Here is a 72,089-nt window from a genome sequence, read left to right on the forward strand (position 1 = left end):
GATTGTGCTATTGAGTTCAATAGTTTCTTTATTCAGCTTTTGTCTAGAGAATCCATCTAATGGTGAGAGCGGTGTGTTGAAATCACCCATAATTATTGTGTTGTAGTCTATTTGACTCTTGAACTTGAGGAGAGTTTGTTTTATGAACGCTGCAGCTCCATTGTTTGGTGCATACAAATTAATAATTGTTATGTCTTGTTGGTGGATGGTTCCTTGCTTCCCAGATGTTGAAGAATAACACCAAAGAAGCACACAGAGGCAAGGTCAGAGTATAGATTAGAAGTTTATTAAAGAACAGCAGAAAAGACTTCTCCTGGAAGAAGAAGGGGACCCAAGAGGTGGGATCCAGTTGGCGGGCAAATGTGTTCTCCTTTTTATAGGTTTGGTGATGGAATGTAGGTTGGAGGGCCCGAGGGGTGGGACACAGGTGGACCAAATGGGCAGGAAGGACTTTTGGGATGGGCTTATCACTTCTCTGGGATGGGCTATCTCCAAATCTGTTGGGGGCTGTTCATTAACACTTTTTTGAGGTGGACTTTGGCCTAGGGCCTTTTTGGGACTTCATTAACATTTCATGAGTTGTCTTGTGTTTTCCTGAGTCATTCCCAGCATGGCCTCCATTTTAGATTTCACTCAATATTAGACCCAATTTACCTAACTACACTGACTACCTAATTTTAAATCTGGCTTCATTCTTCCCTCTAATTTGGGGAACTCCTTACTGCTTTAAGGAATGGGGGTGAAGACCGTTCTGGCTTCTTCAGGCTGACAAAAGGGACGATGTGGGGCAAGCAGTTTGGAGTCCCCTTTTAAAATCAGGTCTATTGAGTGGTCCATAATAGAAGTCCGATTGAGAAGTAATAGGCTGGAGGGCCATTTGAGCGATGGGCGGTCTATAAGAGAAACAAGAATTCATTAATATTGGAACCATATTGAAGCAGCAATAAATACCACAGCACAGGAATATGCCAATAAGTATGATATCAAAGACAGAGACTAACAATGTTTTCCACCAGGAAGTACCAGAAAAACAGGAGCTAAGATATTGTTCCCATGACAAAGTTGGTGAGGACATGGCTTTTATCTGAGTATGTAAATCTTTAAGGATATTTGTCACATTGCCAGAATTGTCCGGGATGTAAACACAACATTCAGTTTTAATAACAGCACAAGTACCACCTTGGGCTGCAGTGAGGACATCTAAAGCCATTCGATTTTGTAAGATGGCCTTCCTCATAAGTGTTATTTCAGTATTAAGGAGAGAGATACTTTCCTCAACATCATGGAGTGCAGTTTGAGTATAATTGTTTAAAGTCTCCATATGCCGCATTACATCTTCTAAATCAATTTGTGGGATAAACAAAGAAGCTAGATGATCATACCAACGAAACATAGATCGTCTCCATCTGTGTTTGAGATTGGGGAGGTTTGCTAGCAGTGTTATATTTGGGGTCCATCTCCCCTGCATCCAGGGGTACCCAATAGACCATCTTCCTATCCAGCCTGGGGGAAGCCAGGGCCATATGTTAGTTCCACATATCCATTGAGTCCCATTAGGTGCTGGCCAAATAGTTTTAGGTCTAGAAAGCCAATTTGTTCCAAACCAATCATTGGCTTGTAAAACTATAATTTTTGACATTGTGACTCTGGGGTCCATCCTAATTCTCGAGTAGCATTAGGCCACCTCCCTTAGATAGTTCCTTGTTAGTTTCCTCCTGGGTGTATTGAGGTCTTATCTCTGAGGGGGGGGCTGTCCATATCAAGGGGATTAGGTAGTTATCTGTGAATTACCCTTAGCAGCCTCCTTGGCTTGTTGGTCTGCTAGTCTGTTCCCTTCTGCTATCTCATCTATTCCTTTTTGATGCCCTTGGCAATGAATTACTGCTACCTCTTTGGGTAAATGGACAGCCTCTAGCAGTCTTAAGATTTTCTCATAGTTCTTTATAGATGTTCCCCCAGTAGTTTGAAATCCTCTTTCCTTCCAAATTGTTTCATGTGCATGCAGGATTAGGTAGGCATATTTGGAGTCAGTATAAATATTAATTCTCTGTTGTTTCCCTATTTCTAATGCTCTTTTTAGGACTATCAATTCGGCTAGTTGAGAGCTTGTGCCTGGGGGCAAAGATTGTGCCTCTACGGTGTTATGTGAAGTCACCACAGCATATCCAGCTTTGCGTTCTCCTTTTTCCATGAAGGAACTCCCATCTCTGAACATGGTAAGATCAGGATTGGATAGGGGAAAGTTTTGAAGGTCCTTTCTATCTGAGTAGTTTATAGACAGGACTTGTTGGCAGTCATGTTCAGGATTTCCCTCTAATTTCCCTGGGAGGAAGGTAGCTGGGTTTAAATTAGAACAAGTTTTTATTTGAGTTACAGGTCCTTCTAAAAGTAGGGTTTGATATTTTAGAAGGCGATTGTCTGAGAGCCATAGTTCACCTTTTGTATTTAAAATTCCTGAGAGATCATGGGAGGTGTAGACAATAAGGTCTCTTCCTAGGGTAATTTTAATTGTCTCAGGAACTAACAAGGCCACAGCTGCTACTACCCTCAAACAATGAGGTCATCCTCAAGACACAAGATCAAGATTCTTACTGAGATAAGCTACTGGCTGTTGAGCTGGTCCCTTCTTTTGTGTGACCACTCCTAGGCCTATCCCTCCTCTCTCAGTAACAAATAGGTTGAATTTTTGTTCAGTGAGTAACCTGAGGGCAGGGGCTTGGAGTAAGGCCCCTTTTAATGCCTTGAAGCCTTTAATCTCTTCTGGTTCCCATATGAGGGAAGTCGTTCCTTGGCATAGTGTTTCTTTGAGGAGGCTATAGAGAGGTTTAGCTATTTCCCCATATCTAGGTATCCAAAGCCTACAGTATCCAGTTATCTCTAGGAAGCCTCTAAGTTGCCTTATGGTCTGAGGTAGAGGATATTGTCCTATGGTGGTTATTCTTTCTGGTCCTAGCTTGCAAGTTCCTTAAGACAGCTCTAATCCTAAATATTGAACTTGTTTTTGGCATAATTGAGTTTTTTTCTTTAAGACTTTATAGCCTTTATTAGCTAAGAAGTTTAAAAGCTCCTTAGTAGCCTCTTGACATTCCCTTTTAGTGGAGGCACACAAAAGTATATCATCTACATATTGCAGGACAGTCAGAGATGTCTTATCTCTGAACTCTGTTAAATCCTTAGCTAGGGTTTGGCCAAAAAAATGGGGACTGTCTATAAACCCTTGGGGTAATACAGTCCAAATTAGTTGAGATCCACTATCTGGCTCTTCAAAGGCAAACAAATATTGTGATTGGGAGTCTAAGGGTATACAAAAAAGGCATCTTTTAAATCTAACACTGTGAACCAGGCAGCAGCTTCTGGAATCTCAGATAACAGAGTGTATGGATTAGGAACCATAGGGTGGAGAGGAACAATTGCTTCATTAATTATTCTCAGGTCCTGTACTAGTCTTCATTCCCCATTGGGTTTCTGAATTCCTAAAATGGGTGTGTTACATGGGCTATTGCAGGACACTAAAAGTTCCTGTCTTTTGAGGTTCTGAATGATCTTCAATAAACCCTTTTTTGCCTCTGGGCATAGGGGATATTGTCTCTGATGTGGAAAGACAGAAGGGTCTTTTAAGACTATTTTGATTGGAACTGCACTTTTCGCCCTTCCAATTTTGCCTTCAGTAGCCCACACTTCAGGGTTTATATCACATTCTAATAAAGGCAGACATAATGGTCCTCTTGGTCTTAAATTCATTGTAACTGACGCTTGAAGTTTTGAAAGTATGTCTCTTCCCAATAAAGGGGTAGGACATTCTGGGACTATCAGAAATGCATGAGCAAACATCACCCCGTCCCACTCACAACTCAGTGGGGGAGTAAGCCTTCTGGTAATAGACCGTCCAGACACCCCTTGTATGGTTACAGTATTAGAGGAAAGAGGTCCAGGATAAGAGGTGAGCACAGAATAACTGGCGCCAGTATCTAAAAGGAAGTTGACCTTTTGGCTCCCTATGAAGAAGCATACCCGGGGCTCACATGCGGTGATAAAAGTCACGTGAGCCAAGGTTGAGCCCGGGCCCCATCAGGCCTGTGTAGAGGGGTCTGACTTCAAGGACTTACACCCCTGAGGACAGTCACTCTTCCAGTGATTGCCTTGACATTTAGGGCAGGGCTGTGGAGGCGGTCGCTTGGCCTTTGGGCAATCCCATTTGAAATGTCCTTCCTCTCCACATTGGAAACAAGTCCCTTTTGTGGATTGAGGAGCAGTTTGTCTTCCTCCTGCACCCTGGGAGCTTACTCCTCTAAGAGCAAATACCAGTGTTTCAGTTCTTTTTCTGTATTTAAGCTCTTTCTCCTTTTTTTCCTCTATATCTCTATTATAGAAAACCGAAGTAGCAATTCGGAGGATGTTATCTAAAGATTGATCAAGGCCATATGCCAATTTTTGTAACTTCCTCCAGATGTCTGGGGCTGACTGAGTGATAAATTTGTCCTTTAAAAGTAGTTGGCCCTCTGTGGATTCAGGATCCAAGGTGGTGTGTTTTCTCACTGCCTCTCTGAGTTTCTCCATGAAAACAGCAGGGCTTTCCTGGGGGCCCTGAATAATTTCTGAAATCTTAGAATAGTTAATGGGCTTTTGCTTGATTCTCCTAAGGGCCTCAAGGATCAATTCTTGAAAATGGCTAATTTTCCAAGCGTCTTGTTCATCATTTGGGTCCCACTCAGGATCATTTCTGGGAACTGCCTGTGCTCCAGATGGGTAATTAGGTTTGCTCCTAGTCTATTCTGCTGGGGAAGGAGCAAGGTGTAGTTCATCCCCAAATTCCTCAGCTGCTCTTAGAGTTGCTTCTTTCTCATTGAAAGTCAAGGTCTGGTTGAATAATAGCATAATATCTTTGCAGGCGAGGTCAAATACCTGGCATAAGTTTCGAAATACCTCAATATATCTATCTGGGTCCTCTGAAAATCTCCCCAATTCAGTTTTTATCTGCCTTAAGTCTTGAAGGGAGAAGGGGGTATGTACTTTGATTGGCCCAAATTCTCCTCCTGGGATCTCCTGGAGAGGTAATAGATTTGGTTTGCCTGTTGGGGCAGACACATGGGGGCCAGGATATGGAGGACAGGAAGGCTGTTGTTGTGCACCAAGAGCCGATGGGGATTTTGTGGGTTCTCCTGATTCTTTTTCCTCAGTAGGTGAGTCCCCAAGACTTTCTCTCTTCATGGCAGATACCATGGCTAAGTCTACTTTACACTGTTGGCATGATTTGCATAATTTAGAATTTTCCCTTAGAGCAAAGAAAACCTGAACATATGGCACCTCACACCATTTCCCTTCCTTTTTGCAAAATTTATCAAGTTGTAAAATAGTATTAAAATTGATACTTCCCTCTGGTGGCCAGGTTTCTCCATCAGGGAATTTGTATTGAGGCCAGGCCTGGTGGCAGAAGAAAATGAGGCACTTTTTATTGAGCATTTTAGGGTCAAATTTATCCCAATTTTTCAATACACAGGTAAGTGGCGTACCTGGCCTATTAGAGAGTGAGGCTCCCATCTGAGTGAGGAGAGAAAAAAACAGAACTCAGGTGCCCGCGCCAGAGAAAACTGTTGACCTCTCTAAGCTTGAGCCTCCTAAATGGTCCAGAAAACCCGTCTCTCACCTTGCTTTGCCAAGGGGTTTCTGGTCCCCTTTAGCAAACTGCTAGGGTCTCAGTTTGCCCTGTGCCAGAGACCCTGGGAGGATTCAGACTTAAGGGCCTTACTGCTTATCCTCCTGGCCACTAAAACCCACAGAAAAAGAAAATCATGCACTTTTTGTCGTCTTTGCTTTGTAGACTAGCAGATTACCAGAGGAGTTAATTCTAAAAATGCTGCTCTTAGCAGCTTAAGGAACACAGCACATTTTAAACATTGGGACGGTAAAATAGACTAGTGAGATTTACCTATGCACCTTAGGGAACCTGGGCAGATCTTACTAGTTATCTCATGCCTTTCTCTCAGTCCTACAACCTGAACTGCTAACATTTCTGACCGATGAAGGAAGGGGAGCATCCAGGAGGCATGTGATGCGGGTTTGGGAGTGTTGCATAGCCCATACGGAGGCAAATGTGATTGGGGCTTTCCCTCAGTTCCATTCACCTACTGATCACCCTAGACACCCCTGAGGGCTGTCAGGAGGGGGCTCAAGAGAAAGGGACCTTAGGAAACATCTGAGTGTAGCCCAGACCAGAATTCCGCAGTTGTTCCAAACTCCTTCCTCCACCTCCATGCATCTGAGGCAGATCGGGATTCAGGACACTGTGTACTCACTCCAGTTGCTCTCCGGGCCCAAACAGAAAAGTTGGAAGTGGCTTTGGCAGAACCCAACATGCCTGCTCTGTATTGAACAGGTGATTGAGAGCTGCCTAGGCCGAGAAACCTCTCACCCGAGTCTTGAAGAGTGGAGGCTGCACTAATTGCGTTTAAGTACCCGTCGGGTGCCCACTTTACCCTCCAGAAAGAAAGAGAGAAAGATGCACCTCAAACAGACATGGGGTGCGTAGAGAGGCGCTTACCTTGGTGTAGAAAAATCTCGGTGGGACCTCCAATATGTTACCGCTGTTGACCGGTGACGAGTCCTTGCTTCCCTGATGTTGAAGAATAACACCAAAGAAGCACACAGAGGCAAGGTCAGAGTAGAGATTAGAAGTTTATTAAAGGATAACAGAAAAGACTTCTCCCGGATGAAGAAGGGGACCCAAGAGGTGGGATCCAGTTGGCGGGCAAATGTGTTCCCCTTTTGATAGGTTTGGTGATGGAATGTATGTTGGAGGGCCCGAGGGGTGGGACATAGGTGGGCCAAACGGGCAGGAAAGACTTTTGGGATCTGCTTATCACTTCTCTGGGATGGGCTATCTCCAAATCTGTTGGGGGCTGTTCATTAACATTTTTTTAGGTGGACTTTGGCCTAGGGCCTTTTCAGGACTTCATTAACATTCCATGAATTGTCCTGTGTTTTCCTGATTCATTCCCAGCATGGCCTCCATTTTAGATTTCACTCAATATTAGACCCGATTTACCTAACTACACTGACTACCTAATTTTAAATCTGGCTTCACTACTTCATCCCTTTTGATCAACTTAGGTTTGAAGTTGATTTTATTCGATATGAGTATGGCCACTCCTGCTTGCTTCTGAGGGCCATGTGGTGATATGATTTTTCCCAATCTTTTACCTTCAGGCTGTGTATGTCTTTTTCTATCATATGAGTCTCCTGAAGACAGCATATTGTTGGATTTGTTTTTTGTTTTTTTTTTTTTTTTTGATCCAGGTTACTAGCCAATGTCTCTTGATTGGTGAGTTTAGGCCATTAACATTTAAAGTTACAGTTGAAATATGATTTGTACTTCCAGTCATGTTTATTTATTTATTTATTCTAGTTTGGCTAGTTTCTACTTTTTGGTTATTTTCCTCCCCTTTACTGAGATACCTCCTGCTGTTAGTTTTGGGCACTATTTTTCAATTCATCTTCTTGTAGTATTTTGCTCAAAATGCTTTGCAGTGCTGGTTTTCTGGCTGTGAATTCTTTTAGCTTTTGTTTATAATGAAAGATTTTAATTTCGTTGTCAAATCTGAGGCTTAATTTTGCTGGATACAGTATTCTTGGTTGGAATCCATTATTTTTCAGTGTTTTTGAAATACATTATTCCAGGATCTTCTCACTTTCAAAGTCTGTGATAAAAAATCAGTCATTAACCTAATTGGTTTACCCCTGAATGTAATCTGCCTCCTTTCTCTCAAAGCTTTTAATATTCTCTTCTTGTTTTGTATGTTGGCTATCTTCATAATTATATGTCTTGGAGTTGGTCTATTACAGTTTTGAATGTTTGGGGTCCTGTAGGCTTCCAGGATTTGGCAATCCATTCCATCTTTCATCTCTGGGAAGTTTTCTAGAATTATTTCATTTAATAGGTTGTTCATTCCTTTGGCTTGATTCTCTATGCCTTCTTCTATCCCGATGACTCTCAAATTTGTTTTTTTTTATGACATCCCATATCTCTTGAATAGATTGCTTGTGGGATTTAAGCATCTTTTCTGTATTGAGTATATTCTTTTCAAGTTGATAAACTTTGTCTTCATTATCTGATGTTCTGACTTCTACTTGATCTATTTGTAATATTCTCGTTTGAGTTTTTAATTTAGTTTATAGTCTCCTGCATTTCTAGGATTACTGTTTGATTTTTTTTTAAGATCTCTATCTCCTGGTAAAGCTCGTTCTTTGCCATTTGAATTTGTTTAATTCGTTTTCAAAATATACTTTTATTGCTTGGACTTGCTGTCTCATGTCTTCTCTAATATTCCTTTCCATCTGAGTTAGGTATGCCTTGAGTTCTTTCCCTATCCCTGTTTCTGATGCTTCTAGGTCCTCCTGTAGATTTAAGTTGTCCTGCATTGTTTGTACTCCATTTTTCCCTTGTTTTTTCATGATGTTCACACTACTTTCCAGCTCTATTTGATTGCTGTGTTTCTGCTCTCTTCTATAAATTTGTTTTGTTTTTTTATATCTCTGTTGTGTCTCCTTTGTGTTGGTAGACTATGCTTGCTAAAGTGGATTCCACTGGGAAGGAATTCCGACGGCCGAGCTCCAGTGACATCACCTTTCTGCTATGGCGGCCCCAGGCTCCTTACTGGGGTGTCTGAATGGAGGGGTGGGACTGGACTGTCTCTGGTTGGTTTCAGCTCCCAGTCGCCAGCAGGCGGGTGGACTCCAGCTGCCCGGTCGCGCAGGCAGCCGGTGGGAGATTGGTCGCCAGCTGGCAGGCAGTCTCCATCCGCCCAGTCGCGCGGACAGCGGGTGAGGTGTCACTGGCAGGCAGGTGATCTCTAGCCGCCCAGTCGCAGGGTCGGTCGCCAGAGGGCGGGCGGTTTCCAGCCGCCCAGTTGGGAAGGCAGCGGGCGAATGATCGGTCGCCGGTGGGCGTGCAGTCTTCAGTTGCCTAGTCCCACGGGCATCGGGCTGGCTGTCACTAGCGGGTGGGCAATCTCCGGGGCAATGGGTTGGCTGTTGCAGGTGGGTGGGCGGTCCAGAGCTGCCCAATAGTGCGGGCAGCCGGCTGGTGATTGGTCACCAGCGGGCGTGCGGTTTCCAGCTGCTCAGTCGCAGGGGCAATGGGCCGGCTGTTGCTGGTGGGGGTGATCTCTAGCTGCCTAGTCATGCAATCAGTCACCAGTGGGCAGGCAGTCTCCAGCTGCCCAGTCATGCGGGCAGACAGCGGGCGATCGTTTTCCTGTGAGCATGCAATCTTCAGCCACCCAGTCACAGGGGCAATGGGCCGGCTGTTGCTGGTGGGCAGGCAATCTCTAGCTGCCCAGTCGTGCGGTCAGTTGCTGGTGGGGGTCGGACTCCAGCCGCCCAGTCATGAGGACCTGGCCTCTAGTCCCCTGGTTTCTCCTGCTAGACCAGATTTCCCCTGAGTGATTCCTCTCGGCAGTTCAAACTGTACTCTGGGCCTGCCGTTTGTTTGGCGTGGAGGGTGGCTATTGAGAACCCTCCCCTGCACTCTATTGTTTTGATTTTTTCCACTTGCCCCTTCCCCTGCACTGGCAATATAGGTTTTGTTTTCCCCGCTGATGAGAGGGGGAGTTGAAGGTCGGGTGTCTCTAGTTTTCCCCGCGTCTTTATGCAGGCTTGCTCTGATAATCCCTCCCCCGGAGAGCCTAGGAGAGATTTTATGGGAATTCCCCGCTGTATGGGAGATGAGCTGAGTAACATGCACCTGTTTTACTGTTGAAATCTGTCAGAGAGTGGCGGTGGTTACTTCAGCTCTCCAAGATGGTGGCCCCTGGTTTCCTTGGTGGAGTTTCCATTGTGGGGGATAGATTCCTGTCCCGCTTCCTTCCCTGTCTGAAATCCCGAACTCAGCCCTGGGCTCCCTGAGTGCTCAGGCGGCAGGATTGCACAGAATCTGCAGCAATCTCCCTGCTTGCTGGTCGCTTCTTGGCAGCTCCCCGTTGTCTGTAGTTGTGGTGTGGGCCACGAGGATCAGTCAGCCCAGATCTTTGATCACACAGTTGGCTCGTGTATGAGACTCAATTACCGGACCTTGGTGCTGGAAATCCTTCCTCTAGGTTTCGGTGCACCCTCATTTTTCTGTAAGTTCCTAACAAGATAGTTTTTTGTCATTCTAACTCATTATTCACCCACGCAGTGGTGCGGTACATGGGGTGTGATGCACTCTATTCGAGGCCATCTTTCTCTGATCTTATTTTCTTACTATTGTGTTTCTTCTATGTTTTAGATATTAACATTTTATCAAATGTTCAGACATTTCCCCCTGTTATATTGTTATATTTCTCTTCACTCTGCTTATTGCTTTCTTTGCTGTGCATAAATTTTTAGTTTGATATAGTTTCACTTGTATTTTTATTTTTTTTGTTTTTGCCTGTGCTTTTCAGGGCCATATTAAAAAAAAAATCATTGCCTAAATCAGTATCAATTATGTTTCTCCTTTCTTCTAATTATTTTATAGGTTCATGTCTTACTTTAAAGTTCCCAATCATTTCAGCTCATTTTCATATACATGGTGAGAAAAAAAAAGTTTATTTTATTTTTTCTATTGACTATTTCCAATTTTTCCCACATCATTTATTGATGAGACCATTCTTTTTTTTTCCATTTTGTGTTCTTGGCATCTTTGTCAAAAATAAAGTGATCGTAAATTTATGGATTTGTTTTTGGATTCTCCATTTCACCCCTTTGGTCTATGTGTCAGTTTTAATTCTAGTATCATGATATTTTGAAAATCTATTTTGCTTTCACAGATTAACAACAAAGATAAATTTTGTTTCAGGATGAATCATAACTCACGTTTCACTCATTCTTCTTTTTAATAACATGTTTATTTTATTTATTTATTTTTATGTGGTGCTAAAGATTAAACCCATAGCCTCATGCATACTAGATGGGCACTCTATGACTAAGCCACAACCCCAGCCCATCACTCATTTTTTAATGAATCTTTGAACTAAAGTTGAAGCTGCAAAGAGTTAAGTATTAAGTGATAGCAATTCTGTATATACAGCATTATTTTGTTGACATGAAGTCTTTATTTTGAACCATTTCTTAAAAGAGTTGATGAGTTTCAAATTCTCTCTCTTCTTTTATGTTCAATATCAGAGTCTATTTCTTCCTCCACTACTCTCTCTTTCCCAGAAAAATCTGTTTGGACAGTTCTTTTAAGCATAAAAATCTTATATATTTTTTTGAATCCAGGAATGATCTACCACTGAGCAACATCCATAGCCCTTTTAATTTTTAGAAAATTTATTTTTTGGTACTGAGTATTTAAACCATATGTGCTTTACCAACAAGTCACTTCCAAAGATTTCCTCTACCCCCACTTCCCTTTTTGAAAAAAAGGAAAAGAAAGGTTTATTGTTTTGGTATCAAAAGAAGCACAGAGGACTCCAGCACAGAGGCTGTGGTTCTGCCCATCTAAGGGAACAGGAGGTTTTTAGATAAGCTACACGCCATGTGTTTTCTGTCTGGAGTTGTAATTTTCTTGTTAATTTAGGAGATGTTAATTTCTGGAATCTTTGGTGCCATCTTCAAAAGTCTGAATTACTTAATTCCTGTTGTGGGTGTGTGCTCAAGGACAGATAAATCTGCATAGAATGGAAAGAAAGATTATCATGTTTCCCCTGATATCAGGGAGGGGGAGAGATTAGAAAGGAGTAGGGAGAGAGGAAGAGAAAGAAACATGTCTTTTAAAAAATAAGTTTCAGTAGCAGAACAGCAATGATTAATTCAAACCATAAAGTGGACCACTGTCACATTTCCCCATTGTTAATTTCTACATTCCATTTCTATGAAAAATTGTTGACAACATCTCCAAGCTGCCTCCTGTTGAGAGAGGTTGAAGTTGTGGGGGAAGTGAACAGAAATCCTTATTCTCTCTCAGGTTGGGTGTGGACAGTTAAGGATATTTAACATCAGGGCTGTCCAGAAGTCCATGGTGACAGTTGGTGAGTAACTTGACAAGGCATGTTTAAGGCAGGGATCATGTTAAGACAACAATAAACAAGACATTAAAACATTACTTTTTTTGTAAACAAGTAGCACAAAAACAATTAGTATTTCAGTCTCTGAAAATCATAAATACAGTCACCCATGATGATTATCAGTGAAAAACAGATTGATTTTTATCTGTGTAAGAGGTTAAGAAGGTTTGGAGGTCTATGAGATCAGGCTAAAATTAATTCAAGACAAACTTGTGATTCTAGAGTCCTTTGTAATCATTATCATTAGGCACTCCCACACAATAATCCTTCCTTTATAGCCTCCAGCTTTCCTTACTTTTGGTAGGACTGACTCAAGTGTACATCTTAAGTTACATTAAAAAATGTCTTTCCTTTTAAATGTCCCTGTAGACTCTCCTGCCACGTGTTTGAGACAAAGCTGGTTAAAACTGACCTTGTTCCTATTTATTCTTAAGAGTTAGCTGAGATTCCTCAGAGATCACTCTTGGGGACCTGTGGGAAGCCTTTTGGTTCCTTTCCTTTTTCAGTGATGCCACCTGCTAGTATGGATCAGTGTGTTGTTGACTATACATGGCTTATCTTGGAATCATGAGGGATATTTACCTCTCCAATGATCCTGCTCTTTGCAGAATGTGCACTAGTTGGCTTCCTGTTCTCTAGGGTCCTCTTGATTTCCTGAGTCAGCAGATTAGGTGATTCACTGGAGTTGCAGGGCCCTTAGAGGAGACCCATTGTTCTCTGGGTCCTGTCTGACCTTAGAGAACAAGGGCCAACATATTGGCTCCTTTTTCCTTGGCCTTTTTACTTCCTTGACTTTGGTCTTCCAGTTTTTGGTTTTAAACATCAAGCCAGTTTTAGTCTTAATGTAAGAGTAATGGGTTATAACTTCAATATCTATCATTTTACAGTTATCCCTTCCATTTAGCTGGAGTAAATATTGTACTGGAAGTCAGCATTATATTTTATCTGTCTTACAGGTGTTGGTTTATTGTATCTGTGATAGTAGAAGCAAATGTGACTCCATTTTGTTTTATGACTTCATCCTGTAAAACAACCGTGCCAAGTAGAAGGGTCATAACCAGTGCAAAATGTTCTTTTACTTTTGCTATAGAAACCTTTAAGAACACAGAATTATCTAATGGGAAATTGTTTTTGTAACTAGGGTAACAGGGCTCTGTTTCTGTACCTGAGGTGATTGGGCTAACTGTGATTGGCTAAGCATCCCTCCACTTGACTGCACTCTCCCGTTTCTGTAAATCTGGCTTGCTTGCATTGGCTAGACCCCCCCACCCCGAATATCCCTTTTGTGGTTTTCAGACTTATAAGGAGGACCCTTGCAATTGTTCAGGATGATCAGGGGAACAGCTTTATGTTCTGGTCAGCCACCACCAGTGTGCTTCAATAAAGGCTTTATTTGATTATATGTGAGTGTCTGAAAGTCAGTTTATGAAACCCCGGGACAAAGCTTTAACTATAACATATCAAATCAATTCAGGTTATTCTGTTAGAAATAGTACTTCTATAAAACACTATCAGACAAGAGTTATTTTTACAAAGGAAAAAAAAACCACTAATGTCTATTTAGCCTTTACAAAGACTCATATATTTAACACTCAATTATATACAACTTTTACTTTTTTTTTTTTTGGTACCAGGGATTAAACCCAGGGGCACTTGGCCACTGAGCCACATCCCCAGCCCTATTTTGTATTTTATTTAGTGACATGGTCTCATTGAGTTGCTTAGTGCCTCATTTTTGCTGAGACTGGCCTCCCAAGCTGCTGGGATTACAAGCATATACTACTGCACCTGGCAAATTTTACTTTTTTATTCTTTCTTTTTTTAAATATTTTTTTTATTGTACATGGACACAATACCTTTATTTTATTTATTTATTTGTATGTGGTGTTGAGGATCAAACTCGGTGCCTCACATGTGCTAAGCAAGTACTCTTCCACTGAGTCCCAGCCCCAGCCCCAAGTTTTACTGCTTTTAAAACACTTTTTACAAGCCTAAATACCTTTTACAATTTACCTAAACCTTTACATAAGTTTTCTATTATATCCCCTGTTTACTTTGAGATCACAGTAATCTTTATAACAAAAAATTTATCTTTTGAAAACAACTCTAAAAAAGCTTAATTCTAGCCTGTTTTATTTCTGAATCTGATCTTTGCCCCCTTATAAAATATCATTCTACAAAGTTCTCATGTATTATTTCCTGAGTCTAGATGAACATCAGTTAACATAATACAACATTTTATCTGAAACAGCCAGAGAGGTTAAGAGAGCTTTTAACTTCCCTTTTGTGGAAAAGGTGGCAGAATGTTTTCATCTTCCCCATTTTCAATCTTTGAACAAATCAGGCTCTACTTATTATCTTCCAAAAATACATTTAAATTTCCATCCCAGTGCAAACAATAACACAAGTTTCATATATAACTTATTGATAACAGTTTTTCTTTATTTAGTTAAAAAACCTTAAATGCCAAAAATAAAGAAAAAAGAAAGAGAAAAAAAATTAGCAGCCACATTTGGTTTTGCTATATAAAACTGAAGAAGACTATTGCTACAGACAATTTTATATTGAAAAACACAAACTTGGAAAAGTGTTCTATTAAGCTTTACATTTAACTAAGTTTAAATTTTAATGTAAAATTTAGAATCCATAGGGTAGGGTAACCATAATCACAGGTCTACATGGGTGAGCAGTATTAGCAAAAATCAAAGAATAACCTTGAATCTCTTGTACATTTAGAAAACAGTGTTAACGAACAGAAATAGACATAGTCAAGGCCAACAGAAATGAGACAGAGCCCTTATTTATTTATATGTAAATATGTATGTATTTATTTATATCTGTTGGCAGAGGCTGCTGTCAAAAAAGGGGTTGACTGTAGTTTCTGTTTTATTCTTTTTTTGATGTAGTTGTTCATCCTGCCAGGATCCACATGCAGTTAGTCTGATGGGATACTGTCATAACTAGAATTGCTCTCCTCCAATGACAGATATTCCCTGGCCAAATACAGGGTCTTGTCAGATCTTAAAAGTGGAGACTATTCCTGTCCCCAGGTCATAAACTAACAGTGCTAGAACTTACTGCCATGTCCCTTGTGGTCAGTAGCCTCCACCCTCCTGTGTGCAAAAGGGGTTGGAAGGGTAGAAGCCAGGTTCTCTTTGCCCTCTGCCAACTTTTTTTCAGGCCAGGCAGCTTTCCTGGGATTTTTTTCCAGCCCTGGGCTTGTGTCCTCTTGTCCTTGCACATCAGAGGCAGTGCCTTTTTGTGCCTTCAAATTAATGCCTGATTGTTTAGACTCATTAAGCATTTGGTTATCCTAATCCACCAATAAAAATTTAATTTCAATATGAGTAGTTATAATTATGAATGTTAAATTACATTTTATGAACAGAGAAATGCAAGGTTTACTAAAGTACTTCCTTAGTTACCTTATCAATCTTTACTTTCTGCACATTATGTTTTTCTTTTTGCAATTTTTTTAATCATCCACTTACTATTTACTATATTCACCTGGAATTATTTATATGTATTTAAAAGATTCTTCAGAATCAATCTCTGTTAAAACTTTTATTTTATTTAATTAAGTGACATCCAATAATAACATGTTCCAAGTATCTAAAGTTCATAAGGATCATAATATTTTGTAAGTAAAATATTGTGAATATTTGGAAAACAAGACAGATTGTTAATTTTTTTAATGATCAAATTTTAAGTATCTCAATAGATAGAACAGATAGAATCTTTTGGTTAAATATGAAGATAAACCATCTCATAAATTCTACAAATTTATAATATAAAAAATAGTATATAAATGGCAAAGGCAAACATTATTGTAAAGCTGCATTTACTTTTGTGAAACTTAAATATTCAGACTTAGTAATAATATTTAAAATTGTTTTTGCATTGTCTTAGAGTACAGATTTAGATCTAAAATATTTATTAAAAGAGTCTGACTGTCATTTTATGCTGATAAAATATGCATAAGAGATTTACCTAAGTTAACTTATCAATACTTCACTGTCTATCAATATTAAATCTTCTGTCTCATCTCTGAAGCTTCCTCTGTGAGTGAGAAAGAGCAGAAAACTTTCTGGTTGTTCATAATCCCAGATGCCCCTGCTCAAAGAAAAAGAATAAAATATCAACCAATAAGGCAAATTGTTAGATAATGATGTTTTCTATTAGGCCTTCTCACTTTTAAATAAACTACAGACATCCACTGCCTATAATACTATCAAATGTGAGCCCTAAAAAGGCACAGGAATCATTCTCAGATAAATTTAAACTTCTGAAGTTATGATCCAAATCTTACCTTCACAAGGTGTAGGATTTCTTTTTGTGATAAAAAAAATGTATTTGTTATAACCATGTCAGTCATGTTGTTGGTCATTAGAGTAGTGACACTGAGATTTATTTATACATACACATTCCATACATATTGGTTCACCTACAAATATTTATTTATTTATAAAACTCTTATATGAAGTACTGCAAAAAGAAGATGCATACATTTCTTGAAAGGAGGATAAGAAGGACTTAAAGTAGCTAAGGTCAGGATGTCATTAAGGAAAATTCCCCACCTAGAATATTTAAAGTTATGCTCCTTGTAGATGAAAAAAGAAACTATAATTAGATAAAACCTACAAGTCCCCAAAGTCTGAGAGAATGCTTGGGTGTGTTTTGAATTTCTTCCTAACTTGGGTCTCTTGCCAGCAACCTTTTTATTGCCCACTTAAATTCTTTGTTTCTCAAGGTATAGACCAAAGGATTAAGTGAGGGTGTCACCACAGTATAGAAAAGGGTGAGGAATTTTCTGTGATTCTGTGTGTACTTTCTCTTGGGTTGTATATACACAGAAATTATAGTCCCAAAGAACAAAACCACAACAATCAGGTGAGATCCACATGTCCCAAAAGCTTTCTTCCTGCCTTCAGTGGATTTTATCCTCAGCATACTCCTAACAATGCAGCCATAGGAGACCAGGATAAGCCCCAGAGCTATAACCACATAGAGGACAGTAGCTATGAAGAGCTCATTTTCCAAAAAGTTTGTGTCCACACAAGCAATTTTAATCAGTGCAGGCTCCTCACACATAAAATCATCCACTCTGTGGTGGCTGCAGAGAGGCAGCTGGAAAACAAGGCTGGTAGGAACTGTGGACTCCATAAAACCACTGGTCCAGGCCACAGCTGCTAGTTGCTGGAGAAGTTTTGGGTGTATGATAACACCATAGTGGAGTGGTTGACAGATAGCAATGAAACAGCCATAGGCCATAACAGTCAGGAGGACACACTCTGTGGAGCCCAATCCCAGAGCAATGTATAACTGGATCACACAACCAGTGTAACTGATGGTCTTCTCAGGGCCCTTGAGATTCCAAAGCATCTGGGGGACAATACTGGTAGTAAAACAGAGGTCCAGGAAGGAGAGATTGGAGAGGAAGAAATACATGGGGGTGTGGAGTTTGAGATTCAAGTATGAAACAAGTATGATCGCTGTGTTCCCCAGCAGTGTCAAAATGTACATAACAGAGATGATGAGAAAAAGAACCATCTACAACTGTGGCTGGTCAGAGAATCCCAGTAAGATAAAGCCTGCTGGGTTGCTAAAATTGAACCCCTTCGTTGTTCCTCAATTGAGACTCATCTTTCTTGATAATTTGTATTTTATTCCTGTGGGAAGAAAAAAAATCCTATACTATAACCAATAGAAAAATAATGAGCATTTTAATACTGGAATTATATAAAGAGAAGTAATATGCACAAATAAGAAATTGTGTTTTTATATAGAACAAGAGACAAATGTATATAATTAACATGCTAAATACAAAGCAGAATAGACATTAGGGTCATATAGCAAAACATATTTGAGGCATACGTGAACTATCTGAAAATAAAACACATAGGCCATCAACGTGGAAACTGTGAAAAAGCAAAGAAGTTGAAAATAAAATGATTTCTACATGCATAGATACATGATAGTTATACAATACATAACACAGATACATAAATTGAAAAATACATAGACTAGATCAGACTTAGAAAACATATATCTAGTTGAGATACAGTAAGATTAATTATAATATTAATAAGGAATTGTTAGATATGACTATCATTAATATTCATTGCTTTTCTATGAAGCAAGCAATTACTAAATGTAGAAGGAACCAGCAGTAAAACTAAGGATAACTTTTGTGTTTCTCTATTGGAGATATTGGTCTGATTTACAAATATTGCTCTCTAGAAAAACTTAATGTATAGTTATTAATAAGCAACCATTACCCTTGGTGATTCTTAGGCCACAAGCTTTAAGATGCTTTTATTGTAAAAGTACACAAAGTCAACCACCTTTTATAAAGCAAACAGATTATGTGCTTCCAAAATTCAAAAGTGGAACTAGCACAGGATAGATGTTGCTATACCAATGGAGAAACTATAAGGAAAAGGGGGATGGTAGTGCTCAGACAATTCTAAAAGCTAACAAGACAAATTTGATTTGATTCTTAGGTTCAAGTATAATTCTCTTTAACTTGATGCTCTGGGCTCCAGGCAACAAGGCTGTAGTGCTGCCTCCTCAGCTCTGGGCAGTGTCTTATTCCTGAGTGTCAGAGCCTCAGCATCCTGGCCTGTCTAAATCTAAATCTAGATATGATCACCCTCTGTAAATGCCAGGACAGCCTTTGGCCAGCCAGTCTATGCACTTTGGGACTAGGGTGGGAGGAACAGTCCTGCTACTCTGTGAATAATCTTTGGAGTTCACTCTTTGCTTTTCTTGAATGATAGCACATATTTACAGTCAAATAGCTCTGTTTCCCCTATGTTAGAGAATCCCAGATGTCTGATCGTCTTCCTTCATTTTGACCTACTTCTGTCCTTTAATTCCAAGTTGATAGTGTTTCCGCTGGTATAATTCAATTTCTTTTTAATTTTTTTTCTTTTTATTTACTCTTTTTAGTTTTACATATCATTGATTTATTTAGTTATACATAACTTTAGAATTAATTTGAAATATGTACAAAAGCATGGAATATAATTTGCTCTAATTCAGTCCCCAGTACTCTCCTTCCCCCTCTCCCCAATCCCTTCCTATACTCTTTTGATATTTCTGTTATTTAGTTTAAGGATTTTTTTGTTAGTGTTTTGTGGATGTACATGATAGTGAGATTCACTGTGGTACACACACACACACACACACACACACACACACACAGAGATTTATTCTGCTGCTCTTTTCTTATCTGGTCCCTTCTCCCTTACACACAATTCCCTCCATCTAGTTCACCAATTTTCTTTTATTTTGATGGAATCCTGCCCCCTCTTCCCTTTCTTTCCATCTCTTTTACCCCTTATTTTTTACTAGATTCTGCATATTAGAGAAAGCATTCAACCTTAATTTTCCGAGTTCTGCTTATTTCACTTAGCATGATAGTGTCTAGTTCTATTTACCAGTAAATGCCATAATTTCATTTTTTTTTGACTGAGTAAAAACTCCACTGTGTATATATATACTACCTTTTCTTAATCCATTCATCTGTTGATGAGAAACTAGGGTGGTTCCATGGCTTAGTTATTGTAAATTGTGCTGCTATAAATATGGATGTGGCTACATCCTTATAGTATGTTGATTTTAGATCTTTTGGATATATACTGAGGAGTGAGATTGCTGGGTCATATGGTGGTTTTATTCATAGTTCTTTGAGAAATCTCCCTACTGCTTTCCAAAGTGGTTGCACTAATTTTCAATTCCACCAACAATTTCTGTATACCTTTCATCTCCCCCATCCTCACCAACACTTATATTTATTCTTGATAATTGTCATTCTAACTGGTGTGAGATGAAAATCTCAATGTAGTTTTGATTTGCATTTCCCTAATTGGTAGAGATGTTGAAACTTTTTTTTTTCATTTATTTGTTGGTCACAAGTATTTTTTTGTTTTGAGAAGTGTTTGTTTAGTTCCTTTTACTATTTGTTAATTAGGTTATTTGGTTTATCGGTATTAAGTGTTTTGAGTTCTATATATATTATGGATATATCTGAGGAGCAGGTGGCAAAGATTTCCTCCAATTCTGTAGGGTTTTTCTTCATGATCTTGTTTTCTGCTGTGCAGAAGTTTGTTTTTTTTTTTTTCATTTGATGTTAACCCACTTATTGATTTTTTGGTTTTATTTCTTGTGCATTAGGAGTCTAGTTAAGAAAGTTATTTCCTGTGCCAACAGGTTACTGTGTTGGACCTACATTTTATTTTAGCAGTTGAAGTTTCTGGTCTACTTCCTAGGGCTTTGATCCAGTGTGAGTTGACTTTGTGAAGGATGAGGTAGAGGTCACATTTTTTTCTTCTATATCTGGACATCCCCACCCTTCTTGGGTTTAAGAGTCAGTGTCTTGTGCATGAGTGTGTCTTGCTACAGCCCCATTGGTGAAGCTATGCTCACCTGTTTCTTTGTAATATAACCCTTTGCCTTGTTTAGGATAGAATCTTCCATGGAAGTACCTTGTGTGTGTCCCCTTCTCTTACTGTGACTTTGGGTGTGGCCTACCCAGGTGTCAGTGAACCTGCTGACAGTAGACAGCATGAAGATAGACTCAACCCCCTGAAACCTGACCCCTTGTCTCATTTGAATAGCTTCTCCTCAATAAAAGGACTCAGCGCTTGCTCTTTCTCTCTCTCTTCTTGCACACCCTTAAGGTCAGAGGAGCTGTCAAAGCAACCCCAAGAAAAAGATACTTGTTATTTTACACAGCCCAGTTAGTTCAATTCAACTGGAGTAATCCTTGAGCCTTTTAGTCATGAGAACAGAAACCTGGCATAGTATCTTAAAAAATGTTGCTAGGAAAGTTGGAAATCCATATATAGCAGACTAAAATGTAACCCCTGTCTCTCATCCTGAACAAAATTCAAAGTGGATCAAAGATCTAGGTGTAAGGAAAATGAAAAGGAGACACAGAGACAAGATGTAGAGGCACAAAATATGGTAGAATTTCAGAATGCCCAAACTACCAGCTTTATTTATATCAATAGGTTACTTTAGGTCACTGGCATCAGTAGCAAATTATTGTTCATTGTGTCTTTAATCAGGTTATACAGTTAGCAACATTATGCAGTTTATTCCTCAGTTACATACTGTAGTTGCAATGTGCAATATTAGGAGCTTAGTTGTTAGTGTTATGTGGACAGATTCAGGTGCAATGGAGCTTGATGAAACATTGTGGTTGCCTAACAAGAGAGTTTCTTTATTCACAGGAGCACTATGCCTGAGATCAAGGCCAAGGCTGATAAGACTCTAACACAGAGCCTCCTTAAGCAAGGCATTGCTACAACAGTCAGGCATCCTGTGTCTTTGCACAGAAACTTCCTAGCCACCAAGAATGCCACAGTCATGAAGTTATCAGAGACCTCATTCTCAAACACAAAACCCTAACACCTAGGCATTAATTCAGAGAATCTGCACCTCCTATAGAAAATGTAGGCCCAGCTCTCCATCTTGTCAGTCTAGGAATTGACTTCCTCATGAAGACTCCCAAAGCACAAATCAAGAATCAATAAATGGGATGGTATCAAACTTTCTTCACAGTAAACAGTTAAGAACATAAAAATAGAGCATATAGAATGGGAGAAAAATCTTTGCTACCTACAACACAGAGCATCAGTTTCCAAGCTGCACAAAGAACTCAACAAAATCTAACAGCAAACAAACAAATAAAAGTAACCCCCCCTCAATAACCTTGTCATTAAAGGGGCAAAAGTACTGAACAGGCACTTCACAGAAAAAGGAATACAAGTGGTCAAGAAATATTTGAAAAAATTCTCAGTATCTCTACCAATTAGAGAAACGCAAGTGAAAGCTACTATGAGATTTCATCTCACTACAGTCAGAATGGGAATTATTAAAAATACAAGTAATAATGATTGTTGGTGAGGATGCAGGGGAAATGTTACACTAATATTTGAAGGTGGGACTGGAAATTGGTGCAATCTGGAAAGCAGTATGGTGATTACTCAGAAAACTTGGATACTGGAACCAATATTTGACACCTTTATCCCATGCCTTGGTACATACCTAAAGATGTAAAATCAGCATACTACAGTAATGTAGCCACATAAATATTTATAACAGCTCAATTCACAATAGCTAAGCTATGGAACCAATCTAGGTGTCCTTTAACAAATTAATGGATAAATGCAATGTGATATATATATATATATATATATATATATATATATATATATATATATATATATACACACACACAAAATGGGATATTACTCATCCATAAAGAGGAATGAAATATAACATTTGCTGATAAATAAATGGAACTGGAGACTGTCATGCTAAGCAAAATAAGCCAATCTCCTAAAACCGAAGGTCTACTGGTCTCTCTGATATGTGGATAAGGAGAGGAGGATAGAAGTTCATGTATTAGAGAAAGGGGAATAAAGTGAAGTGAAGGTAATAAGAATAGGAAAGACAGTAGAATGAATTGGATATAACTTTCCTATGTTCATATATGAATACATGGCCAGTGAAACTGGCCTTTAAGGGAAAGTTCTTACTAAGCCCCCAATTCTTTATCAAAAACTCCTAGGGCCAAATATATTTAATTTTTTATTACTTTGGTACTTGGTACTGATCCCAGGGTGGCTTAACCACTGAGCCACATCCTCATTCCTTTTTTATGTTTTATTTTGAGACAGGGTCTTGCTAAGTCCTTAGGGCCTTGCTAAATTGTTGAGGTTGATCTCCAACTTGCAATCCTTTTGCCTCAACCTCCTGAGTAATATATAAGTAATAATATCTGGCCCAGATACACTTTAGAATTTGGAAACATTTGTGTTTTAGAAAGAAAACAAATTGTTTTTATACCCAGAGGTAACTGAAGTTGTAAAATATAAAAATTTATAAGTAAATTGGATAATTCTAAAATCAGTTTTTATATTTATGCATGTAATAAAATTATAAAATGAAGTAAAATATCTAAAGTAGACATTGATAAATATGGGCTCTATTTTTAAGGAAATCTTTCAGTAAAATTCTAAACATATATAGATTTGAACATGTCAAATACTTGTACTTATACATTGAGTAAATGCAGATTAATACTGTTTTTTTGAGAAGTGTATATTAGTATTGACTTCGCTGGACATTTGATGATGATCCACAGAATTACAGAATTAAAGAATTCTGTAATTTTGTAATTACAGAATTCTCATATAATTAAGTATTATAAGATCTGATAGCTCTAAAAATATACATATATTCATTTAAAACAATATTCAGTATAAGAAACTAAAAAATAAATTAAAATAGGTCAAAATCCTTAATTACATACTCCAGATATAAGCATTTTTATTTTTTTCTGTTACAGTAATAGATGATCTCTCTTTACTATTTTTCTATCTCTATTCTTCCTTCTCTTTCAGAATTCTGAATATGAGTATTATAATCCATTTTATATTTTTTATGCTCATTTTTGAAATCAAATGTTTCATACATAATATTCTTCATTTAATTTTTATATAGTTCATTATAATGATGACCTTTAACCATAACTATTATACTAAGCCTCATCCCTTTTCAATTTATTTGATGCTGTTTTTAAATGGCTTCAGGATTCCAACCCAGGAACCCCTGGAACCAAATTCTGAAGGAGTTGCTTGCTCCTTTTGAAAGAAGAGTCAACTCATTTACCCAAGCTTCATTTTCCCATCTGTAAAGTATAGATAATAATTTTCTTCAATGTCTGAAGTAGGGTCAGTTGAGATGATCCAAGTAAGCATTTTTGTGTAAATGCTGAGCTAACTCAAGAAAAATTAGGGTGGTAAAATCATGCTGTTAGATTGCTAATGTTTTGTCATTTATTTTAGGTATTTGTTTCTTTTAAAAATATTTTCTCATATTTTATGAATTTTTTCTCTTATAAACAGAGTTTAACTTTTAATTCTATAATTTTCTGTTGTTTTTTAAATTGCATTTTCAACATAGTATTTAATACAATTATGTTTTCTGGAAATCTTATTTTTAAAGGACTTATTTAGGGAAAATGAAAATTACTTTTTTTGGATTAATTATTTATTTCTATTTTTTATTAGTTGCTCATGACAATACAATGATCTTGACATATCATATATTTGATTCAAATAGGGTATGAATTCTCATTTTCCCATGTGTACAGATTGCAGGATCACAATGGTTATATATCCATGTGATTACATAAAGCAATCCTTGTGTCAGTTGTATTTTGCTGCCCTCCCTATCCCTCTGTGTCACCCCTCCCCTCCCATCACCTCTCTCTACCTATTCTAATGTGACACTTCTCTCTCTATTTTTTTTCTTCACTCCCCCCTCAAACCATCTTATATGTATTTTGTGTAACCCATGAGGGTCTCCTTCCATCTTCTGTGCAATTCCCCTTCTCCCTCCTATTCCCTGCAACCTCTCTTCCTTGTTTCATGGTAATCTTCTTCTCATGCTCTTTCTCCCTACTCTGTTTTGAGTCACCGCTTTTATATAAGAGAAGACATTCGGCATTTGTTTTTTAGGGATTGGCTAAATTCACTTAAGATTTACAGACTCTGCATTTTGTCTACTTTTATGTATGTCACATAATTTTCTATAAAATAACTCTATGAAAATGCCTTAAATAAATGGAAGGTATTTTCTTGTTATTCAATAAAAATCAATTTTATAAAAACACAATACTATTTAAAATATTCTAGCTTTAAAACATGTGACTTTATGGTATGAACATTTACTTCCACACCAGTTCCATGCTACTCCTCTCCTTTCAATCTCCTTTCCCTTCCTGACATTTTATTCCATATGCATTATTGAATTATGTCAAATTACAGAAAAAATTATTAATATTTTAAAACTTTACATAAAAATTTTAATCCACTAGAGTTTTTTAATAATTAAATTAACTTGAATTATTACATTGGTGACCTAAACATGTTGTTATACACATGTATTTGTCTTTAAAATTTTTTTAAATTGTTCTCATTAGTTATACGTGATAGCAGAATGCATTTGAATTTATTGTACATAAGTGTAGCACAACTTTTCTTTTCTCTGGTTGTACACAATGTAGTTGCACCACATGTGCAATCATATATGTACCTAGAGTAATGATGTTCATTTCATTTCACCATTGTTCCTGCCCCCATGTCCCCTCCTCTTCTCTCCCTCCCATTTGCAAAATCAAATCCCCACCCCCATTATGCATCAGCATCCACTTATCAGAGAGAACCTTAGGCCTTTGATTTTGGGGCTTGGCTTACATCGTTTAGCATTATATTTTACAACTCCATTCATTTACCTGCAAATGCCGTAATTATATTCTCTTTTAATGCTGAGTATTATTTAATTGTGAATATGTACTACAGTTTCTTTATCCTTTTATCTGTTGAAGGGGATCTAAGTTGGTTCTACAGTTTAGCTATTGTAAATTGAGCTACTATGAACATTGATTTGATTATGTCACTATAGTATGTTGATTTTAAGTCCTTTGATTATAGTCTGAGAAGTGGGATAGCTGGGTCAAATGGTGGTTCCATTCCAAGATTTCTTAGGAATCTCCATACTGCTTTACATAGTGGTTGCACCAATTTACAGTCCCACCACCATCCTCTCCAACACTTATTATTACTTGTATTCTTGGTAATTGCCATTCTGACTGGGGTGAGATGAAAATGTAGTTTTAATTTGCATTTCTGTACTTTCTAGAGAAGTTGAACTTTTTAAAATATATTTGTTGATCAATTACATATCTTCTTCTGAGAATTATCTGTTCAGTTCCTTAGCTCACTTATTGATTGGGTTATCTGTATTTTTAGCATTAAATTTTTTGAGTATTTTAATATATCCTAGAGATTTGTGCTCTATCTGATGTGTGTGTAGTAAAGATGTCTCCCACTCTTTGGGTACCCTCTTCACATTATTGTTTCCTCTGCTGAGAAGAAGCTTTTTAGTTTGAATTCATCCCATGTATTAATTTGTGGTTTTATTTCTTGCATTTTAGGAGTATGGTTAAGGAAGTCAGAACTTAATCTGACATGATGAAGATTTGGGCCTACTTTTTCTGTATTAGGTGCAGGGTCTCTGATCTAATTCCTAGGTCTTTGATCCACTTTGAGTTGAGTTTTGTGTATGGTGAGACATAGGTGTTTAATTTCATTTTGCTGCATATAGATTTTCAGTTTTCCCAGCACCTGGTTAAGAGTGCTATCTTTTCTCCAATGTATATTTTAGTACCTTTTTCTAGTGTGAGATAACTATATTTATGTGGGTGTGTCTCTGTGTCTTCTATTCTGTACCCTTGCTGGGTCACCTCTTTCTTTTCTACTATTAACAGCCAACTTCTCCTACTCTATAGGGACCTCTCTTACTCTATAGGTAGCTCTCCTGCCTCTCTCCTGCCTCTGCAACAAGATGGTGGTTATTAGCACACCTAGCAGGAATATGTGGGGTATAACCAAGCCTACAGGGACCTTGGTGATGGTCTTCTGGGTCCTGGCTATTGTCCCTAGATGCAATGGGCCACATCCATATTTGGTGGCAGGGTGGAGTCAAACCTGTAAGTACTTTGGTGTTGAGTTTTCAATCACTGGCCAGTGTCCTAAGATAAAATCTGCTGTGACTGAAGATGGTGGTGACAGCAGTGGGGGTAACTTGAGATGGCATTGAAGGTATCCCAAGAGTGTGGCAACCACTTTAGAGATGGGACTGAATGCGCAAGTTGAATGATGGCTTTGGGTTGCCTGTTTGCAGACGAAGCGATGTGATGTGTGGCATGATCCTCAGCCAGTGGGCCATCTTGTGCCTGTGCCTGGGCTCCTCGTGGGTTGGCAGTGTGGTCCAGGATCTGGGCTTGGGCTCCATACTGTCCTTCCTGGGCTTGCTGGGTCTCTGTACAAATTGATGGGGCTGATCTTGGCCTACCTGGTTTCCACAGGGGTGGACAAGATTGTACTGGGCCTGCTTTGGCTCAGAGGGGATCGGTGGGGCTATCTGGGCCTGATTGGGCTCTGTGGAGATGTTCCAAGCTGTCCTGGGCCTACATAGTCCCCAAGAGGATCAGCAAGACTTTCCTAGGCTAGCTTGGGCTTTCCTTGTTTCCCCACAGATTTACTGGACTGTTCTGGGCCTGCCTGGTATCCTGTATTTGTCTTTTAATTGCTATTGTATATGGAATTCCTTTTTAATATTTTTAATAGTGCATTATAGTTATATATAATAGTGAGCTTCATTTTAACATGTAAATAGAATTTTTTTTCAATGCCATTTTTTTGATCTTGACATATTATACATTTGAATAAGATGGGGTATAATTTTTCATTTTTCTGAGGGTGCAGGTTGCAGAATCACATTGGTCATGCAGTTACATATATACATACAGCAATAATAAAGTCTATTTTATTCTGCTGTTTTTCCTTTTCCCCCTTCCCCTCCCTTTCCCTCCCATAACTTCACTCTACCCACACTAATGTGACACACTTTTTTTTTCCATTCAGAAGTTTTATGATCTTAGAGGCAGAAGTATCAATCATACATTTATGTGTGTGAAATAACAAAAATCAATGCAAAGAAGTTCTCTTATTTTGTGTTATAATATTTTTATTCTTCATGAACCTCTTATACTTCTTTATCACCTAGCTTCCCAAAACAGCAAAGTATCAGGATACAAGATCAACATACAAAAGTTAATAACTTTCCTATGTACCAATAATGAATCTGCAAGAAAGAAATCAGGAAAACAATAACATTCACAATAACCTCAAAAAGAAAAAAAATGAAAAAAAAATTAGGAATATATTAGAAGATGGAAAGGCCTCCTAGGTCCTTGGATAAGGAGAATGAATGGTTATACTACCATTATTGTTACACAGATTCAACAAAATCCCCATCAAAATACCAATGACATTCTTCCCAGTAGTTTGAAAACAGTAATTGGATAAGAATTCTATAACATATATCTTTAAATTTATTTTGTAGTTGTAGATGGATACAATACCTTTATTTTATTTATCTATTTTTATATAGTGCTAGGGATCCAACCCAGTGCCTCACACATGCTAGGCAAGCATTCTACCACTGAGCCATAACCCCAGCCCCTATAACATCTATATTACATCTATGTTAAAAATCAAGTGAAATTAAATCATTAAAACAACAGTAACAAAAATAATGTAAAATTTGTATGACTATATGTAATCAGTGAATATATTCCTGGAAAACATATTATTGAAAAATTCATAAGCTTTGTAACAAAAATGCAAATATCAGAAATTTCAACATGTCACATAACTATATTTCAAATTAGTGAGGAAATATCATTTAATGGGACAAAGGATGATTCATCAAAATAATGACAATATTAGATTTCTGACTTATCAGTTTAACTAAAATATACATGAGATGATTAAATATATGAGGATTTCACTGCAAACAATGAATCTCACAGAATAGGGATAAAATATAGACAAATACTTTTAAAAAAGGTATTCTTAAGGCAGATTAAAGGCCATAGTGATGTGTAATTTCTTACCCAGCGGATTAGAAAACAAAAATAATCACTGAATTGGAATGATTGGGGAGACTCTTGTTCACTGACATAATGGGAAATAGATTTTTTAAACTCCTTTAAATATAAAATTATGACTCATAACATGAAAAGGTCCTTATTAAATATATAATAATGTATTCATTAATTAATTATAAAACATATCTAATTATAAAAATATTTTTTTCAGAAATTTATAATATATGGTAAAATTATAAACAAATATAATGTATATAAATGTGGAATATATTCAAATAATTTGGTCTACCCTTATACTGGGATATTTGTGAGAAACTGATGTTATGGTTAATATTTACTGACATTGAAAAAGTTTATATTTGTTAGTGAAAGTAACTGGTTACAAAAGAGACAACTGGTACAAAATAATTACAAAATTATTTCCCAATTATGTAGCTAATTTTTAATAGCAATGACAATTACTTCACCCATAGCACCCATAGCAATGAACAGAAGAACATATACAACTGAGAAATCTGAATATGGGTAAGAGAATTTGTCTGACAGGAAAAACAAACAATGTCTCATGGAGAAATGCCTTCTTTTATGTGTCTCCCTTGGGAGAGCACAGTTCTGGACACTAGTCAACTCCATGATAATTAGAAATGTGGAAATACAGATCCCAAAGTCTTGAGAAAATCCATATCCTATATATTTTTCATTTATTCTAATCTGATTTTCTCCAGGGAAAATTGCTCAAATCATATTTACTTTCACCTGGGTATTGGACAGTGATGTTCACTCCAGGAGAGAAACTCAGTTATGCCAGAGTCATGTCAACAGCAATATTCTCTACATGTGGATGAATATGAAAAGGAGGATGATGTTCTAGAGAATGTGAGTAACCATCTACCTGTCTCATATCACCACATCTTTGTCCAGGAATTACTGTCATCACCAACTTAGCTACTTCCCTGATTGAGTCACCTTCTCTCCCTTCAGGAGTCCTTTTGGAGGTCTATTCTCTGCATATTCATTCAAAATAATTGTGTTCATACCATAAGAACAGTCAGAAAAAGGTGAAGGGGGAATAAAGTTCTTGGTCTTTTTGCCAAAAGTAAAAAGATTTTCTTATAAGTAATACAGTAGAAGTCATAGACAACTTCTGTTTTTAGATTTTATACCAGACAAAATTCATAATTATTTACTGTTTTTACTGATGGAAATTGCTAATCCTAATATTTCTGCATACTGTACCAGTTAACATTATAGATATCAAAATAGGAACTAAGTACGTAGTCCACTGCTGTATATTGTTTGCATAGATTGGTGCTATCCTTGAGCTCCTCTTTTCTGGATAATTTTCCAAATAGCACTCTATAGTTCATATTTAAGATTTAAAAGGATAGCTTTTTACTATTCTGTTTTGAAATCTCTCTCTCTCTCTCTCTCTCTCTCTCTCTCTCTCTCTCTCTCTCTCTCTCTCTCTCTCTCTCTCATCACTCTCCTTCAGAGGTTCTCTTCAGTGACTTCAAGCCACAAGTCATACTTGAACTGTGGACAAAGCAAATTTCTATATATCTCGCTTCAGAAGTATGAGCTGGTTCTCATCAGATTGGATAGAGAAGAGTTATTCTTCAGGATATTCAGGATAAAAAATAGAGTATGTGATGGGTAGAGTGGAAAGCTCTTCTTGAAATATTACTTATAATCCAAATGTTTTAGAGTATTATAATAGGAAGATATAAGAGGAATAATTAGATGATTTTGATTTCATTTAACTTTTTTGTAGATTAATAAGCACCTACACTAATATTATTTCTTTATATAAAATTAAATTACTGGTTTGTACAATTATTCCACAATGTAAACATATATCAAGTATCATGTACATGATAAATATATTCAATTTTATTTGTCAATTATAATTCAGTAAATCTCTAAAAACTTACTGTAAATAATGTGAGATATGAATGTGTATACTATATTAATTTCAACAGGAGTTTATGGATTTTGCATTTGAACTCTGGCAAAGGGAAACAAATTAAAAATTTATTTCTAAAGTTTCTTTGAAATGTAACATCCTATCAAATTATGTGATTTTAAGATTTGGTACAAAACTAGAAAATTGGTAATTCCTGAATTTCCATCTATAAATAAATTCATATTTAAGAAGACATTATATTCTAAGAGTTCAAACTTAAGATGATTCTAAAGTTTTAAAATTATATCATTGTGTTATTTGCTTGAGGCAATGGAAATAACATGCTTGTATTAGATCTGTGTATATGTTTAAACTACTGAAATAGTTACTTTAGTGACTAAAAGTAAAAAAAAAATCCACTAGTCTGAGACAAATTTCCATCTTATGTTAAGCAGCACTATAATATGCAGAATGTGGAATATATATAGCACAAGATTCAGGCTTTCTGAGTAGAATTCTTCATTAGCTATGCACATTTAGCTCCAGAACTTAAAGGGTTAAAGCATTATTTCTCCCATTCCAGACACATTTAACTCTTCGAAACATAAACATGTTTAAATAAAACAAAAAATTGATCCTTTAATATTACTAAAAGGAAATGATTCTAGACGATGCTATCCTGGGAGCAGAAAAATTGGGAGCACAGATGATAACATCATAAAAAAAATAGCAAGTGAATAGGCATGAGGGACTGTACTATGATCCAATTTAATTTATTAAGTACAACAATGAAAGTGAGTTGTAAAGATATGTTCTGCCTTTTCATGACTTTGAAAATGCTAACACCTAGTTTATTTTAAAAAAATGATTATAGTCTTCCCCTAATTTTTATCAAAAACATCTCATGGTTATCTGTCTCAACAAATGTGCACATCCAAGTTTGTGTTCCTGTGTGTTTTCAGATGTTTATATGACCTGTGTTTTTTTTCCCATTACCTTTAAGAGATAAAAGATTTTATGTAAGTATTCTGAAGTAAAGAAAGTACAGAACTATTTAGTTCCCTTTATGTTGACAGTTATGAGGGTCTAACCCTTTATGCTGATCAGATAATTAAATTTAAGAAGCATCATTATAATCCATCTTGTTGGTAAGATGACAAAAAAACCCCTAAGACATATAATACAATCCATTTATTTTCCTGATCAATTTCTTGACCTTCATTCACTATTTTTGCACTACAATTTCCATTATTATGAACAACAATCACTGAAAATCCATTCAATGATGATTTTAAATTACTGTCAGCATTTGTCTGTTACTTCACTCCTACTTTTAACAGACTTAAGTAGCCACTTGTTATGGTTTGGATATGAAGAGTCTCCCAAAAGCTGTTAATGCAAGAACGTACAGAGGTGACAGGATTAGATTATGATAGCTTCAGCTTCATAAATAGATTAATCTATTTGAAGAATTAATCATTTGAAAGTTCAACTGTACTGGGTGGTGACTGTAGGCCAGTGGGTTTTGGCTGGAGTTAGACCACTGGGAATGTGTCTTTGAAGATTATATGCTGTCCCTCTGGCTCCTCTCTGTCTCTCTACATCCCAGTAACCATGAGGTGAGCAATTTCCTCCACCATGCTGTGCTTCCATGATGCTCCACCTCCTCATTTCCAGAAATATGGAGTCAACTGACCATAGATTGACTCTCTGAAACCATAAGCCCCAGATCAACTCTGCCTAAGTTGTTATTGTCAGGGTTAAGCGGTGTGTTAGTCAGATTTTTTGTCACTCTGACCAAATGGAAGCTTTTCCTAAGTAGACTATCTTTAATAATAAATTTGACATTTAAGGGAAAGAGACAGTTTCATGAAGAAAAGGAGATATCAAATATTTACTGTGACAAAAATGACAGAAAAAGGCCTTTGCATTTATTAATGTCTTTTTAATAATTATCTTTTCTTCTTTGTATAATTTCACTGGTTAAAAACCTTATCTAAGAGTTTATCTCAAATATTGTAGGTAAATAGTAATAATAATACTTCCCTAGATTGAATTTCTATTTTTCTCTTTTGCCTTTGAAGACTGATGGAAGAAAACAATGAAACCTCTGAGGGAGGTTTTATTTTGCTTGGATTCTCAGACCAGCCCCAGTTGGAAATCATCATTTTCGTGGTAGTTTTGATATCCTATCTTCTGACCCTTGTGGGCAACAGAACCATCATTGTGGTCTCCCGCCTGGATTCCAAACTCCACACACCTATGTACTTCTTCCTCACTAATCTCTCCTTTCTTGACCTTGCCCTCACTACCAGCATCGTGCCCCAGCTGTTGTGGAACCTGAGGGGACCAGCCAAGACTATCACATCCACTGGCTGTGTCCTACAACTCTATGTGTCCCTTTCCTTAGGTTCCACTGAGTGTGTTCTCCTTACTATCAAGGCATTTGACCGCTATGTGGCTGTCTGCAGACCTCTCAACTACACGGCTGGCATGCACCCATCATTCTGCAAGACCCTGGCAGGAATAGCTTGGCTCAGTGGAGTGGGAAACACTCTGATCCAAAGCACCATCACCCTGCGGCTTCCTCAATGTGGGCACCGTCGTCTCCACCACTTCTTGTGTGAAGTGCCTGCCATGATCAAGTTGGCATGTGTTGACATTCATGCAAACCAGGTCCAGCTTTTTGTGGCTACATTAGTTCTCCTCCTCCTTCCCATGGCATTGATATCTGTCTCCTATGGATTCATTGCACATTCTGTGATAAAAATTAAGTCATCCCAAGCTTGGCACAAGGCTCTAGGGACCTGTGGCTCTCATCTACTAGTGGTGTCCCTTTATTTTGGGACCAGCTCAGTCATATACATCCAACCACAGAGATCTTTTGGCCACAGCCAGGGCATGTTTCTCACACTCTTTTATAATGTTGTGACTCCCACCCTCAACCCCCTCATATACACCTTGAGGAACAAGGATGTGAAAGGAGCCCTGAGGAGACTGCTGAGGAGAGAGCAACATTTCTAATGGACGTTTTGTACTGGAGACTTATTGAAGAGACATAATATTAAATAACTATTCCCTAATGTGCAGTGCATGTGTGGCTGCATTTACATACAGTGTGGCCCATACTGTGTCAAAAAAGAACATTTAGATTCAATTTCTGTAGCACATGAAAACTCACATATTTGTCACAAATATTTTCACAAATTCTCTCATTAAATATATTTAAAAGGTTGAAGTATATAGAAAGAGTGGAAGAGTTTCCCACACGTAAATACATATTTGCTTGCAAACATGATTAGGGAATTAAAATAGTATTTAATGTTTGCACAGTTGAAAAGTATATATTAGTATGAATAAATTATTGTAGTATTTCCTTTTAAGAAGAATTCTCTTATAACATTGTTGCAAACATTTTGTACCTGTTGTCTCAGTTCTTTCAAGAAAAAAAAAATAACAAAACCAAACTTCAAAAAGTGGGAATTTGTTGGCATAAAGGAACAGTTCTATGAATCTACTTAAACTGCTATTGAGAATGAATTATTATTTAACAAGTAATAATAAAAATAATTGTTATAAGTAATTACTAAATAATTTAATGAAATACAAAACTTTAATGTAATATAGTTTCTGCTTGATTCAGGCTCTTCTTGGCAAAAGCTTGCATTCAATTCCATTTAACAGTCACTTGCTTTCTTCAGTGTCTTTGTGGTTGTTGAACATGTGGACTGTGGAGCCACACTGCCTTGGTTTAAAGCTTTGTTTTACATACTTGCCATTCATGATTCTCTCTGCTCTTTACTTATTTTTCTCAGTTCAATCAGTTCTTACATATTCAGTATGGATTAAATAAATTAACTGATGCAAAATGTCAGAAAGTAATTCATGGCACTGGTAAATGCTGAGTGAATCTTAACAATTTGTAAAAATACTCTTCTAAAACATAATTGTGTTCAGCTATCTCCATAGTCTTCACACACAATTTCTATCATTCTCAACGTGTGCTTCATTGGTTGGTGTTTGTTGTTTTGTATTTTATATTGCATGGTATTTAATTTGTTATTTACTGGAAACACTAAAGCCAATCAAAATCTTCCTTACACTTCTTTGTGTCAGCACCAATTTGAACTTCAGTAGCAATTTTAACTTTGGAATATGTGCTCTAAAAATATTGTTGAAATTTAGAGTCACAGTGCTTGGTTTCAAAGCCCAGTCCTATAAAGCTAATTAACTAGGATAGTGTTTAAGTACATACCTATACTATACCAATTCACAGTTTCCTCCACTGTACAAGAGTGGTAACAATAGTTCCAAATTTGCTTGACTACTGTGATAAGTAAATCTTATCTTCTAGATAAGAGTTTAGCTCAGAACTATCTATTATATATTAAGAAAAACTAAACACCTATTTTTAGCTACGTATGTATCACTTACACTATTCCAAATTTCATAGCTCAATTGACCTTACCCATGTAATGATCTTCCTTATAACTTCAATCACTTTCTAGGATATTTCAACACCTTTTAACTGTGTCCAACCATGCTCTCATTTTTGGTAGCTCCTCTAACTCAGCATAAAATTGGATTACCGATCCTGCCTTCTATTTAGATTTCTCTTACCCTTGCAGACATAGGAAACTCTTCTCCAAGCTATCTCTAGTCTTAACCCATTTCATCCATCACATTCACATTGGCACTGCCCAAGATAGGATCCTCTATCTTGACCCTAACAAAGATTGACAATATATAGCTCTGGGAAGGAATGGATTTTGGTGCATCTTTGGTTTGGAGGGAAAACTATAATTTAATGATTGTGAGTGCCCTCAGATGTGCAATATATTTTCTGCCTTACACCCATTCATACCTGGCCCATGGACTCCTTGTGGGTCTATATCTAGCTTCCAAGGCACTTAAAATGTTGGTATTTGTGACTGTTATTTTTAAATTTTCAAACTATTCTTTTGATGACTTGTTTTTTCCATGAACACTTTAATTACTCTAGAAAAGTTAAACTCTATTTATGACTATGATATTCTAATTATAAATGCCTCTTAAATCATTACAGAATGAATTCTAAAGTAGCACAGTATCTCAGGTTTCCCACCATCTTGATTGAATTTGTCTTTTATCTCCTCATTATGCTCTCGTTTATCCTATTATTGGAGCAGCAATTTCTGAACATTTTATTTTTATTAACCTTAGCACTTTATACCATGTCAACTTCTCAAAGTCAAAATTAAATCTCACCTATTCCACAAACATGTCCTCATTCTTTCTTCTCTGACTTTCCATGCCATGTGGTATTTATTCATAAATGTATGAGAAAAAGAGAATCATTCTATTTAAACTCAAATTTAAATATTTTGTTATAGTTAGGGGAAAAGAATATAATCAGAAATCATAGGGGATATGCTTAGAAGAGTGAAATGAACCAAATTGCTTAGGGATTTGTATGTTATGTGAAGGAGGCTGGATATTACTATGAGTTCTAGGAGAATATCTTGTTTTGTATAAGGTCTTGGGCACCAGAGTCATACCAACCTAGTTCTAACTCCTAAAGTGAGTTCCCTAATTTCCAAATCTATAGAGTTAGAGTAACAGTGCCAATTTCATGATATTAGTGTGAGGAGTGGGGACAACACACATAACAGGCTTGACAAGTGTCTGGCATGTAGCAAAGCTCAACACTCATTTGTCTATTACTGGTGATTTTCCTCAAGGAGCACTATTAAATCAGAAGAAACATTATTCTTTTATGTCTACTGCCCATACCAGGGGCATGGCTCTTTCCATGCTCCTGGAGAGCAGCTTTAGAATGACACTGATTTTTCTGGTCATTTTCAGATGGTAAGAGAGGTGACTTTTCTTGTAAAGTATTCTCATACCAATAATTGAAAATAGTTGTCACCTGTTTTCAGGCCACAAATATAAGATAGAAAGTAAATAGAAACAAGTTTATAACTGAGAAAATTGATAAGGCCAATAGTACAATTTTGAAAGAATTTAGTAAAATTGGTAAATGGCAGGCAAGATGGTTCAAGAAAAAAATAAAAGAAAGAAAGCCCAAGGAATCACTATCAGTAGTAACAGTAATATAGCCACTATTATTATAAATTCTAAATAGAATAAAAATAATAAGTGAGCATTGTGAACCACTGCATACTTCAGAACAGGAACATATTTCCAGACACTTTGGGACTCATTTGGAGCAGGAAGGGATTTTAGCCTGGCAGGCATTGAGTGTGGGGTGTTTGACAGAAACCCAGGAGGGTGTACAAACCAGAGAGAGAAGGAGGGAGGGAGGGAGAAAGGGAGAGAGAAAGAAAGTGAGAGAGAGAGAGAAAATCTGAATAAATTAAAGAAAGACATTAGAGGAAAGGAAAGGAGTGTAAACCAGCATGGGGACAGATGTGCATACAGTAGGAAGACTTTCCAAGGAAGAAGTATGGTATGTCAGGAAACATCAGGGTATTTCCTAGGAATAGGAATTAAGCCCAAGGGATATTACAAAACTTTTCAGTAATTTCAGCATAGTTAAATTAATCAAACAACTCCCTTGTGGTTTGAGATCACAAGAACTTATTGATTAATTAATAAATCATTACTGTGATGATGCTATGAATATATAGCTTTTTTCTTTCATCATTGGATGTACAATAATCTGGCAACGATGTCTGTGGATGGTGTGATAGTGGTCACCTGTCTTCTTTTCCACATGAGTGATTAATTATTGCAGTAACATCTAATAAAAAATTACTGATTTTATTGATGTGAAATGGCAAATTTGTCTAAAAGGACGTACCTTTGTCTACTGCCCATATCAACCATGTTTCATTCTATTCATAGTTTACAAAAATTTTTAATTATTTTTGTGAACGTTGAATTTTATCAAATACTTGATTTTGAATTTAATGATATGATTATTTAAGTGTTTCCCTTGATTCCCTTATTTTGGTGAAATATACTTACTCATTTTTTAGGTTATGGAATAACAACAATTTGGGCAATGAGTATAATTGATTTTACAATTGCTTTCACAAAATTTCCCTTGTTTTTTCCCAAATTTATACTTCCCTAGGACAAATATTTGAATATTTCTTTTTTATTTTTCAAACATCTGATATAAAGATTTTCTAGAAATCAATTTGAAGAAAACCTGGGTACTTGAACAGGTATGATACATAAGATCTCCCAATGATCTATAAACAAAATAATGTGGTCAAATTTACTAGTTATCAGGGGAGTACAAATTTTAAATTGTAATGAGATATCCACTACATGCTAGCAGATGGCTAAAATTAAATGAACATAGAACATTGAGTGTGGGTATAGATGCGGAGCACTTGGGATTCTCACACTGCCTGTGTTTTGTAGGTGTTTATACAAGTTTTCTGAGTAAATGGTATTTACTAAAGCTAAATATATGTGTACTTATTTTATGACTAAACATTCTTCAAAAGCAATACTTACATTTTTATTTTCTGAAAGATATATGCAAATTATTCATAGCAGCATTGCTCATAAAAGTTAACCCTAGATACACTTAATGCCTATCAATACTATTATAGAAAAATATGGTATGGAATATTCACACAAAGAAATATAATGTTGCTATAAAATTTGTGATTTACTATATAAGCACCTTAATGATTAAATCTCACAAAGACAATGTTGAATGAATGAAGGCAGAGACAAAAAAAGTAATGCATTGTGTTTTTATACAGTTCTAAAATTACAATAATGGTTACATGAGGACAAGTAAAAGTATTATATAAAAATGAATTGAGGTCTGTTCTAGAGTGTTACTGTGTTTTATTTCTCAATCAAGATGTGTTTTCACAGTATAAAAATTGAGCAACTTGCATCTTTATGAAGTGTTTACTTTTCTGTATGAATAAGTTATAATTTAAGAATCAATAGGATTTTAACAAAAATCCAGATTCTATTGAAGATTATGAATATTTTTCAGTCCTGGGACTTGATGCACAGAAAATTGATCAAGTGAACTGAACAGTTGTTGTTTCCTTCAGACTCTGTATGTGCTTGAAGTTTGTCTGTTTCTGCTACTCTTTTAGAACTGAGTGCCCGTCTTAGCTAAATATTGTTGGCCATCCATCATTACATTACTGCAATTGTTTTCTCAGACCCAATCCACTCTGTCATTAATATCATCTGCCTAGAACCTGAATGTGCATGAGTTTTCCCTTGGACTCTAAAATATATAAAGAAGGATTAATAGCCCTAGATGAAATTAAGCTCACCTCTTCTATTGAGCCTTGAAGAAAATCATGAAGTATGGGATGAGTATGAATAAGTTTACAGCCCAATATTCTAAGTTCAGCATCTGAGCACACTCATGGACAGGTTGTGTTGCCTGCTTTTTTTTCTCCTTTCTCAAGATGAGTCATAATTCACTGTTTTTTCCCATTTTTTGGTTGTTGCTGGAACTTGGATATTAAAATATTATGTTGTAGCACTCTGGGTGCTGATCCTTCCCTAATCCCCTATGACTTGCTATTGTTTTTTGTTTGATTCTTTAATAACTTTCCTAGACTAATTCAGTAAACTCTATCTACCTGGTTGTATAAAATCTCTGATGTTCCTGATAAGTTCTGCTTTTCTTTTACCTTGAAATCTTATCTTACTTGGGGTCAGTTCTGTTTAGAGTTCAGCCAGTGATTGGTCCGAGGTTATGTTTAAGTGTCCTGAACAAGAAAAGTGTTCACCTCTTGTTGAATACGTGGGAGGCTTGGAGACTGCCTTCACTGTTTGGAGAGTTCATGAGTTTGCTAGGTATCAGCCAGGGTCTAGTAATTCACAAGTTCTCATTCTAGTTACTTCTTAGAGCGGATAGCTCTTTTGCAGAGACTTTGTAAAACTAGGTAGAATTTTGGTTTCAGTGGGATGTTCTTTGAGATTTTCCTCTTTAGGTTTCAAGCTAGTCTGTATTTATAAGGGTTCTATGCATAGCTGTTAATGTCCAGTAATCTTAGCTGTTTTGACAATAGACTGGGACAGTTATTTATTTTATTCAGCCATTTAAAAAATTTTGTTCTAATTCATATACATTGACAGTAGAATGCATTTTGACACATCATACATAAATGGAGTATAACTTCTTGTTCTTCTTGTTGTACATGATGTAGAGTTATATAGGTCATGTAATCATATATGCACATAAGGTAATAGTGTCCAATTCATTCTTCTATCATTCCTACCCCCATGCCTCTTGGACTGGGACATTTGAAAATATTCTGTAGAATTAATATTTCCTATGCTACTGGGACCCTAAATTAATCTTTACAAAACTTCTCCAATTATTTTTGGTATCAAGAAAAATATCACTTTATCAGTTATTATAACTAAGTAAATTTCATAATCAAAAGCCCTTAACTTCATGAAAATTAATCATCTTCCTTTACCTAACTAAAATCTATTCTGGGATGGTGGTCTTTAGAGTGTGCAGGACCTATTGCCACATTTTCTGTATTTACCAGCTTCCAACTTCTTTTTTATTTCCCACTGTTTCTAGGTTTCTCTGGTTCCTTTGTGGATGAAACTGGGAGAAAGATGATGTGAAGGGTGAGAATCGTCATATTTAAGTAGCAGAGTGACATGCTTTTGTATCTTTACCTATGCTCATATCAGACATTTAAAGCAACTCTTTTTGCTTTGGGCACATTCATGAGCCCATTCCAGATACTCTAAGATTGAGGACCATTTTGGTAGCATCTCTAAAGCATGTTTGAAATAAGTTTCCCTTGAGCTTGGGAAGAAGTGAAAATACTACTATCATCACTTCTTTTCATATTGACTTACAGTTACTGGCCAGCACAAAAATAAGAAAGATAAATAAAGTTTTAGAAATTGGAAAAGATAAAATGAAATTCTTTATTCACAGATTATGTAATATATAATAGAAATTTTAAAAATCTATAAAAATATAAAATTTATAAATAAATTTCATAAGATCACCAAATATAAGGTCAATACACAAAAATCAATGCTCTCTTTAAATATTGGCTGCAAAATTAGACAAATTTAAACATTATAACATCAAATACATATAAGTAAATCTAATAAAAGGCATAAACAATTACACTAAAATATATATATATAATTTCTGAGAGAATTTTTAAAAATGCAAACAAACATAGAAAACAATCTTGTTTATGGATGAGGAGATAAAATATTTTAAAGAAGATAAATCTCCACTCTTTAGATCATAGATTCAATTTGGAATGCCAGTCAAAATTTTTATAGATATTTTTGGAAATTACAAAATTAATTTTTAAACTCAGAAGCATATTTAGAAGACTTACAATATCCTAGAAAATCTGGAAAAAACAGAGATAGAAAACTTATACTACTAGATATTTAAAAAATCCTGCTGTATAGCTACAGTAAATGATAGAGCTCACTATTATAAATATCAACACAGAACAGATTATAGACTCACATTATAGGGTCACCTAATTCATGACAGTTCATTGGAGAAAAATATATTTCTATATTGATGTTAATAAAATTTGGTATCACTGAATAAAACGAACAGTGACATCTACCTCACAAGAGATACAGTTGTTATTTTCTTTATTATTTTTTTTAGTTGTAGATGGACATAGTACCTTTATTTTATTTTTTTTATGTTGTACCGGGTATCAAACCCAGCATCTCACACATGCTAGAAAAGCGCTCTACCAGTGAGCTACAACACAGTCCCCACAGTTGTTATTTTCTAATGGATCATAGACCTAAATGTTTATGGCAAAATAATAAAACTTCTAGACTATAAAGTTATATTACTTTAAGAATATTTTGTTATATTTTTATTTTCATAAATTTCTATTTTTAATAATGCTTTAGTTTTGGTATGATATAATTACATGTGTATTGATCCTAGTTGTACTGATGAATTTTGTTGTGCTTTTCAAAGCTGATGATCTGTGTCATTTGTTTTTTAATCTGATAAAACTCTTAAAAGTTATTTCTCTCAATTTCATCTGTAACATAGTTCCTCAAAGCATGGGCAAATAGAGCAATAGATCTTTTTGGAGATTTTGATTGAATAATTTTTGATGCTTCTTGTTAATCTTGTAATTGCTAATCTTTTTAAGATTTTTTTAAAGACATACATTTCTTTCTTTTTTTTAAAGAGAGAGAGATAATATTTTTGGGGTGAGCCGTGTCTGCGGACCGTGGTCGCCATTACAAGATGGTGCTGATAAGTGCCGTGGCCTGTGATAAACAACTCCTTGTTTTGGGAGAGTTGGCACGTAGCTGTAAAACACCCTATGAGAAAGATCCACGTGGCAGTTGTGCATTGGGGCTTGATGTGCTTTATCAAGGCTGGGGCGCTCGGGTGAAGGAGTAGAGGTAGAAGTAGAGGTAGAAGTAGAGGTAGAAGTAGTAGTAGTAGTAGTAGTAGTAGTAGTAGTAGTAGTAAGAGAAGCTTCCAGAGACACATAATTAAAGGCCTGAATAAACTGCTGAAAGAAGAATCCTGTGTCGTGTCCTCCTTGCTGGCGAGGGGTTGCAGCAGTTGGTGGCCCGGACAGGGAACACATCCTCGGACCCAGGATCCAGAACTTTCAGCAGTCAGGGTGGTGCACCGGTAAGTTCCCAGGTAAAGTGGGAATCCGCAAATGAAAGCTGGGCGCTCCTCGGTAATTAAATAGAGAGCGGGGAAAAAATAATAAAATAAGACGCTCCTCTGTAGATAAAGAGAGAGCAGGGAAAAAATAATAAAATAGGACGCTCCTCTGTAGATAGAGAGAGAGCGGGGCTTTTCTACTTTCACTTTCTTCATAGTTTTGAAAACATCTTCATAGTTTTGAAAACATTATGGGTGTTAACTCCTCAAGCCCAATTTTGCTGGCCTTGGACGGGTTACTGCGTTCTAAGGGACTTAAAGTGAAGCGGAGCACATTACAGAGGTTTATAGAAGAGACTGACTTGGTTTGCTTTTTCAGGGAGTCTCACGATTCCCAGTTGGGACAAATTAGGGAAAGATCTGGATTTCGCTTACAAACAAGGAACTTTAAAGGGCAGTACCATTCTGCTTTGGAAATTAGTGAGGGGGTGTATAATGGATGGTAAATGCCAGAAAGCTGTGAGCGAGGATCAGGCCGTTCTTGAGCAATTGCATAAAGAAAAATCGGAGGGGTCACATAGCAAGGTAGCAGAAAGTATTAGGAGTAAGAGTGGTGAACAGACAAGGGAGTCTGAAGTTAAACAGAGGAGAAGGCTCTATCCGGACTTGACTGAGTTAAAAACTCCCAAGGACACAAGTAGCTCGGACAGTTCTGAGGAATTGGAAAAGTTATTACAACAATTACGTAAGACTAAGATAAAAAAGAAACAACGGGAAACAACAGATGTAAAAGCCTGCTGTGAGAAGGGTAATAAATCCAGTTCTGGGGAGGAAGTTGAGAACCTAGAGGAGGGCTGTATACCTGATGTTCCACCCATATATCCACCCATTGCTCTGCCCCCGTACGTGGGAGGAATCCAAAGCTCTGGGAGGACTTTCCATACCAAAGTGTGGAGAACAGTTAATACAGACATGGGACTAGAATACCCAGTTTTTCAGGACAATAATAGGGGAAGGTACCATGAGCCTTTAGATTTTAAAAAAATTAAACCTTGGCAGAATCCGTCCGTACTTATGGCATAGATGCTGCTTTCACCCTTACTCAGGTGGAAGGACTGACTAGATTCTGCATGACCCCCTCAGATTGGGCTGGCTTAGTCCGAGCCTGTGTCTCCCCGGGAAAATATCTAGATTGGAGAGCATTCATGTTAGAGGGTGCAGTAGAACCGGCTGCTCAAAATCACAGCAGCTATAGTGACAGCCATAGCAGTGTCTGCTGCTGAAGCAGTTACAGCCGGAGTAGCCATGGCCAGTCAAGTACAAACTGCTGCCACTATTAATAATGTTATTCAACAAACTTCCACCATACTCGAATCTCAGAATAAAGTTAACCAACATCTTTTGTCAGGGATTTTAGCTGCTAACCAAAGAATAGATCTACTTCAAGCTCAGATAGAAGAATTGTCTGACCTGGTACTTTTGGGTTACATTGACCAACGTGCGCATTTGTGTATAACCTCTGTCAGATTTAATGATTCCAGGAATGCTTCCCACATCATCGGTGCTTATTTTGCTGGAAATTGGTCCATGACAGCGGAAGAGCTGATCCAGTCTCAACTAACTCAGATAGCTGCCTTAAACAACACCCGTGTCGATCCAGTGACTTTGGGTCAATTCACTAATTGGATATCTTCTGCTTTTTCCTTTTTTAAAGAGTGGGTGGGAATAAGCATTTTTGGGGCAGTATGTTGCTTTGGTGTGATACTTTGTTTGTGGCTTCTCTGTCGCCTTAAGGCTCACAGTGCTCAAGATAAGGCTATGATCGTGCAAGCTTTTACAGCTTTAGAAAATGGCAACTCACCTCAAGTCTGGCTTGCGCATCTTAAACAGTAAATCTTTGACATGGTCATTACACTCCAAGTTATTATAACATTGCACTGGGATTGACATGTCTTTCCTCGTTATTCTCTTAGTGTTGGAAAGCCCTTGCACTCTGCAGGCCTTGCTGCCATTGCACGCAGATGGGTTTCCACACTAGTGCCTTTGACATGGTCGTTGCACCCCAAGTTATTGTAACATTGCACTGGGAACAACATGTCCTTCTTTTGTCTTTCTTCTAGTGTTGGAAAGCCCTTGCACTCTGCAGGCCTTGCTGCCATTGCACGCAGATGGGTTTCCACACTAGTGCCTTTGACATGGTCATTGCACCCCAAGTTATTCTAACATTGCACTGGGTTCGACATGTCCTTCTTTTGTCTTTCTTCTAGTGCTGGAAAGCCCTTGCACTCTGCAGGTCTTGTTGCCATTGCACGCAGAAGGGTTTCCACACTGGTCTTTAGCTATGGCTTTAAAGCCCGTGCCTTTCTCTCAGGGTGTCGCCAACTTAATTGTGGTTGTCCTACAGAGGTAGTCCCAGCTACCCCCTTTTGTTCACCATCGTCACGATACAGGATGCGAGGCAAGGCACTGCACTTGAGTGATCCTACAGTGGACCTCAAGGAGAGCATGTCCTATTGCATGCGGGTTGGACGTCCACGCCCCTTCCCACGAAAAAAGGCGTCGGCTGATATGGAGTCAGATCCAGGGAAGGGCCCCCCTAGAGCTGAGCCATACTATGCAGCCACTTCTGCACAGTGGGATAGGACCTCTACTCTCGCCTGTATTGTCTTAGTAAAACAAAAAGGGGGAACTGTGGTGAGCCGTGTCTGCGGACCGTGGTCGCCATTACAAGATGGTGCTGATAAGTGCTGTGGCCTGTGATAAACAACTCCTTGTTTTGGGAGAGTTGGCACATAGCTGTAAAACACCCTATGAGAAAGATCCACGTGGCAGTTGTGCATTGGGGCTTGATGTGCTTTATCAAGGCTGGGGCGCTCGGGTGAAGGAGTAGAGGTAGAAGTAGAGGTAGAAGTAGAGGTAGAAGTAGTAGTAGTAGTAGTAGTAGTAGTAGTAGTAGTAGTAAGAGAAGCTTCCAGAGACACATAATTAAAGGCCTGAATAAACTGCTGAAAGAAGAATCCTGTGTCGTGTCCTCCTTGCTGGCATAGTTCCTCAAAGCATGGGCAAATAGAGCAATAGATCTTTTTGGAGATTTTGATTGAATAAGTTTTTGATTCTTCTTGTTAATCTTGTAATTGCTAATCTTTTTCAGATTTTTTTAAAGACATACATTTCTTTCTTTTTTTAAAGAGAGAGAGATAATATTTTCATATTTCTTTTTTTAGTTTTTGGTGGACACAACATCCTTATTTTATTTTTATGTGGTGTTGAGGATCGAACCCAGGGCCCCACACATGCCAGGGGAGCGTGCTACCGCTTGAGCCACATCCCCAGCCCAAGACATACATTTCTTTTATCTCATTCTGTGTGAAATCTTTGGACCTTTCAATTCACTAAGTTTGTCTTATTTTTTATATTTTTTTGCTGTTTGACACATATTTTAGTTCTAAATTTCAATCACTAAAATTATATTTGTATATATTTTCATTTATGTCTCTTTTTTCTAACATGGTATTCTATTAATTCTTTTCAGATTTCTTCTTTGATTCATTTTCTGAGCTTTATCAAATTATTCTTTCATTTAAAAATCTCATCCACATAAGTGGTAAAGTAGTCCATGGCATCTGAAGGGGCAGAGCAAAGGATGTGACTGTTCCAGGGTGAGCACTGTGTATTGCTGACTGAAATTCTGAGACATTGATAGAATTGTAGTGAACCCCTACATGACCAGAAGGCATTGAGAATCAGGTGGCTCCCACTCTAGTGTAATTCAGGAAAAAATGAGAAAGACATTTCAAATTAACTACATTTCCATTACACTGATAAAAATGAGTGACAAAAAGTAATTCTTTCCTTTAAAATGGAAGAAAGTTTTCTCACACCTGAATTTGTTTAGTGAGATTTTAATCAGCTATATTTATAAGAGTAATTTATACATAACTCTGTACTCACTGTTTTTGTTACATAGAGTCCATTTGTATAATGACTTTCTCATGAATCTCCCTATAATAAATTCTGTTTTAACTTTACTTTCTTGATTGGTTATGTTATGTTATTTTTTTCTGTAATAAATTTTTACTTTTCCCTCAAAACAAATTAATAGATGTGATCCAGAAAAAGAAGTCTTCTTCTCTCAAAAATCTTTTTTAGGGCTTCCTTCATGGCCTTATTTCTCAGGCTATAGATTATTGGATTGAGTGTTGGGGGCAGAACAGTATAAAAAACAGTGAGTAAAAAGTCTGACACAGTTGGAGACTCTGAATGTGGCTTTAGAAAATCAAAGGCACTAGTAGAGATGAATTATATGACAACAGATAGGTGGGGCAGGCAGGTAGAAAAGGCTCTGGCTCTGCCCTCAGCAGATGGTATCCTCTGCACAGTAGAGAATATATGCATGTAGGTAACTCCAATAGAGATGAAACAAACAAATGTCAACAAGGCCAAGAAGCCACTAACCCCAAGCTCACTCACATATTCATTGGAACAAGAGAGTTTCAGAAGCTGGGGGACATCACAGAAGAATTGATGAATGATGTTTGCACCACAGAAGTGGATGGAGAAAGTAGCGGCTGTGTGCATGACTCCACCAAGGATTCCACTGGCCCAGATGGCTAAAAGTCCATGAACATAGGTCCTGATATCCATGATGACTTCATAGCACAGTGGAAGGCAAATGGCCACATAGCGGTCGTAAGACTTCACTGTGAGTAATGCCATCTCAGCACAGCCACAGAGAGTGAATGCAAAACACTGCAATATGCCTTCCCAGAGGGAAATATAGCCATTATACATGAAAGAGTTGCAAATGGACCTTGGGACTGTCACAGAAATGTAGTACGGATTCAGAAAGGAGAGATGTTTCAAGAAGAAATACATAGGTGAGGAGAGACTGTGGTCCATGGAAGTGGTGGTAATAATGAGAATATTGCCAATTAGAGCCACTATGTATAAGACTAAGAAAAGAACAGCAAATAGCATTTCTATTTCAGGCTTGCCAGAAAAATCCATGAGAAGAAATCCATTCATTGTAGTGAAATTAGCCATTTTCCTTATTGATTTCTAAAAATAATACTGATAGTAGGAAGAATGGAAAATCCTAAAAATACAATGTTTGTTATTCAAGAATCTAATGTACTTACTTGGAAAAATGGAAGCATAAAGATTGGACCATCAGCCCACCATTTTAAGCATGAAATAGCTTTATATACTAAGAATTACATAGAGTAATTTTAAATGTTTTTGACTCAGCCATAAGGAGGATTAGTAAAATAGATAATATAATTTAGTGTCACTCATTCTAATCAAAAGAAGAAAAAATGCATAATTGAACTAATGGAACCCACAGCACCCAAGTTTTATACACACTAAAGGTTTCATTCAGTTCATATGAGCACAGCACAAACACATTTTTAGAGACTTTTTTGAGGTGTCTGTCTTTTTCCCAGTAATCTTCCTAATTTTAAATCTTATTATTTTTCATTGAAACACAGTAATTGTACATTTTATGAAGTATGGTATATTTTAATTTGTGCATGCAATGTGTGATAATCTGATTTTTAAATTTTTTTTTAGTTGTATATGGACACAAATGTCTTTATTTATTTTTATGTGGTGCTGAGGATCAAACTCAGTACCTCACATGTGCCAGGCAAGCCCTCCACCACTGAGTCACAACCCCAACCCCGATAATTTGTTTTTATATCACCACTGGTACTACCTGATCCTTTAATTGCAATTTTATAATTTTGTTTCATATATAAGAGAACAAATTCTTAATATTTTTTCTTTCTCCATGCATTCTTTGGAAAAAAATTGTTAAAGATACATCATTTATTAATAGCATCTATGTAAAATTATGATATACAGTCATTGTCTTTATCATAAAATATATAAAATCATCTGAAAAAATTCTAAGTGATGAAAGGTCAAAATTTTTCTACTGCATTTTAGAAAAAGAAATTAAATGACCAATATTCTCAGGAAAAGTTACCTACCCTAATTTTTAATTAAATAAGTTTAAAGTAACAATGAGGTTCAACTTTTATTCTAGTCAAATTAGCAAAGATCCAAAACTCACAATTCTCTGAGCTATTGAGAATGCAGTCATATGTGATCCTAATCATGCAGTTAGGTTGATAAAGTTTTCACAGAATCTATTTCAGGTATATCTCTGGATTTAGCATAGGAAGTTCAGTTGTCCCTGTGTCTCTAAAGGGTTAAGATAATCAACCTTTAAACCCTTTGGAAATAATTACTATTGTTATATGCTATATTTCCTTATATTATTTTTACTGTGTTTATTTTTATGTATTTACTGGTGGTTTATATATTGTATCATTCTTTTAAAAACCAAAGTAGTGGGCTGGGGATGTGGCTCAAGTGGTAGTGCACTTGCCTGGCATGCATGCTTGCCTGGCATGCATGCTTACCTGGCATGTGTGCGGCCCAGGTTCGATCCTCAGCACCACATACAAAGATGTTGTGTCCACCGAAAACTAAAAAATAAATATTAAAAAATTCTCTCTCTCTCTCTCCTCTCTCATTCTCTCTTAAAAAAACAAAGTAGTTATTATTATTACTATTATTTATCTCATTAAAACAGTTTAATTATAATTGTAATGCCACCTAAATTTTTTCTTTTTTTGAGAAGTGCTGAGGATCAAGCCCAGGGCCTTGTGCATGCTAAGGAAGTATTCTTACTGAGCTACATCTCCAACCCATGCCACTAAAATTATTATTATGTAGATAAATAATTCAAGAATCCTCAACTTGACCATTAAATGATTGATCAATTTTTGTTACATCATGTAATAATTCTTAATGAAAATAATTTCCTTAAATACCCATTATTGAGGTTATTTAATTGAATATTGAACACAAAATTGATTAATTTAAAGGAGATATTGTGAGATGGGAACAATACTCTGAAAATATATTTTTGGACTATAAAGGATTTAAAATTTTCTTTCCTTGATTCCTAATTTTTTTTTCTTTTTGGTTCTAGAGAGTAAACCCTGGGGTGCTTAATCTCTGAGTCATATCCACAGCCCATTTTTAATTTTTTTTTTACTTTTTATTTTGAGACAGGGTCTCACTAGGTTGCTTAGGGTTTCTTTGAATTGCTGAGGATGGATCTGAATTTGTGGTCCTTCTGCCTCAGGCACCCAAGCAGTTGGGATTATGAGTGTGTGCCATCATGCCAGATTGATTCATAATTTTTATTTTAAAAAATCTAGAGTTGATAATTTTTTTTGCATGTGTGTGGGACTGGGTGTTGAACCAGCAGCATTCAACCACTGAGCTACATTCCCATCCTTTTGATATTTAAAAAATTTGAGACAGATTCTCACTATGTTGCTGAGACTGGCTGTAACCTTGTTATATTTCTGCCTCAGCCTCTCTGGTAGTTGTAATTACAAATGTGCAACACAGTGCTTGGTCAATTTAAAAGGAGTGTTTAATTAGTTTTTCTAAGCTAAATGACAATGTCTGTCTTTATCTCATCTACTCAAAATACATAATTCATTTGGTTCACATTATTCATTAAAATATCTTTCTGAGAATCCAAGCAAACTCATCTTAGCACATCCAGCAATTTCTTGCTTAAACCTGGAGTAATTCTATCAATGTGTCAACTGCCATTTGGCAAAAGGTCCAGATTTTCCTAATTCATTTCCATCCAGTAATAATTGGACAATAAATAGAAAAATAAGGTGTTTCAGTTCTTTTTCTGGCCACTGGAGGCCAAGCTATATATGTCTTTGGAGGACTAACGGTCTTTTAAGAAAGGTCCCTGAATGCTCTGGGTATTTGAGACCCATTGTAACTGTATTGGGAATGAAATTTGCAATTCTGTGATCTTTTCCCATGGAGCCTTTTTTTTGTCAATTTGAGAAAATAATCACACCTACTTAATTGGAATTTCATTTTATTTTTGTCCATTAGACCAAAGCATTGTGGTTTATGCTTTGGATTAAGAAACACCCAATACCAGGAGGTTAACTCCTTTGTTCAGTTTGTTCATTGGAAATTAAATGCATATATAGGGAACTCAAGGCAATGTGGGGCACAACTACAAAGCAGAGGTTGTTTGGCCTTCACATACTTCCAATTTAGATATTACCATATCCTCAAAGAATCACAGCATGAGAAGAAATTGTAAGATCATCATGGCCAACCAATATCGTATCAAAATTCCAGATACATTTTTCCAATTATGTAGTTTGTCATTCTCTGTTTGAATGCTTCAGTTCTAAGACTTTACTATAACTTTAGGACTTCAGATTCTAGGAATTGAAAGGTGAACACAATTTGGAGTTCTTCCTCATATTGAGCCCAATCTTCCATTTTACTATTTCTTATCTTAACATTGGAAGGGGTAGATGTGTCTCTTATTATTTTATTATTATTTTTTATCAACATCTAATAATTATACACATTATGGGTACAGTGTGATATTTCAATATATGTATACAGTTTGACCTGATCAAATCAGGGTAATGAATATTTTCATCTCATTTCTTTATCGTTGGAGGCTTCAAGCTCCTCTCTTCTAGTTTTTCATAAAATATATAATAAGTTATATTGTGAAATATAATCACCTTACTGAGTTGTTTGAACACTAGAACTTATTACCTCTTTGCAACTGAGTTCTGGGACCTATTGTCCAGCTTTAATTCCTTTGATTTCAGTCTTTATGTGTCCTTAAAAGTGAGGTGAATCTTGTAGGCAGTATATAAATGTTGTCTGCATCATGTTGATCCTTTGTTTCTTTCTTCATCTCTTGCTATCTTTACTTGTGATCTGATAGTTTTCTGTAGTGGAATGCTTTGAATTTTTTCTCTTTTTTGTGCATCAACTGTAGGTATTTGTCTTGTAGTTACCATGAGGCTTATGAAGAACACCTTACAATTATAAAAGTATATTTCAAGGTGATAGCATCAACAACTAAACTTTTATATTCCCATTTTAGGTTTTGAGATCAGAATTACATCATTTAAAAATATGTATTCCTAGGGCTGGGGTTGTGGCTCAGCAGTAGAGTGCTCACCTAGCATGTGTGAGGCTCTGGGTTCCATCCTCAGCATCACATAAAAAATAACTAAAATAAAATATTGTGTCCAACTACAACTAAAAAAAAATATATTCCTTTGTTAATAGTTTAGTTTCACACTCATTATTAGGGACAAAATTCTTGAATACCTTACTGTTATAGCCTTGGAATGTTCTAACTTATGCTATTGAGCTTTGTACTTTTCTAATTTTTATGCTATAAGTTAATGACATGTTGTTCAACTTAAAGAACTTCATTTAGTAATTTCTGTAGGCTGGGCTACTGATGATGAAGTCCCTTCATTGTTTTTTTTTGGCATGGTAAGCTTTTTATTCTCCCTCATTTTGGAAAAATAACTTTACTAGGAAAAGTATTCTTGTTTGCCATTTTTCCTTCAGTACATTGAATATAAAAGATACTTGGACCCTTGCATGTTATGTTTTTCATCTTTTTCCTAAATCTAAACTTCATGTCCTGAGTTAATAAATTTTTGTTTATCCAATTTAATGTTCCAGTCCCTAGATCAAACATACTCAAAATTCAATCCCACAATAATATCTCAGTATGTGCCAGCTAATACTTTCAGATACTTTGGGTTAATCTTGGTCCTCTTTAACAGCCTGAGCACATTTCTACTTAATTTATGCAAGAATTTAACTCTAATTTTTAGCTTGGCAGTCAGGAGAAACACACAATCTTGTTTATGGTAATGCAGAAGATAGAAAGTGCTTTTAATTAACTCATGGATCTTTTTAAGGATATTACTAGGAAAATAATTTCATCAGTCAGGATACTACAGAGAAACAGAGCTAATATGACTTTATCTCTCTCTGTCATCTATAGTCTATCATTATTTCTCCCTCTCTATATAGTATCTACCTACTTACCTATCTATGCATCATGTATCTACCATTCATCTGGTGTAAAAATTGATTCACATATTTATGGAGGCTAAAAATTCCCAACATCTGCAGTTGGCAGACTGGAGACCCAATAGACAATGGTGTAGTTCTATCTCAACTCTAAGGATCTGAGTACATGGAGAATCAATGCTGTAAGTTCCATTTTGCATAAAGAAGACAAATAGCTCAAGCAGTCAGCCACAGTTCTCTATTACTCATTGTGGTGACTAATTTTGGGTGACAAAAATTTTCAGTCTTTGTAATGTTGTGAACCAACTACCCTCAAAGTTTGCTTTTCATATATGTTTATTCCATTGGTTCTCTATTGCTCTAGACCTTGACTGATACAATCATTTTTTGTCTATTTGGGTCTCTAATTGATTAGATTAAGCCTTTCACATTATGAAATACAATATGATTTACTCAGTAACCAATTGAAGGATAATCTCAGCCAGAAACATCATCACAAACACAATCAAAATGGCTCAGTTAATTGTCACACAATACTAAACTTCAAAATAGTGAAAGTTTAATAGACTTCTTTTAGCTGACCATTATAAAATCCAATGAGATGAACTGAAAACCAAGCCATTCAATTTTCACTCAGAATTCAGAGGGAAATTAAAGGTTTCAGGACTGCCCAGATTCAAAAAAGGAGATCATATTATCAGTCTTGGATACATTAAGATAGCAGGAAATTCTCAAAATGAGAAATGGCCACAGAGTAAAGGACAAATTCCAGCATGCTGCTACGAAAGTATGAATACTAAGTAAATATCTCAAGGATGTGGCTATATTATTGTTTGTTGAAGTCTCAGAAAGATTAAGGGGAAATCTAGAATATATTATAAAAATCTTAATGGCAGGTCTATCCCTTATAGTTAGACAGGTCCATAAGAATCTTAAGTATGCACCTTGTAAAGAATTTCGACTAGATGTAAAAATGTTTCTAGAAATCATTTGAAGCATTGCTGATATATAATTAGCATATAAAAATTTGTTCATATTTAATACATACATCTTGATGTATGTATATATTTCTACATTTATACATTCAGGATGCCATCACCATTACCAAGGTACTAAAATTATTCATCACTTTCCCTCATCTCCTTGTGTTTTTTGCCTTTATTTTATAAGAATATTTAACATGAGATTTATTCTCATCTTAATGTATGTTAATGTGTATATTATAGGGAATATGTTGAGATCCAATCTCTTGATCTTTACTTGCATAACAGAAACTTTATACGCACAGAGAAACCACCTCCTTCCACCAGCCACTGGCAACCATCATTTTATTCTCTGCTTCTATGAGTTGGACATTTTTGACACTGTATATGTATAATTAATGCAATATTTGTATTTTTATACCTATCTTATTTCCTAAACATATTTTTCTTTAATTTATCCACTTTGTCACTGCAGAATCTAATTTAAGATTGAGCAATTCTATTATATGTGTAAACCATATTTTCCTTTTCTTTTTTGTTTGTACATTATAAGTATACATAATAGTGTGATTAATTATGATATATATATATATATATATATATATATATAAACAGCCTTGCACATGACTGAGTCACTCCCTGGCTGGGTGATTGAGGTATCAGGCAAATGCTGCTAGACTTCCCTGCCCTTCTTTGGTTCCAGGGACCCTGTCTTCGTGCATGGGCATGCCTTCCTACAGCCCCATGGGTGGAGCTATGTTCACCTGTTCCTTTGTAATATTACCCCTTTCCCTGTTTGGGATAGACTGTTCCATAGAAACACCTTTTGTGTGTCCCCTTATCTTACTGTACCCTTGGGTGTGGCCTATTTAGATGTCAGTCAACCTGCTGACAGCAGACATCATGAAGTTAGACTCAGTCCTCTGAAACCTGACCCCTTGTCTCATTTGAATAGCTTCTCCTCAATAAAAGGGGTCAGCACGTGCTGGCTCTCTCTCTTTCTTTCTGCGTACCATTAAGGTCAGAGGAGCCATCACAGCAACCCTAAAGAAAAAGATATTTCTTCTCTTGTGTGTTTATTTCAAGCAGCCCAGTTAGCCCAGTTCCCCTGGAGTGACCCCTGAGTGTTTCAGTCATGAATGCAACTGGCATATATACATGAATATAGCATAATTGGATCAATCTTTGTGATAATCAGTTTTTCATTTCTGTGACAAAAATACCTAATTAGAAAAACTTAGAGGAGAAAAAATTTATTTGGAGCCCACAGTTTCAGAGGTTCAGTCAATGGCTTTTTGACTAAATTGCTCTGGACCTCAGGTGAGACTGAATTACGTGGAAAAAGATACTTAGCTCATGACAGCTGAGAAGAAAAGATAGAGAGAGGAATAGAGAGAAAGAGAGAGAGAGAGAGAGAGAGAGAGAGAGAGAGAGAGAGAGAATTCCCAAGGGCCTGCCCGCAGTGGCCTACTTTCTCTAGCCATTCCCTGCTAGTTACCACCCTGAATCCATTCAGATTATTAATCTATCTAATGAGTTATTTCAAAGATTACTGCTTTTCTAGTCTAATAATTTCCCCTCTGAACTTTTCAGCTTTGCCACATGAGTTTTTAGAGGGACATCCCTTATTCAAATTGTAACAATCTCATTCCCCAGTACCTTTCTTTTCCTTCCCACATTACTTCCCCTATCTGCTTGTTCTGCTTTACTATATTTTAATTAATGAATCATAATCATAATTATGTGTGTGTTTGTGTTTGTGTGTGTGTGTGTGTGTGTGTGTGTGTGTGTATTTAATGTTGAGAACCTTTTCATATGTCTTTTGGACAAATATCTTCTTTGGGGAAATGGGATTACAGAATGCTATTTTACTCTGCTGATTGCTTCCTTTTTACAATTTTTTATTTAATTGCTGGTCTTTTTCTAAGAAATTCAAGAAATCATTGTTAAGACCAGTGTCAAGAGGTTTTTCACATCTATTTCCTTGAGGGACTTTTATAGTCTCAGGCCTTATTATTTAAATCTTTAATCCATTTTGAGTTGATTTTAGTAAATGTGGTAAGAGATGGTCCAATTTCATTTTCTACATGTGAATAACTAGTTTCTGAGCACCTTTTATTGGAGAGACTGTCCTTTTCCCATTGTGTGTTCTTGGTACTCTTGTCAAAAATCACTTGATTTAGCATATACATGAATTTATTTCTGGACTCTCTATTCAGTTGCACTGATCTATATGTCTGTATGCTAATATCACTGCTTTAACTAAATCTAAGAAATGTGATTTGGAAAGAAGAAGTAAAATTGACTGCATATAATGTGATTGTATATGTCAAAAACTCTTAAGACTCAAAAAAGAAAACAATAAAACCTCCTATGATTCATGAAAAAAAATCACTAAAGTTGAAGGATATAAATTGATTTGTAAAAATTATTTCCATTTTTATACACCAATAGCAAACTATTGTAAAAAATTTTTTAAAGCAGTCTTATTTACAATAGCAAAAATTAATAAAATATTGAGAGATAAGTATATCTAAGAAGGTTAAAGCCTGTATACTGAAAAGTATAAAACATTGATGAAACAAGTTGAAGACACAATTGATAGGACAACTCATACTTAGAAATTAGAAGAATTAATATTAGTAAAATTTTATACTACCCCAAATGATGTACATATTAATTGCAATTACTGTCAAAATCCCACTAGCATATTTGTTTTCAGATACAAAGAAGTTTATTTTATAAAGTAGATGCAAATTCAAGGGGGAATGGGTGTGATCTCAAGACAGAACCACTTTTGTAGGTAGAGCCAGGAAAATCCATTCAAGGGATTATGAAGTTATTTCAAGAGGGAGAGACAGCAACCTGTTGGAGTGGAGTATTCATATTCTTGGAGGGATAGTTGCTAAAGGCTGGCCTAGAGGTGGAGCCAGGGCAGAGCCACACAATATCTCTTCAGTTTGCCCTGCACTTGTGCACTCATCTCATAGTCTCTCTGCCAAGAAAAGCTGCTGGCTGTGGAAAGAGCCAGGCTAAAAAATCCTTATGTCCTGCAACTGGCAAGGCCAAAGGGGTGGGGCTGCCCAAGCCCTTTGAAGAGAACATTTTGCCACTGTGTGTCCTAATGCTGTACTTGGAGTTAGTGAACCAGGTTGTCCAGCTGAAATTTCATCTTGCATTGGCTTCACCACTTCTTTGTATATCCCCTTCCTCCATTTTGGAATTGGAATGTTTATTTTGTGCCACTGTATATTTTGATTTTTACAGAGTTTGCTTTGAGTCTCAGATGAGAGTTTATATTTGGACTTTTGGATAAAACTGAAACTAATAAGACTATGGAGGCCCATAGAGATGGACTAAATTCATTTTGCATTGTGAGATGGGCATGGGTTTCCAGGGGCCAGGGGCAGAATACTAGAGTTTGGATGTAAAGTGTCCCCAAAAATGTTTCTGCTAATGCAAGAATGTTCACAGGTAAAATTATTATATTTTGAGAGCTGTATCCTAATCAGTCCATCTTAGTTTGAATAGACTGATTGGATGGTAAATGTAGGCAGGTGGGGCATGACTGGAGGAGGTGTCACTTGGGATGTGCCCTGGAAACTACATCTTTCCTGTGGCCCCACTCTTTTCTGCTACCTGGTTGCCAAGCCCTGAGTACTTTTCTTTACCATGACCTTCTGCCATGATGATCTACTTCACCTTGGGCCCAGAGTTGTTCTATCATGCTCTAAATCTCTGAAACTGTGAGCCAAAATAAACTTCCTTTTCTACGTTTTTATTTGTTAAATATTTTGGCCTGAGTGACCATATAAAAGCTATTCAATTGTACACAACAGTGGTGTTAATTCTGACATATTTGTAAATGCATATAACATAGTTTTCTCCATTTCAATCCGCAATACTATCCCTTGCCTTCCTTCTTCCCTTCCCCTGATCCTGTTTTCTACTCTATTGATCTTCCTTCTTGTTACTAATTTATTTTTTAATTGATGCATTATAGTTATATATGAAATTGGAATGCATTGTGGTAGATTCATACACATACTTAGTATAATCTGATCAACTTCATTTCCCAGTTTCTTTGATCCTTTTTAAATTGAGAAGTAGAGACTTTTCTCTCCCTGGTTTACTTGTGACTGCTTTGGCCAATAGAATATGACAAATAGAACATTATGTTAATGTTGGTTCTTGGCTTTGAACCAAGTTTTGTCTTTGAGACAACCAGTAGCTTTTGCCTTGAGCTACTGGCTCCCATTAGGAAAGTCTTTACCATTGAAAAACCTCATGATAATGACATGGAACAGGATAGAGAGAAATAGACTTTGTCAGCTTCTGGATTTTCTATTCTTAGATGTTTAAGTCATCCCAACAAAGGCTCCAGACATTATTGCACAAAAATCAACCCTTCCCTTCAGTTCCCTTTTCAATTTTGACCCACAAGAATCATGTTACTTATTTAAATAATTGACTAAGACACTAAATTTTGGAGTATTAAGCAGCAATAGCTAAACAGCACATCAAGGGCTTTCTCTATAGTTATTAAAACTAAAGAAATTCCAGTCTAAGTCAGTTCTGGCTGTATGGTGGCTTCTCCACATATACATCCTATCTTCAGCAAAACAGGAATTGAAGGACTGAAGAAGGCTGAGTTAGTTAGGAGACAGAGAAAGCATAAAAGAGAAGTCAGAAACAAATTGAGTTTGCCAAAGTGAAAGTAGAAATTTTGAATAGTCAGTATGCCAGCTCAAAATAGCTTGCATACTCTTACCCTTATTTATGTATGTTTAAATAATTGTAAATGTTGTTACTCACATCCTTTCAGAGCCAGCAGCCTCTTCTAAGTATTTAGAGATGGAGAGAAATATATGTCTTGTCTATTTGTTTTAGGAAGACCTAGAAGCTATAACTTCATTGCCTTCATTTAGTATGAATTTGATGCCAAATAAGGCAAAGAAAATTTTGATGAATTATTCTTATTTTCTTTATATTATACTGCAGTCTATCAACGATATAAATAGAGAAACAAAACACAAAAATAGGAATACTTTTGAATATCTTTCTTTTCTATGAACAAGGGGATGAAGGGAAAATAACACACCAATGAGATTTAAAAAGAGATTCTTGAGTTTATTTTTGATGGTTGCATTTTAAATACTTCATGGTAATTTTTTACAGTTTGGTCATTTTACTTCTTAAACATCTCTGAAGATAACAGGTGCCATAACTATTTAGGTAAACTACTGATCATTTTACTTAGGTTAAGCAGTTTACTATAATATCATTTACTTTACTTATTTTCCTTACTGGACCAAAAAAGCATTTTTCATTTGAATTGTGAAATGTGAAAATAAAATCATCAATTCATTTAGTTAAAAATTTTCCTCCTTTCTTTAATTTTGTTTATTATGAAGGAGATGGAACATTTCAGTTGTGTTCCTCTAGCTCATTCTCTCTTCAGCATGTCCTTTATGTGAAATTCTTCTTTTTCTGCCACATGGGTACCTTTGGGTGCCCTGTCTTTATTTACTAGAAATCTCTTGGACAGGGCATTGGTAAATCTATCACTTGTGAAGAATTTGTGCATTAAAATAATAAAGAGCATAATTGGCTAATTTTTCACATAAATATACTTTGTGTGGAAGTGGAATGTTTTAAATGTTTACATTGCATTGGGTAGAAACATTTTGTATTGTGTGTATGTCACTAAGAATTGTCTTAACCTCAGCTTCTTCTTTCTCTCAGTTACTCTCTTTCTTGGTTTCAAATAGCCTGAAAATCCCCATAGGAATAATAAAATTATACAGATTTCTATGGTTCAAAAGAATCTTTAGAACACTATTTGTTACATCTGCAGCTGCAAAAGTAGAATATTTTATGAAGAAGTATGTAGAAGGTAAGCTATTGGCACTGTTCATATTCAGTGCAGTGTAAAATATAAAGTCTTTTTATTGCAGGTGGGAGTGCAGGTTGTTATAATATCTGGGGAGGATACTATGTTAATGTCAATCAGAATTATGACACCTATATCTCTTTACCTAATATTTCCATTCCCAAGAATTTATCCTAAAAAGACTTTCGTATATGAAATAGACTTTTATATATATCCTACAAATAGATTTTATACACATGTCATGTACAGGTTTATGTGTTGGAGCAATACTTGAATTAGCATAGATATGCAATGTGAGGGGACCAACCTAATAAGTGTGACACATCTGGATGTAGCATGTAGTAGGCAGGTTAAAACAGAAAAGGGAAATTTTATGTACTGATAAGGAAAGATCTCTAAGATACACCTAATTTGGTACACTAATTTATTCACATAACAATATATTTTTCTTCCATTCTTTCTAAAAGTAAATATTTGTACTTGTTGGTGTATGCATAAAGGCTCTCTGCAAGGACAGACAAGCAGACACTAATGTTGGTTTCCCATGAGGTTTACCTGTGTGGGGTAGGGGCAGGAAGGGGCTTCTTATTGTGCAGAGCAGTGACTTGAATCATGGTCTTACTGACTCATGGCTGTGTTAGCATAGGGAACTTGCTGTGTGAAGGTGCAGATCAAGATGGCTCAGTTGCTATGGTGATCCCTACCCAAGTAAACTGTGCAAAAGCAAAGATTTATATAACTCTGGACTTTGAGCTCATGCACCAGCTCCTTGGAATAGAGAATTCTGAAAATACCAAAATAACCCTCATGTCTCATTAGACTTGCTTTGCTGAAACTTTCTCAAAAATAACCTTTTGATGAAACCTGTATAATAAATGTGCTGAGCTAGGTCTGAGTCAGTCAAATGCTAGTGGAATTTGACTGCCCAGCTTTTTCTCTATGTGCTTTTTCTCTGTTTGTCTTTTCTTTATCCCCCATCATCTCTTCTCTGGACTTCTCTGAATTAATGGCTGCAGCTGAAAGCAGAGATGAGAGGGCCATGCACATTACCTTTTTATGTATTTTGAATTTTGAATCATTATCTATTAAAAAACAAAACCCCAAAAGAAATCAGGACATACCTGTTAAAAATTTTCATAATTCACATGTGAATTGAGATTTGTTTCCAATGTAATAAACATAGCTTTAAATTAAAATTCTAAAAACATAAAAGAATAATAATTTTATTGATAAGTCAAGTCTAAAAATGTGTTAGCCTAGAAGGATCACACAGATAAACAGACATAAATGTTATTCATATATACCAAACGTAGGTATTATACACATATTTCTATACCTGGCTATGTACAAGAACACATTATAATATATTGTAAATCAATATTATCATATTATATTCTTTAAAAGAAATTCAACATTAGGATTTCTGGTTAGTATTCCATATATAAATGTTTACCCTCTGTTACCTAGGAATACATTGTTTAATACAACTAGAGCACATTATTCCATTTAGTAGTTTTCTGTTATCCAATTTCCTTTGTTTTATAGATTCTAAACAATTTGAGAAGCAGTATACTTATATATCTCAACTTTCTCATTGTCTGGTAATTTATGCTTCAGAAGAGTTCTCTAGATCCCTTCAGATCAGGGTCTCTTTCTGATCACCCTAAACAAGGCACCCTTCACTTCCTTGTTCCTCAAAGTATAGATCAGTGGATTAAGAACAGGAGTGACCACACTGTACATGATGGCAATGATGCGATCCTGGTCCCTAGAGCTCCTTGAGGTAGGGCGAATGTAGGTGAAGATAACAGGAGCAAAGAAAAGAATAACCACCATGATGTGGGAGGCACAGGTGGACAGTGCTCTGTGAAGCATGTTGCAGGACTGGGTCTTGAGGAAGAGGTAGGTGATAATGTAGAAATAGGAGAGAAGGGTCAGAAAGAAGGGGCCTGTGGCGATGGTCCCCGTGACAGTGTTGAGCAGCCTCTGGTTGAGCTCAGTGTTCCCACAGGCCAACTCCAGCAATGGCTTAACATCACAGAAGAAGTGATAAATGTGATTGGGACCACAGAAGTTCAAGTGAGATGTTATTATTGAGTGCAGCAGGGCATGGAAAAATCCAATGGCCCAGATGGTGATAGCCATCTGGGTGCAGAGCTGAGGATTCATGATGACAGTGTAATGAAGTGGTTTGCAGATAGCCACAAAGCGGTCAAATGCCATCACTGCCAGCAACAGAGACTCTGTGCTACCCAGGAAGTGGAAGAAATGAAGTTGGCTTATGCATCCCATGAAAGATATTGCTTTGTGTGTAGAGAGGAAGTTCTCCAGCATCTTTGGCAGTGTTACTGTGGAGTAGCAGATATCTAGACATGACAGGTTTCCCAGGAAGAAATACATAGGTGAGTGGAGTCTGGGGTCAGAGATGACAATCATCAGGATGGCTCCATTCCCAGCCACATTCACAAGGTAGATTGTGAGGAAAACTGCAAAAAGAAAAGGCTGTGGATCTTGTATGTCTGTCAATCCCAGGAGAAGAAATTCAATGACTGAAGTCTGATTCAACATCACTTAAAAGAAAAGAAGAAGCAATTTTGAAACCTTATTCCTAATAAGAATCAATCTTTCTAACTGATGATTTTATTGCCAAGACAAAAAATTTTGAGGAATTGTGTGGTAGTTTTGCATGAAAGCCTGCCTCAGATCTTGTGTAATATTTAAATGTTTAGGCTAAATGTGTTGTGGATCAGTCATTTTTAAAAATTGAATTTTTCATTAATACTTTTCTTTCTCTTAGGAATTTAGAGCAGGTTTTCAGTCTACCATCTTCTCTGGCTGTGAACATCTACATTCCAAAACAACTTTCTTTTCATCTCCTAAATCAGCTGCATGAGGTGATAATATCTTAACTGTTCTACCACCCCTGTGATCTCCTTACAGAGTGGGAAGTGACCTGAAGAATTTTACTTAAGAAAAATAGCCAGGGATAGAATTATTGCATCATAAAGTTCTTAAATAAATAAACAATCCCTAAAACAGGGGCAATAACTTTTCTGTAGTAAAAGGGGCTAGGCTGTTCTCTGGCTCATCTCTTTCTGATCCACATTCTTGGAAAAGTCACAGAGTCCTATCTGAATAAGAAATGAGATTAACAAATCATTATTAATCTAGGTATATTTGAAATTTTATCACTGCTATATCCAATGATGGGCTTTGTTTCTTCTGCAATTTGAGCCTTGTATTTTCTCAAGTAGGATCTCAAATCACTTCTTTTATGACAAATGTTATTGTTTTTCTCTTGTTTAATTGCTCTCAGACTCTTTCTTTCTTCCTTTTTTTTTTTAGATGCTGAAATCCCTGGATAAACTTTCTTCCTCTTATGAGTTAAAGTTTTCACCTTACATTACTTAATGTTATTTTTTAAATTATCTATTCCTTTAATACTTTAAAATCTTATCTTCTTTTTGACACATTTTATGTCTTATTTTATTTTGCCTGAAATAAATTCAGTCCTCAGGAATAGACTATCAAAGAATATTGTACCTCAATTGGAAATCACCTCCTTGACTTTTGGTTCCTTTAATGCGTCACCAGCAGTTATATCATTTCTCATGCTTTGTATCTGCTATCTCCAAAGTTGTCACAAAGTTCCAGGTCTCCTCAATTGCAAAACTGTTTTCTGTTTGTTCTTTTTTTCCCCATTAAATAAAATTCTTGTCTTCTATTAAAGAAATGCATTAATTTTCGTTTCTTTTGCAGAATTGAAATAATAGCATTTTACTTTGTGAATGCTGAGACTCTTGAGGAATTGCAATTATTAATTATGAGATTTGGTATTTTACTACATTGTGTTGTTCACTGAGAAAACTCTTGAATTTTTCTCATATAACATTTGTAAAGTACCTGGTGCTATCTTATTTAGCCACACTGAGAAAAGCAGACAAAATTCCAAGTAGCTCTTTGTTTCTCCTTTAACATGTACAGTGAGTTAATTTGCTAATTAGGAAGGGAGGATAAAGGACATGTGGGGAACTTGTAGATGGGGGAGGCACTGAAAGAAGAAAAAGAACTATAAGAAAATCTGAAGAGATGCAGACATTGAGGTGTTTCTTAAAAAAAGGAGAATCATTTGAGGTTTGAACATTCAGAGGAAAGAAGAAGCTGATTTGAGTAAAAAAGTGAATGACTCCTTTCTGGAAACCTCTGGGACTTTTGGCTTTATTTTGGAAAAGATTTTGGATAATTAACTTCTATTATACCTCCAGGAAGAGCTGTCTTCCAATAATTAAGAATAATTTTCTTAATAGCCATGCACAGTGTGTATAGTTCAAAAATTTTATCACCCTTTCAAATAAACAAGTGATCTGCCAAACATAAATCTTGCTTCTGTGACCCAATAAAATTGCATCAAAAATCTATTTGATAACAGAACAAAATAAAACCAATAAGAAGTCAAACAACAAATTATTTTTTTCCTAACTTCTAAAGAATATTAACTCTCACACTTCTCTTTGGTTTCTTTCCCTACAATTTCAGTATTTAGAGATTACAGGTTTGCCTTGAGGAATAATTTATAAACAAGGCATGTTAAATTGATAATGAGGTATATCACTAAAGATGTGGGAAGTAAAGTGCTTTCAAAATCTATATGATAACGAATCATAATAAGATATGAAACCAGTTTTAAATTCTGAACAATTGGCGATAATGACAATAAGCAGACAGATCATGCATTAACAAAAAAAATATGGGCGACTTTACAGCCTTCTCCTATTTCATTCTCTTACCTGATGGCATGTTCAGAATCACTGAACAATTAAGAAACATTTTCAGGTTTATAGCCTTAGTGATTATACATGATAAAAAAATATTCAAAGTGACATTTCATGATGAGATTTCAGAATACACCATTTGTATTCCAAAATCTCTTCTTTGCTTTCTAAAAATCTGCTGGCCTTTTTAATGAGCCATGGCTCTCTAGACAAAAATCCAGAGAGAGAGTGTGTCCCCTGATACAAAGAGGGATTCTTATAGGAATAAACAGGTACCATTCCACACTTACAATGATGAGTGGGGTAGTGTTATAACATTCCTCTGTGGAGTTCTATTGTTTTGTTGTTCTTCCTATTTTCTTTTCTTGCTGCTTTTGGTTTTCAATTTCAGAGCCATAGACAGTAAAAGTATCAACAGCCTAATGTGCTTTCTTAGTCAAATTTCCTTTCATTTCCTAAGATAGAGGTGTGGACTTTTTTTCTTGGGCACTCCCTTAGAACATACTTCAGAATTTAAAGTAGAAAGAAAATTGGTAAAGAAAGTTAATTAGTGAGTCACATATCCTATTAATACAGAAAGATGGTTATATTTAATATTCTACTCAGTTTTAAGGATAGAAAAAAAAGGAGTAATGGGAAGTCATAGTATTTTTGTTTTTTCCGACTCTTCACTGTTTGTAATAACTTTTCTCTAATTTTGGCATACAAACGTTTTTCTCTGCTTAGGGAATACTATTGGCTTTCCTAATGTGTACTTTCATTTCTTGTTATAATCTTTAGGTAAAAGTTTCTGTGTGACTAATCTAAGGGGTAACCATGTGGATCTGCCATCTATAGAAGGACCTAATAACAGTTACAAATGTGTAATGTACTTTGTCCATATTTTTACTGGCTTTTTATTTTTGTTGCTCTGGTAGGAGTTAATTCTATATGAATCACATTAATGGGTCCTCCTTATTTTATATGCTGCAAATATAATGCAAATAAATAACCTCCACTGCATGCTCCTTAAGTATAAGTTATTGTTCTGAGTTCCTAACATGCAGTAGTTCATTTAATTTTCAGAAAAGCCAAATGAAAGAAGTACTAAAACCATTACCATTTACCAGAAGAAAATCAAGGCTCAAGGATTCAAGTAAACTTCCATTTTTTAGTGATAAATTACTAAACTAAAACTGAGGCTATTTAGTTCTAGAAATCACTGAAATATAGTCTTCATTCTTTAGAAACATCAACCATCTCAATTTTATCATTTTTATTGTCTTGCACTGAATTCCACACATTTATCAGATGTAGAGTTTAATGTTTGTCATTTACGATTCTAGGCATTTAGAGGTCACATTATACATACTGTAAGAAAAGAATTGGCTTTACTTTGTCTCTGTGAAGACAGACAGACTAGCTTTTCCTTCTTCAAAAATGCACGATATAATCTTTATAATATTCAAGCCCCCCAAATGCATGCTGTATTTCTCCACTTGTTATTTTTTTCATTGAACAACCTGAATTTTAATTAATAATACTTTATTGTGTGTCTTGATATCTTAAAGGTCAAACCTTTACTCTTCTTTTGTAAAAATGCCTCGAAGAGTTAAGACAGCTCTTCTCTCAAGCAATTATGATATTATAGAAAATTTTGTTTACAGAAGAAAGACTTGAGCCCAAAATAAAGCAGAAGATGAGAATTGAGGCCAGTGGATAAAGCCAAGTTCTCTGAATATGATAGTATAGTTAAAGGGATCTAATAGACAAAAACCTACCTACAAAGGAAGGAAGTTTCAGAGTTTCGCTTTTGGAACCTAAACTCTCAGTTAAAAAAAAACCAAAACAAACACAATGAATTTATCTTCATCATAAGACATTATCAACAGAATAAAAAGGTCAACCATAGGATAGGGGAATATTTTTTCCATCGATTGTCTGAGGATTTATATTTAGATTCAGATCATATCAAGTTGATTAATAGACATATTAATTAAAAGAAAAAGTGGGTAAAACACTGAAGCATATAATTGATATAAGAGAATATAAAAGTAGCTAATGAATGTAGTGAACAATTTCTTTATTGTAAGGGAAATTAAAATTAATATTATAATGTGATCTGACTACACACTCATTATAGTGGCTAGAACAAAAAAGAGAGATTATTCCAAATGTTGGTGTTGGTGTCGTTCTTTGTTAGTATAGAAACCAATGATAGTATGTGATAAAACTAACAGAGAAATCTTTATTATCCAGTAATTTTCTGCAAAGGGGTAGAGAGAGGGGGAAGAGAGAGAGAGCGAGGGAGAGAGAGAGAGAGAGAGAGAGAGAGAGAGAGAGAGAGAGAGAGAGAGAAATATTCTAGCAATGAGGTGAACATCATTGTCAGGTTTTAAGCCAAGGAATAACACAACCTAATTTGTATTATAGTATGGCTGTAGGGTAAGCCATACTGAGAATAAAATAAAGGAACATTATCCCAATGTTGTGTTCTTATTCCTGATATAAGTTGTAATTATCTGTTTTTTTTTATTGTCTACTGACTTGTTAACTAATAGAGTATAATATCCAGAAGTGCAAGATGTGTTGATAAACTCCATCTCAACCTCCTGTTCCCAGGGGTGTTGCTTCTGGTCACTCTTCAACTTTTAGCATCCCCTTTCTTTCAAAATATGAGAGAAAATGTCTCCAGCTGGCCAAGTTGATGAGATGAACTGTTTTCAAAGGAGTTGGCTGTATCAATAACTATGAAAACGGTGAAGAAATCACACAAACATGAAAATTTTTCTCAATTGCATGGGTCAGAGAGGACTCTGCAACCTCAAAGACCAGCCTCTCATGCCGGAAAGAGGGCAAGGGGAGCAAGAGAGGCAAACAAGAGAGTGAGCACACCCCAAACCCCTCTATTTATTGGGGGAAGGAAAGTTCCACCCAAATAAGGCAAGGGTTTGGGTTTCGAAGGGTGGAGTCTTGCTTGGTGATGTCTAGTGGTAAGCAGATTGATTGACATCTTGGCAAGTCATAACCATCTCAGCTGTGTGGGATCACAGGCAGAGTGAGAGAAAAGGCACACGTGGGTTGCATAACCCAAAAAGTGCTTAACCCCAGGCCAGTCCCCTCATATTCTCAAATGCTCATAGCTCACACACATAGCCCATAGATGACTCATGATGAGAAAATATACTTTTATTTCTGAGTCTGGCTTATTTTGATCAAGATTATGTTCTCTATTTCCCATCCATTGTTCTGAAAATGATATAATTTATTTTTTCTTTATACCTGAATAAAATTCTGTGTATATACCACATTTTCTTAATCCATTCATCTGGTGATGGGTACCTAGGCTAGTTCCATAACTTGGCTATTGTGAATTGTGCTGCAATAAGCATGGATATATATATATATATATATATATATATATATATATATATATATATATACTGATATTACTGCCTTTAGCTCTTTTAGAAAAATACTAAAGAGTTATAGAGCTGAGCTGAATGGTGGTTCTACTTTTAGCTTTTTGAGGAACCTCCATAATGATATCCATGGTGAATGTTATTAGGGATTTTTATTCCCATCAACAGTCCCTCCCCACCTCCACATCCCCACCACATTTATTAATATTTATATTCTTGATGATTGCCATTCTAATTGGATTGAATAGAATTTCAGGATATTTTTCTTTTGCATTTTCCTGATTGTTAAGGATGTTGATAATTTTTTCATGTACTTATTGGATACTTGTACCTTTTATTTTTAAGTAATAGAGATTTAACTCAGGGGTGCTTAACCACATCCCCAGTCATTTTATGAATTATTTAGAGAAATAGAAATAGAAAAAGAAACTGTGGCATTTTCTACTAAATGGATGAAAATTAAAACCTTCATGCTAAATGAAATAAGCCAAACGCAGGAATTCAAGGGTTGAATGTTTTCTCTCAAATGTGGAAGCTAGAGTAAAATTAAAGAAAAGAAGGAAGAGATGATCAGATAACATAAAGATATGGGGAATATCAGTAGAGTAGAAGATGGATATTGAGAGAGAGAGAGAGAGAAAGAGAAAGAGAGAGAGAGAGAGAGAGAGAGAGAGAGAGAGAGAGAGAGAGAAAGAGAGAGAGAGAGAGAGAAAGAGAGAGAGAGAGAGAGAGCTGAGGAATGGGATGAGGGAGGAAATGTGAAATAAATTTTTAAGAAATTATGTGTATATATAAATATACATAAGGAATTTCACTTTTATGCATAACTGGAAAGAACCAACCAAGAATTAATAAATAGATGAGCCAAAGGAAGAACAGTAGAGGTAGGAGAACCATTGGTGGGGTTGGGGGGGGATATGTAGGAGGGACAGAGAAAGTGGGGAGCATGAACTGAAATTGAATTTTATGCATGTATAATTCTGTCAAAATGAACTCAACTACTATTTAAAACTGTAATGCTCTAAAAAATATAAAAGAAACCCCCTGTTTTCATAATGTTCCAGAAACATAGTGTTTTATGTGTCATATCACTATTTTATTTGATAATAAGAATTTTTAAATTTCTACCCTGATTTCTTTTGTCACTCACTCATCATTCAAAAGTGTATTGTTCAATAACCATATATTTGTATAGTTTGTGTAAGGATTTTTGGTGCTGATTTCTAATTTTATTCCATTGTGATCTGATGAGATGCAAGGAATTATATCTTTTTTTTTGTATTTGCCAAGAGTTGCCTTATGCCTTAAAGTATGGTCTATTTTGAAGAATGTTCCATGAATCACTGAGAAGAAAAAGTATATTCGGGTGTTATCGGATGAAAAATTCTATAAATGTCTGTTAAGTCCATTTGATTCTTAATATTTTTTTCAGGTCCAAAGAGTCTTTACTGAGTTTATTTCTCACCATTACGTCTAACGGTGAGACAAATGTTGAATTTACCCAGTATTGTCATACGGGAGTCTGTGTGAGACTTTAAGTTGTGTCTTTCTTAGGTTCAACAATATTTGGGGGATAAATATTTACTATTATTTTATCTTGTTCGATTGTCCCCTTTACCAATATAAAATGAATTCCTTTGTCTCTTCTGATTAATTTTGGTTTGAATTCTTCTTTGTTGGCATAAGAGTGGCTACTCTTGCATGTTTTTAAGCTACATTCACATGGTGTATCAATTTTCATTCTTTCACTTTTAGCCTGTGTCTGTCTTTGCTTTAAGGTGAGTCTCTTGCAAGTAATATATAGGTGGATCTTGTTCTTTAATCCATTCATCCAATCTGTTTCTAATTAGAGATTTTATATGTAGTGTTTGCACAGAGAATGTTTATTGATTCCTCCCAGTTTGATTCATCTCTAATGTTTAATTTGATCCTATTTTTCCTTAGATTAGCTACTCTTTTCATGATATTTGTGGGGTTTGGTTTTGATGTCTTTTGTGGGAAGTATTTCTATAAGTAAGTTCTGTAGTGCTGTCTTAGTTATCATAATTTTTTTTTTTTAGTTTCTGCTTATCTTGGGTGTTTTTTAAATTTTTCTTTTGTTTTCATGGATAGTTTTGCTAGGTATAGCAATATTGGTTTACAGTGATTTTTTGTTTGATTGTTTTGTTTTGTTTTGTTTTGTTTTGTTTTAGGACTTGGAACACATCATTCCAAGCCCTCCTGGCTTTTAGAGTTTATGCTGAAAAAATTAAAAGTATTTCTGATTGGTTTGCCTCTAAATATAACCTGATAAGAATTGCTTTAACTATTCTGGGTCTCTTATTTTTCCAGATGAGTTTCATCATGATTGCTTTTTCTATTTCTATGAGGAATGACATTTGGATTTTGATCAAAATACATTAAGTCTATAGTAGTGTGGTCATTTTGGTAGTATGGCCATTTTGATAATATTAATTCTGCCTATCCAAGAACAAGGTAGATCTTTCCATTTTCTAAGGTCTTCTTTGGTTTTTTTCTTTAGGGTCCTGTAGTTTTCATTGTATAGATCTTTCATCTCTTTCATTAAGTTGATTCCCAAGGGTTTTTTTTTTTTTTTGAGGCTATTGTAAATTGTGTAGTTTTCCTCATTTCCTTCTCAGAGGATTTGTCACTGATATACAGAAATACCTTTGAATTATGGGTGTTGATTTTATATCCTGCTACTTTACTGAATTATTTTACTAGTTCTAGAAGTTTTCTGGTAGAGCTTTGCAGATAAATAGATGGCGTTGGAGAAGATAATGCTAAGTGAAGTCAGCTGATCCCCCCGAAACAAATGCCAAATGTTTTCTCTGATATAAGGAGGCTGATTTATAGTGGGGTATGGAGGGAAAGAATGGGAAGAATGTATAAACTCTAGATAGGGCAGAGGAGTGGGAGGGGAAGGGAGGGGGCAGGGGGTTAGCAAGGATGGTGAAATATGATGGACATTATTATCCAAAGTACATGTATGAAGACATGAATTGGTGTCAACATATGTTATATACAACCAGAGATATGAACAATTGTGCTGTGTGTGTGTAATAAGAGTTGTAATGCATTCTTCTGCATTTATTTTTTTAATCAATAAAAATGTGACATGATATTTTTATTTTGAGGCTTTTAAATTTTTATTTTGTTCTGTATGTTAGGCATTTTAATTATTTGTCATGGAAAGGCTCTTTTTTTATTTTGTTTATTTGGGGTTCTGAATGCACCCTGTGCCTGGATGACCATCTCCTTCTCAAGGCTTGATAATTTTTCTGTTATTTCCCTAAAAAGTCTATCCATTACATTAGCTGCATTTCACAATCCTTTTAATTCTAATGATTCTTTGGTGTCTTAATATCCCCAAATTCTTGTATATTCTGAACACAGTTACTCATTTTCTTTTCTTTAATACTCTCGGAATGTTTAAGGCTAGTCACTTAATCTTGCAGCTCTTGGATTCCATATTCAGCAAGGTCTTGTGTATTAGAGAGACTTATCAAGGTATACATCTTATATGACTTATCATGTCTTTCATAACAGAACAAGAGAATTCATTGAAGGTGTTTTTGCTGTTGGAGTGAATGTCGATGAGTGGGAACTGAGGACCTCTCCCCAGACATTCTGATTTGTGGCCTGGTCATTAGTTTGGGTTTTTGTCTCTTTTATTCTTTGTATTAAAATAAAGCTGAAGTGTGGGTATTGTTAATTTGTGTGTAAAGCAAGGTGTGTTTTCTTTTGACTGAGTTTAGTTCAGGAGTAAAATCTACCCAGTGTATTTGCCAGTATCTCTGTAGATTCTCAGCACCCTCACAGAAAAGGGGGAAACAAATAATAGCATCAACTGATTCAAAAAATATACAATGTTAAAATAAACACTTGGTGCTTCCTATGATATCTACAACAATAATTACCACTAAAAAGGAAAGCTAGAGTCAATAATTGCTGACATAAAAATAATAAATAACTGTGAACTAGATCTGATATTAAAGTAACTGCAGGTGTCTAGTATGTCACCCACAGAAGCAATAATTGCAACAACATTAATGGTGGGAACAAGTGTTACATAAACCAAATAGTTCTAAAAGATTGTAAAAACAGTTCCTTAAGAAAAAAGAAAATGTGTTTTGGAAGTAGAAAAGAGTTTAGAATGTTCAAAATGTGAACAGAGATAACACAGAAGAGAGTAAATGATGTTACAAAAAAGTAAGAGAAAAAAATAGTGCTGAGAGCCATAGCCAAGTAGGAATGACGCATGGCAATTTCCTTGTCAGCCTACCCAATGTTGCTTAGAGGGAGGACTCTCCATTGTGGAAATGGGCTTGCATTGGACCCAGGTCATTTGCAGTGATATTGCATGAAAGGTGACCTTGCTCAGGGATTAGGGTGGATCCGGGTTTAGGGCGGATCTGGGTTTAAGGTGGATTCTGCTGGGAATAGAGCATATCCTGCTGCCTCAGGCACCCGCTCCTTGAGTTCCCGTTGAGTTCTCATGGGATTCAGAGAGTATTTGGAATGCAGAGCTGGGGGGAGGTGAATTTTCCCCAGAACATGCATGTAGAGTGCCAGTGAGAGTTTGGGAATAAAGAGTTGCTGTTGGAATCTACAAGTTTTTGTGTTGGTTCAGTTATTTTGTGCCCAGCCAGACTGCAGCAAAATAGGAAAAACAAAATAAAAGGAGAGAGAACAAGAGAATTTTACTCTTAGTGGGAGAACATATACACATATATATTCATTCCCGTAAACCAACCATTGCTGCAAGATCACCAAAAAGAAATGAAAAAGGGAAAAAAATCTAATTCAAAAAAATGAAAGAATTGTTCCCACTGAGGAGGTCAAAACAGTTAATGAGAGTAAATGGTCACTGCCTATTCCCAACATTCTTTCTTTCTATTTCTTCTTGGGCTATGGAGAAAGAGAGAGAGTGAAAGGAAGCGGGCAGTTGTTAACTACTTCCTTTTTTTTTGTGGTGATGATCAAACTTCCAGTTGGAATGGTCTAAAAATAAAGCTTTTTGAAATATCTCTCAGCTTCTCTTATCACCAGTATAAGGCAGG

The 72,089-nt window shown here is 36.2% G+C and overlaps 2 protein-coding genes and 1 pseudogene across 2 annotated transcripts; 1 reads left to right on the top strand and 2 right to left on the bottom strand.

The window, feature by feature from the left end:
* Positions 1-16,712: 16,712 nt before the first annotated feature.
* On the bottom strand, positions 16,713-32,100 carry LOC144365804 (olfactory receptor 2G3-like; annotated as a pseudogene).
* A 448-nt stretch (positions 32,101-32,548) lies between these two features.
* On the top strand, positions 32,549-33,484 carry LOC101958468 (olfactory receptor 2G3). The gene has a single exon (XM_005342344.2). It carries the CDS (start codon positions 32,549-32,551, stop codon positions 33,482-33,484), a length of 936 nt encoding a protein of 311 aa, XP_005342401.2.
* Positions 33,485-60,494: 27,010 nt separating this feature from the next.
* LOC101957888 (olfactory receptor 12D2) lies at positions 60,495-61,421 on the bottom strand. Its single transcript, XM_005342342.1, has one exon. The coding sequence runs from the start codon at positions 61,419-61,421 to the stop codon at positions 60,495-60,497; it is 927 nt and encodes a 308-aa protein (XP_005342399.1).
* Between the last annotated feature and the right edge of the window lie 10,668 nt (positions 61,422-72,089).

This window comes from Ictidomys tridecemlineatus, chromosome 8, assembly GCF_052094955.1.
Source record: "Ictidomys tridecemlineatus isolate mIctTri1 chromosome 8, mIctTri1.hap1, whole genome shotgun sequence".
In the NCBI taxonomy this organism is placed as follows: domain Eukaryota; kingdom Metazoa; phylum Chordata; class Mammalia; order Rodentia; family Sciuridae; genus Ictidomys; species Ictidomys tridecemlineatus.

Coding starts and splice junctions, on each gene's coding strand:
- LOC101958468 (XM_005342344.2), top strand. CDS start 32,549: ATGGAAGAAAACAATGAAACCTCTGAGGGAGGTTTTATTTTGCTTGGA.
- LOC101957888 (XM_005342342.1), bottom strand. CDS start 61,421: ATGTTGAATCAGACTTCAGTCATTGAATTTCTTCTCCTGGGATTGACA.